This window comes from Crocodylus siamensis, chromosome 1, assembly GCF_052110815.1.
Source record: "Crocodylus siamensis isolate JL-2025a chromosome 1, ASM5211081v1, whole genome shotgun sequence".
Lineage (NCBI taxonomy): Eukaryota > Metazoa > Chordata > Crocodylia > Crocodylidae > Crocodylus > Crocodylus siamensis.
Genome location: NC_143395.1, coordinates 160,863,176 through 160,935,264, shown reverse-complemented (window position 1 = coordinate 160,935,264; position 72,089 = coordinate 160,863,176). Strand labels below are relative to the sequence as shown.

The 72,089-nt window shown below is 44.9% G+C and overlaps 2 protein-coding genes across 3 annotated transcripts in view; one reads left to right on the top strand and one right to left on the bottom strand.

The window, feature by feature from the left end:
• The window catches only part of PCARE (photoreceptor cilium actin regulator), a 9,361-nt gene extending 8,605 nt beyond the window's left edge, over positions 1–756 (top strand). The window contains exon 2 of the mRNA XM_090031523.1: positions 627–756. Coding sequence (XP_089887649.1) covers positions 627–756 — 130 coding nt within the window. The remainder of the gene's footprint in view (positions 1–626) is intronic.
• Positions 757–26,512: 25,756 nt separating this feature from the next.
• On the bottom strand, positions 26,513–66,415 carry TOGARAM2 (TOG array regulator of axonemal microtubules 2). Of its 2 annotated transcripts, none has more exons than XM_090031522.1 (19): positions 66,349–66,415; positions 64,854–64,988; positions 64,006–64,197; positions 62,671–62,902; positions 60,661–60,852; positions 59,439–59,485; positions 57,369–57,559; positions 55,416–55,581; positions 52,249–52,422; positions 50,346–50,487; positions 48,698–48,803; positions 45,115–45,350; positions 42,957–43,115; positions 41,905–42,022; positions 40,116–40,219; positions 38,178–38,376; positions 37,390–37,606; positions 30,573–30,659; positions 26,513–27,678 (listed from the first exon to the last, which is right to left on the bottom strand). In XM_090031522.1, the coding sequence occupies exons 1-19, from the start codon at positions 66,374–66,376 to the stop codon at positions 27,422–27,424; spliced, it is 2,982 nt and encodes a 993-aa protein (XP_089887648.1). In that variant the 5' UTR covers positions 66,377–66,415; the 3' UTR covers positions 26,513–27,421. The 2 variants fall into 2 exon arrangements, with proteins under 2 accessions (XP_089887648.1, XP_089887647.1); XM_090031521.1 differs by having other exon boundaries at positions 38,178–38,380; positions 40,114–40,219; positions 52,249–52,413; ... (2 more) ...; positions 64,006–64,299; positions 66,349–66,376.
• Between the last annotated feature and the right edge of the window lie 5,674 nt (positions 66,416–72,089).

Here is a 72,089-nt window from a genome sequence, read left to right as displayed (position 1 = left end):
GTTAAGGAGAAGCATGAGGCTTGGAATCAGTGACACAGGCCTAAAGCAAAACTTGAGCCTTTCCAGACCTGGGGAAGTCTGGATCTGGATTAGATCTTCAGGAGAGGTCCTACATCTCTGTGTTTGGCTAAATCTCTTGATCTGGCACTAGGGGAAGGGTAGTCTAATGGTTAGAGCAGTAGCTTAAGGATATGTCCACACTTGATGTTCCTTCTGATTGAGACTGGATGAATCTTCACATGCTATTAATGTGTAACAGTAAACTCCGGCACATATCACACTAAAGTATTGCTCCCAGGCACGTCGTTTGAACTTGTGCCTGGGACCGCAGCATGTTGAGCCAGGTCGGAGTAGCCCTGGCTGGCAGAGGGCCCCGGGGTTAGCCTGCCAGCCCGAGGCTGCTCTGACAAGGCTCAATGTGCTGCAGAGGGGCTGGCTGGGGCATGAGGGTGCTCCACCATGGGGCTAGCCAACAGGCAGCTGCCATACTGAAGCACCATCATGCCCTTCCTCATAATGGGTTAACTTGCCGGGCGGGGAGGGGAATAGCCATTGAGGGGGCTAGAGAATTTAAAAAAGGTCTTGATTGATTAGCCTCTTATCTTAAGCATCTTTTCTGTCTGCAGCATGGGGGAGAGTACTAGAAAGGCAGGTGATTCTTGGAACAGCTCATGTTTCTCTGAGATCAAGGACTCCAGCAGATCCTCTTCTCACCCTGAACTCTACATCGTGGGTCAGGGTCTCCAGAGGGAGTGACAAACCAAGACACTTAGAAGATCAAAGGTATGATGCAGGTTAGACGATCCTTGTCACAGTGACCAAATATTGCATCAGAACATACCAAAAAAAAGGGAGAGAGATAATTACTCCATCTAAAATCTCCCCATCAGTTCCTAATTAAAAACCAGCAGGGTGCTCGCCACCTGTTTGTCTCTTTCATTATGTTTTATGATTTGACTCAAAGATTTAAATTTAATATCAACTGTATGGAAAATGTAATATTCAACTGTTTGGAAAATATAGAACAGATCAATCTAACTGTATAAAGACAGGGCCCTGCTGCCAAGTCTTTCACTGCTCTATTAAATTCAAGTGTTCAGAAAGTTACAGAAATTAGCATTAGGTGGCATGTCAGCTATTCAGAAGGTTTCAGTGTTTCTATTTTAAAACCAAAACCACTATCCAGCAATTTCCTATGAGGGGTGAAATCTTAGTCCTGTGGAAGTGAATGGCAAATCACCCAGTGATGAAGTAAGTCCACACCTTACAAAAGTTCATTCTATGCATCTCTGATTTAGTTAGTTTGTAAGGTGCAAATCTACCCTGCCTTCTGCATGACTTCAGACTAACATGGCTAACTACCTCTCTCAGACCATTCACTAGCATTCACAAGGCCAGGGCCTCACCCTAGGGATTCCATGGACATTAGGATTGTGCAAAGTTTTGGGTGCTGATTCGATTCAGAGGAGATTCGGCCCAGTTCAGAGGCCGACTCTCCAAATCCAAATCGAATCAGGAGACCAGTAAAAAGGTCTGACTTGATTTGAAGCTCTCTGAATCGATTTGGAAAAGATTCAGAGAGCTTTGGAGATTCAGCAGTCCCCACTGACCACCACAGGGAGCTGGACCCAGACTCCATGCTGGTAAGCAGGGGGTGGGGGACGGGGGACTGGAGGAAGGGGGAGGGGGCCATGAGAGGGACCCCTGCCAGGTCCCTTTCCCTGCCTGCTCCCACAGCCCCTCCATGGCTGCCCCTCCCAGCCCAGCTCCAGTTCTTTAAAAAAAGGCCATTGCTCACCAGCTGCTGCAGCAACCATCGGGGCTTCTAGGAGCTTGCGGCAGAGCCCCCCACATAGCGTGGGGCAGTGTGGGGCAGCAGAGATTGCCCTGTTGCCTGGCAGGAGTGGGTGAGTGCAGGACTTTAAAAAAAAAAAAAGAGCCAGAAGCTGGGACTGGGAGAGCAGGTGAGAGATGGGGGGGGTCTCATGACTGAGCCCCCCATGCAGCGTGGGGCAGTGGCAGGCAGTGGGGATTGCCTCCCCCCACCTGGCAACAGCCAGTGAATGCTGGGTTTATTATTTTAAAGGGCCGGGAGGCTGGGGCCAGGGGGTGGGGAAACAGCCATTGAGGGGGCTAGAGAGCAGGCAGGGAATGGGGCCTGTCCAATTTAGAGATTCGGCAGCAGCCAAATCTCCAAATCAGATTTGGCCAAATCAATTTCGGACAGTGATTCGAATCACCAAATGGAATCACTATTCCCTGAATCAGCCAAATATGAATCCAAAGCGAACATTAGCCGCTTCGCACATGCCTAACGGACATGCCAGGTGCATCTACATGAGATGTTTACTACGGAGCTAACTAATTAGCTCCTCAGTAAAACATCACTGTCTACATGTGCAGTGCTATTAGGACAGAGTAAACTCATTAACTCTGCTGTAGATTAGTACAGCTAGATACAAGTACGAACCTACTATGTGGTTATTTACTCTGCTGCAATGCACACGTAAACACTTACAGGGCTGGCTGGGGCACACTTGTGCCCCAGCCAGCCCCTCCACAGCGTGTTGAGCCAGGTCAGAACAGACCCAGGCTGGCAGGCTGACCTCTGGGGCCCCCCTGCCAGCCAGGACTGCTCTGCCCCAGCTGAACATGGTCCGGTCCTGGGCTCGTGTAAATGTGGTGCCCAGGAGCAGTTTATTCAGCCACATTAATTTCACATGTAGATGCCCCTGCCAAGAATCAAATTAAGTACAGATAATAAAAATAAAATCAGTTGAGAAACATTTTCGAGGACAGCTTTTAATCTAATGTACTTCCTTTAACTATTGTAGAATGTCAACACTTCCAACTCCAATTACAGTAATTTTGTAATACCTGACCAGTCAGTTTAGAAATGCTAGAGCAAGTAAGCAGCTGCATTTATACAGTGGTTACAGGATACTAGGTCACAAGAAGACCTATTCTTCTGTTGCTCTGTGAAGGAAGAGAGGATTTATCATATATCCATGTAAGACTCTGGAAAGACACTCCCCCACACCCTTGTCTAAAATGGAGGCTTGATTGAGCGCTGACTGTCCAGCTGAGCCTATGGACAGCCGCAACAATTTTACTGAATTAAAAGTTGGAGAGAAGGACATCTTACTTACGAACATGTGTTACCTGTTCTGTTGTAACCATTTTGCCTCTGCTACCCTACAGTAACTAGAAGCTAAACTGGGGCAATGTACCCCTGAATGAAATAGCTGCTAAATTAGTGTAGCTTCCACTTACCACAGGGTAGCTCAGACATAAAGAACATTTACTGGACATCAGTTGGACATGTAGTGATTGCCCTGAGGAACATTTTTAAATGGGTATAAATGTTTTTCCTGCCCCTACTAAGATAAAGGATATTGGTAGGCAATATTAACTTCTAAACATGAGAATTTTACTTTCTCTCCACATGTTAGATCTTAGTATCCACAGTCCAAATTAATTTGCAACAGGCATCTTTTAAGGCAATTGGGGATTTTCTGACTATTGGGCCTCTAAGTTTGGACAGAATAGCCATCACTCATTAGCACTTTTTAATAGATTCCTACTATAAATTTGTGTTGATTGGCTAATCTGAGACCATAAGAGCAATCCCTGAGACACAAGGTCAGAGTTTATCAGTCCTTTTTTGGAGGATCATGGTCTATACCTCAGAATCAGTCGATAGTGTTTTAGCTAATGTTGGGCTTAGTTCCAAATGTGATCTGGATGAAGTAAAGTCCAGAAAACATCCTGTGAAATTTTATCTTTTTATTTGCAGGATGTTCCAGGGCTCTCATCCGATGGTAGTATCTGAGCGCGTCAAGCACCAGTGTTGCAGATGGGGGACTGCGGCACAGAAGATTAAACAGCTTGTTCCATGTCACATGAGAAGTCTGTGGCAGAGTTGAGAACTAGACTTTAAACTTTCAAGTCCAATTCAGTGCCTTAACTATATAAATATCTTTCTTCAGTTCTGCTAATAATAGACTCTGTGCCATTTACCATCAAAAGTAAAGAGAAAAATCTTTATGGCATTTAAGTCGGTCACTTTTCTTATAGAGGGCCGTGGGCGCACTTACATGTGCACCATTACTGTGCTGTAACTGAAAATTACTGCAGTGTGGGAACACATCTACACATTTGTGCCCATACTGTGCAGTAACTATAGCGACTTATGCCGAGTTGGGAGTAAATTTGCTGCCTGTATGATGCAGGTAGAAAATTTACTCCTGAGTAGTTACTGCGCAGTAAGGCACATGTAGACACTTTACTGAGCAGTAACCCTGTTTATGTGGACTGACTTGGGAATAACTTTACTCCCAAGTCAGTGCACGCACAGTGTTACTGTGCTGTAACACCTCCATGTGTAGATGCCAATCTAAAAATTGCTTGCTGCACAGTATCTTAACACACAGTAAATGCATGTGTAGACATGTCCATTTAGTAGTAAAAAGGTAGGCCACACAAAAAGAGTTGCTTTACGCCTGTGTGGTGAAAAGGAAAGGCCAGATTCTGTGAGGTGCTGAGAACCTTTCACTTTTGCAGAATCACTCAGCCTTCATAAGATTTGATCCTGTGAAAGACACAGGACTTGCTCTAAAACCCACTGAAGTCAATAAGAATCTTTCCTTGGCTATCTTCAAGGCAGTAGCAACTGAATCTAAGGGAGGAATGAAATGAGAGATGAGATTACGTTCAAAGAGTTGTCAATCTTGGATGTGTGACAGAGATAGTCAAAAGGTTTGTGACCTTCAATTGATGAGAAAAAGCTTTCTCCCTAGTTCCCTATTGTGGGTATTGACTTGTGTATTCCATGTGCTAATAGCTGTGCTAAACAAGTTCCACCCCCCTCCCCGGAAAAGCCCTAGAGAGGCTGCATCAGAAAACAGTAGGGAAGGTACTTATGGAGACCAGCTTTTTATATCAATATTGCAGCTCTGTGGTGACTTCATAAAAATACATATCTATGCAAGGGGCTTATTGATTCTACAAGAAAAACTCATAGCGGACAGAAATGAACTGGAAACAAAGCAATGGGATAAAAGCATTTTGCTTATATAAATGGAACTTTGAAGGTGAAATGCAACTCTGCGTGAGGACAGCTTCTATTCAATTATTGTTGGGATCATTTTATTTCCTTTCTTCCTTAAGATTGTATGTTGAAATTTCCCTTGCATCAATATTTGATGAAAGGCAGTCTTATTCAAAAGCATTTACTTAGTTATTTACCGAGGAGTAAAGCCTGTCCAAGATCCATAATACATCAAGGAGTGGGGAAAACGGTGGTACAAGACTTCCTGCTAGCAAAAAACGTCCAGGTGATAAATACTCTGGAGGATGTTCTACTGGTACACTGGGCTGGAATGAAGCACAAGCAATTTAGCATGCATGCTGCTGCCTATGAGGCCAGCCAAACCCCTCTTGTTGAGAACCATGCATGAGGATAGGATGCCTGTGTTAAGCTAATGTCTCTCCTAGCATTGTTCTAGAATCTAGATGCTGCAGAGGAAGCTGTCTGGCAAAGGAGCTCCTAGACAAACACTACAGTTTTTGCAGAAGTTTGGGAGCTGTCCTAAATGTGCTGTAGTGAGCTGGCCATATTTGTACACCTATTGGACAGCATCACAATTGCTAGAGTGCTATGCTACTTACAGAGAAGAGTCTCTTTTAACTTGATCAGTAGCAGGCTTCTGAGTCTGGAGATGAAGGCTAAATGTTCTAGCCCCACGACTGCATGAGCTCTGTGTGGCCATGATGTGCAGTACAGAGACAACAATGACAACCTTGGTGACCCTGTTTTTTTCAGGGTATTTTTGGCCATTGCTTACATTTGTGTACAAAACCAGCATTTCTGGCAACAAACTGTTTTATAAGATTGCATTCATTTTTGTACTATATTTTTTTACTCCCGTAAAATACACCAGAGTTCATACATATATAGGTGGAACTATGATGGCTCCCTCACAATCTGTATATAAAGAGCTTCAATATTTAGGAAAAAATGCTTTTGTGCCAGTTTTTTGTGCTGTGTCAAACATGTACCTTGTGCTATAAAAAGGACATTCTTTTTTGAGTCCAATGACTAAGTTTTATTTTATGTTTAAAGGAGAAAAGACCCTTATATCAATTATTTCATGCTGAATCTTTGTAAAGCAAGCAGGTTCCCCCTAGGGTAAATGACGTGGAGCGGAGATGGTTAGCACAGCTAACCACTGCTTCGATCAGCAGGGAACCTGGTTTTCTCTGATAAAAAAAAATCCCCCATTTTCAGGTTAAAAGATGTAACCCAAAATCCACATTTTCCCATGTTTAAAATGAAATGCCACAAATATATATAGAGAGAGATATTTAATCGTGCTGTTTCAGTTTAATCATGGGAAAATGTTACTTTTTTAATCCAAAAATTGGGGGTACTTTTAACAGAGAAAAGCAGGATCCCTGGTCAGTTAGTCCCTTTGCATTCCAGTTTCAGCTCAACTGTTGCCAACAACGTTATACTCTTGTCAGTGAAGATTCTCCAGAAAGCTGCTGCAAATGCAAGCACATTGTAATGGCAGCAGCGAAATGGTTAAAATGAGATGGCATTCAGTGCACTGTAGAAAAAGCCAAAATTCTGGGACACAATGCAAGATGAAGTTCCAGCTGCACTCATAATCACATTTCACTTATCTTGCAAAGAGGTTTTAGCAGTATCAGCTTTCCAGCCAAGAGCTGCTACCCGCATAGCTGTGAGGTAAGTGCTCTGTGCTGCACTACCACTGCAGACTTTTACGAGGCAGAGAGTTGGCCCAGCACCAACTACAAGGGATGCTGCTTAAATCATCCAACTCAGAGTACGAGATGACAAGTACTCTGACATTTAGAAACGACAATATGAAACAGCCGTAAGTGGCTCTGATTGCTTCCTTCACCTTCAAAAACTCATCCCGGATCTTAGAAAACTGCTCAAGTTATCAGTATCCTATAAAAACAAAGATGTAATAACAACCACACTTGCATTTCTGTAGCATCCAGGAAATTCAGAGGGTTTTGTCATCCTTAATTCAATGCTACAATCTCCTTGACAGGCTATTTGTACTTCAAAAAGTAGCTGTTCTCCCCACATGTCATGGAAGGGAAAAAGACAGACGCAGGGAGACTGATTTATCTAAGTTGTCATATCTCATCAGCAGGGATCCTGGTTTTCTCCATTTAAAAATCACAAATTCTCTGATAAAACCCCAAATTTTCTGATTAAAACCCCAAACTCCACAATTTCTATAATTAAAATGAAATGCCACAATATACATATCTAGATACAGATATACAGGTACTAGCTGAACACAATGTTTTATTGCTATATTTATAATTTTAAAGCAATCTGGAAGCTTAACAGTGCCTCAATCACTATAATAAAATAAATTCTAAATACCTATATATTTTGGCATTCAATTTTGGGTTTTTTATCATGGAAAAATCACAGCGCCCCCCACCCCCTTTGCTCACCAGGATCCAGGTCAGGCTGTGGATGTGGCTGCCCCCACCCTGCCGCTTTGTGGTGCTGAGCAGCCTTGATATGTCATTGCCCTGCCTCTGCCCATGCCTGTACCCCTCACTCCTGACCCAGAGCCCCCTGGCCCTGCCAGTGCCCTTCACTCCCAACCCACAGGCTCCCCAGCCTTGTCAGTTCCCTCACTCCTGACCCACAGTCCCCTGGCCATGCTGGTCCCCTTTACTCCAAACTCATAGCCCCCAAGCCCTGCCAGTGCCCCTCACTTTGAAACCACAGCCCCCTGGCCCTGCCAGTGTCCTTCACTCTCAACCCACAACCCCCCCAATCCTGCTGGTGCGCCTCACTCCTGACCCACTGCCCCCCACCATGTGCATCCCCTGTCCCCCTACATGTGGCCTGTGCCCCCCCTCCTTGTTCCTCCCAACTTACCTGGAGGGAGGTGCAGGAGCTGCTCTGCACCACTGCCTGGCTGCCATGTGCACGTGTGTGCACACATATGCACATGGCACCCCCTGCTCCCTGCATCGCACTCCCTCCCAGCCCCAAGCATCTCTTTGCAGGCTGGAACTCTGCCAGCCTGCCTGTGTTTTTCTCTTATAAAGGATAAAGTCTGTGTTTTTCTGCATTTTTCCACAATAAATGGAAAACCTAGGTCCCTGCCCATCAGTCAGGGAGTTTCTAATATCTCTTGAAAAAAAAAAAAGAGTCTTTCTGGAGCTGACTTAGACTTTGATCCTTCCACATTGATACATTTATCTTCACTCCCAGTCTTTGGCTAGGGACAGAAATTACACATAGAATGGTACAAATGATCAGAAACCAGTTCAAATTTGTAACACAACAGAACTTCAGTGCGCATAAAGTACTTTCAAAATGGCTGAAACAGGTTTAAGATAAACCTGGATGGATGTAGCATCAGACTTAACTGATTTAGGTTAAATCGGTTTATTGAACTTCTGTTCCAGATGCCCTCCAGATTCAAGTTAACTCACAGTCTGCCAGCATCCCAGGATGCTTTGCAACTCCACAGAAAGCTCCCCCTTGCAAGGTGGGCAGGGTAGCCTTGGCCAAGTAACACCCCAGTTTCTGGCCTGGGTCACTGCTGGCATGTGGCAGCATTTCCAGAATCAAAAGTGAATGTCTATTTACTTACTTATTGGTTCAATATACATATCTTAGATTAACCTGCGAAGACAGAATTGGTTCAGCTTCAGCCCTCGGATTTTTTTTTGACCATCTGTACTTAGCCTTTGTGATTGTGCCCCTGTACATCTTGCAGATAAAACCTTTAAAAAACTAAGATCCTAACTCCCCTTCAAGACACAGAAGATCACACAGCACATGGAAGGAGGTTTGCCACACTCTTCTGCGTAGGAAACTATAGTGAGCTGAGCTAACCCACAAATCTGAGCTGGAGCACCTGAGAATTTTGGCCTGAGATCAGAACTTTACACCTTGGACCCATTACCACGTATATGAATAATTAAAAGAATAAGGTTACAAACGGAAGTGTGCGACTGTAGCTGAGGACTAAGGAGCATGAGCAAGGCAGGAGATATTGAGCTATGCCACTTTCCATATTAAAATAAAATTGCTTCCACCCTTCATTTCATTTCAAGCCTTCTTCCTCTGTGTCCGTCCACACAATTTTCCCCACTGTTACCACAAGATTCTTCTCTGCTACTCCTAACACCTGGAACAGCCCCTGTCTCTCTCCATTTTATTGGTACTTTATACCAGCACTATCCAACTGGCACCCCATGGTCTGCAGGTGGCCTGTGAGAGGTTAAATTGCAGGCCCTGGGCTCTCACCTGGCCACTGTTCCCCCACTGCTCTGGCTGCAACATTGGCTAGAGTCCCTGGGCTCCCCCTCCTTCTTCCTGCCCTTGCCTCACAGGACAGGGCAGTGCAGCACAGCAGAGGGAGCAGAGAATGAGCCTGGGCAGTTCAAAGGGACAGGGAGAAGATCACACCTCCACCGGGCAGCAGTAGGGAGGGAGATGTCAATGAGGACATGCTGCAGTAGGAATGACACCCATGAGGGACAGTAGTGGAGGGGTAGGCAGTGCAGCAGTGGGGGTTGCCCACATGGATGCACAGAGCAGCTGGGAAAAACATCCACACAGTGTGAAGTCCATGGCTTGCCTGGAGTGCCCCCTGAGGTTTTATGAGCTGGACACCCCTGCTTTATATAATTAATTCAATTACAATGTCCTCATCCCCTGCTTTGCCTAGGGCAGATTAGACTGTTCATGGTGTTTTAAGGCAACATGCCTTGCAGTGGGGCAGTTTTAGGAAAAGCTTAGACAAACACTCGTATGGGATGGTTTAGTCAGGGATAACCCTGTCCTAAGCAGGGGCTTGAATTAGATGACCACCGGAGGTGGTCCCATCATCCTACAATACTATTCCAAAATCTGTTTTTCCCACTTCTGCCTCTTAGTATTTGCTTCTTTTTCTCTGCTAATATTTAACTCTCTAACAGCCTGGTCACACATTCAATTAATGGACTGATAAAAGCCAACCACAAAGTTGTTACATGTTTTTCTGTATAATAACTTTCTAGCTTATTCACTGTTTTATCATACCATTAATTGCATTAACGTGTGACCAGGGAACAACTTAAGATGTCATTAACTGGTTAATCACTTCTTAAGCATGCCCAGGGCCTATTATTTAAGCCTGAAAAGAAGCTTTGATAACAATGTGAAAGATGTGCAGGCATACGCCTGGGGTTTATACACACACACACACAAATAGAGTTTTCTTGTAATTTTTCTGCCTTATAAATGCACACACTACATGCCACAGTATATGCAATTTGGGGATGGGATGCTTTGAACAGTTTTGAATGAAGCAAGAGTTGCTCTTTAATTGATCCTATAATTAAGAGCATTGGACATCACAGATGTTGTCATTACTGTAATTCTTTTCTTTAGTTTATTGAACCCTGAAGCATAAAAATAATCCAAAGGTGGAGCCAAGAGGCATTTCATAAGGATCATGTCCTTCCACAAAACAGTAATTATAAAACAGCCTTTCCATCAGCATCACTAAGATTCTACTAATGATAATGACACTGAGACTTACTATACCACTAAAGTCTGCAACCAACAAATTGCACCAGCTGCACAGCTTTAAAATCTGTAGCTAAGAATGTAATGTACCCGGACTATTTCCATCTTGCAGCCTCACTTCCTCTCCAGGGCAGTATCAGTTTAAAATCTTGTACATCCCCCACTGAGAATTAAATCCTGCAAGCACAAGAGGTAGGAAAAGCATATTTGATCATTGTGTCCAGTCCCTAGCCTCCGCTGAAGATTTCCATCTTTTGGCCTATGCCTACAAATATAGTTAACATAAAGATTGGACAGCTGAAGAAAAGGGAATGCATCTCTTCTATCATGAATAAAATCTTTTCTTTAAATACTATGCTTTGAGATTTATTTGTTACTTTCATGTGCATACTGGAAAGAATATAGGAACCTGAATGCTGAGAGAGGTCACACAAGAGTAGGTAAATACCTCCCCACACATGTGCAGGCACATATGTACATAAACCTCACAGCAGCTGTGCGATGCTGTAATACGAGTACTATAGTCCCATTGTCTGGATAGGGTACAATAAGACAGAACACTTAACTGATGTGCCTACAACCACACACAGCGAGTTGCTGAGATGCAGCGAGTTGCTCACTGGGCTACGAGTAAAACTGAAGAATCCTCATACCCAAGTCTCGACTCTAATCACATGACAACTCTGCCACAGCCAGAATCAATACAGCAAATATACTGAACCAATATCCACACAGCAAATATACTGCCCCCTGTTACAGAGATTCTACAAGATGCAAACTAAAATAATCCAGAAATTAATACTGTTCCTAACAACTTGTGGAAAAATGTCAAGATTCTGTCACTATTCTCTTGACTTCTCATAAATGATCAGCTCTGCCTCTGCATTACAGAAAATCAGGATGTTCTAAAGCTCAGTGACTTGTGCATAGTTTACATCCAAATTGAAATAGGTTTTGCTCATTCCAGCCTTGGCTGGGTGTCCACCACAGCAGCAACTCTGCCCCACAAAAAGCATCCCCATCAATGGAAATACCCTGCAGGCAAGCATGTCAGCAGAGAGAGTCCCTGAACAGCAAGTCCGCATTGCCTCTTGCTCCCCGGAAGAGTAGAAAAGATCTATGCTGTAAACAGGTGGTAAGACAGAATGACAAAGCACGTATTGCACTTGCCTGAACTACTCTGGCCCTGCTGAGACAGAAAGTTTCTATTTCTAGCCCTGCTATGTTCCCTTGACATTCACAAGACCAAAATAGCTGGTAGGCCTGTGCAAAGCAACTAGTATTTGCTTTGGATTCAGCCAGGTCAGGGGACAGTGATTCAATTTGGTGATTCGAATCACTGTCCTGATTCAATTTGGCCTAATCTGATTCGGAGATTCGGCAGCAACTGAATCTCCGAATCCGCCAGGCCAGGCCCATCCCCTGCCCCAGCTCCCAGCCCTTGGGGAAAAAAAAGGCCTGGCTCAGCAGGGGGACCCCAGGCCTCACCGCGGGTGCCCTGCACCACTTGGGGGGCTCAGCCTGGAAGCCCCAAGGCTGCACCAGGAGCGGTGAATCCCGGGGCTTTTCTCCACTTTTTTTTCTTAAAGGGCAGAAGCCCTGGCAGGTGGAGCAGCCATGGAGGGAGCCGGGGAAGCGGGGGGGGAGGAGGGAGGCGCAAGGGGGCTCGTAGGGAGGCCCCCATGCAGCGTGGGGCAGTGGGGGGCAGCAGGGATCATCCCCCGGCCGGCAACACCCGGTGAGCACCGGGGCATTTTTTTAACGTACAGAGCTGGGGCGAGCAGGGGCAACCATGGGAGGGCTGGGGGAGCAGGTGGGGGTTGGGGGGGGCTGGCAGGGGTCCCCCCCGTGGTCCCCTCCCCCAGCCCCTACTCCCCTAGTACTTACCAGCTCAGAGTGGCTGCAGCTCCCTGCTGCAGCCACCAGGGACTGCCCAAATCATCAAAGCTCTCCCAATCTTTGCCAAAGATTGGGAGAACTTTGAATCGATTTGGACCTTTAAATTGGTCCCCTGATTCAATTCAGTTTGGATTCGAAGATTCAGCCGCTAAATCAGGCCAAATCTCCTCTGAATCGAATCACCACCCAAAGCTCCACAAAGCCCTAATAGCTGGGCCAGACTTTTACATACAAGAGCATAGGAAATATCAGGCAGGGAAGAGCCCAGGAAGCCTGGTCAGGCAGTCACTGTACCTTCCCTTTCCTTGACAGAGCAGCTGAGCCCCAACAGACTCTGAGCTTCCAATCTGCAAAGAAAACTGCTTTAAGTGACATCTCCAGCAAAGTAGACCAGTACCAAGGGCATCTCTTTAATTACCCTAATTAACAATGTCATGAGAACCTTGAAAATCCTTTCCAACGGTGCCAGGTTTGACCCCTCCTGAATGCAGAGGAACATGCTCCTTTAGTAGAGGCTTTGCCCTGCTGTAAGTGGCACCACAGCAGGTGACTCTGATGCCCTGCAGTCACAGCTCTATGGATTAGTTTCAAGAGGATTGGAAACAATTGCTGCCAAGAGATAGCAACAAATGACTGCAAGGGGCATCCAAGATCAGACCAGTCCCCTGCATTCACACACAATTCTTAACCAACAGAAACCCCACAATTGCCACTTCACACTCCTACACACAAGGTCTTTGAGCAGTATCCCAAACACCAAGACCATCCTATAACGACGGGGGGAGGGCAACCTTTTACAGCAGGCATGGCACAAATTCACTTCCCATCCTCCCCAATTACCTCTCCAGTCCCCTTCCCTTGCACCATCTGTGCTCTGCTTTGCTCCCTGCCTGCCCTATCTGCCACTGTGCAGCCAGTCCCCTCCCTGATCTGCTGTGCACCATGCACTGAGATCATCTATGCCAGTTGTGGCACCTGAGCCACATGCTGACCAACCCTGCCATAAAATGCCTTATGAAAACACACGGGAGATGAGGAGAGCACTGTCAATGCCCCAGCACTCAACAACAGGGAAGTAGCTAGTTAAAATATGCTCAGACAGTACCAGGGAAAGTGTCACATCACATGCTAGAGGAATGCAAAATATCCCCACGGTCCTCCATATCAGTCTGATCTAGGGGAAGAATTCCTGCCTAACTCCCAATCTGGCAGTCGGTAAGACCTTGAGATGAAGTGCAAGGTCCTCTAGATGAAGTGAAGGTTTTCTAAGCACTGGCAAGAGCATCAGCACTTCTCAGTCAAAAATCCACAGTCTTAGATGTGGCCAGTATCCCAATGCCCCAGACAAATGCAGGAGAAAAAAACAAAACAAAACCCAGTAAATGATAGCATTCATAAGGGGGGAAAAAATTCCTCCCTGCCCCCAACTGGTAAACTGCAAAACCCGTGAGACACAGGATTTCCATATGCCTTTCACACTACAAGAGCTACCTTTATGTCCCAGCCCAGGGACTGTTAATACCATGGCTCCACACCATACAAATTGATTGGTGGGCCAGGACTCCCTGTCCTATCCTATCACCCATTACATTAAACTTACCCAGTTTAATCTTAAAGAGATGTAGGCTCCTGGCCCTTCACATGGAAGATCAATCCACACTTGCTCTTCTGACAGTTAGAAATCTTTTCATTTCCAATCTAAATTTATCTGTAGCCAGTTTGTAGCTACATGACCGTGTTCCAGCGAAGCACTTTATCTTCCCTAATATTAACTCAACAAATTTACTTGAAAAGAGTGATTCTATTGCCCCTCAATCTCTATTTTGTTAAATGAAATAAACAAAGCTTCTTTAATAGTCATTCATAAGAATATGTCTCCTATCCTTTAACCATTTTGTGGGGGGGGGTTCCAATTTAACTTCATCTTTTTTAACCGTAGTAACTAGAAGTGCACACAACATTCTAGAGAGGTCCTACCAATGCTTTATTCAATTCACTAATACCACCTTGTCTTTATTGTATATCCACAACTTAATATTCCCTAGGATTATGTTGACCTTTCTGACAGCTATGTTGCACTGGCAGCTCTTGATCTTCCTATGATCAACCAGTATGCCCAGGTCCCTCTTCCTTAGTTGTCTCCAGTCTATGCACTCCATCTTATAGCTGAAGTCATTGCTCTTGGTTCCTCAGTGCATGACCTCAGGCTCCATTCCATAAGATTACCTAAATCTTTCTATATAATAATTGCGTTCTCTTCCACACTTGCAATTCCCACCACAACCACCCCTGCAGGTTAGTGTCAACCACAAATTTCATGAGGACACTCATAATGCATGTACCAAGGTGTCTTACAAAAATGTTAAACAGGATAGGCTGTGGAACCAATTCTTGAGGAACACCACTGATAACCTCCCTCCAATCAGATAACTCACCTTGCAACACAACGCACTATAGTCTCCCCTGGCTCGGTACTCCTTATGCACCTCATGATTTAGCACCCCTTCAAATCTGGCTGGTAACTTCCTATGAGGTTTAGTATCAAAAGCTTTGTTTGGGTGCAGATAAATTCAGTTTCATCTCATCTTACCCACACCTGAAAAGTCTTATCAAAGGATGAAAGAAAATGACTACTACCTCCATCAGGATCAGGCTCAGGCATGCCCGCAGAGTTGATTATGGTGAGGTCCATAGGAAGCCAGCCCTTCTCCTCCCTTTATGCCTCATTGCAACAATGAAATGATTAAACCCCCTACCCCACAAGGCTCTTTTCTGGGCATCTCTGCCACAGTCCTTCCCCCACAAACCACTTGGCTGGGGACTCACAGGCTGTGAGCTGTCATGGGCAGATGGGGCTGCAGCCATCAAGCAGGATTTCTACCTGATACAGATGGAACAGCTGGGGGAAGTGGAGTCCTTCTTGGGACTGGCTAGGTGATGGCCTCTTGGGAGCCAGTGCCTGCACAACTGCTTGAGGACCCCTCCCTCAATGATGGGTGGTCTAGCTGTGCTGGGTGGGCTAATGGTATGGGCTCCAACCTCTCTGGAGCAGCATGGGATTCCCCAGCTGTCTCTGCAGGGTTTTCCTGGAGCCCTCTGAGCCTGCCTTGCCCCGCTCTCCACTCCTGGAGTTGGACCCCTGCTGCCAGACTGAAGGTGATATCAGAGCCCGAACTGGCCTTAGGGGTGGGTGTGCCCTGCACCCTGCCCCTGCTTTCAGCACTGCCACTGACTTGTGAGGGGTGCCAGGGCAAGGGTGAGGTGTTGGGAGCGGGAGGATACTAGTTCACCTAGGGGCCATTTTCCCTAACACCAGCTCTGATCACAGTAGGCCCAGCATGTACCTCTGCAGCTTGTGGCCCTGGCTGTACGCTTTGTCCAGAAAGGACCAGACCAGACACCTCCTTTCATTAGCAACAGGCGGATGTTGCTGCAGCAGAGGCTAAGCACCAGCACGGACTGCCATACATCAGTGGCTTCAGGTACTGCCTCTGGAGGCCACAGGTAGGCTGTAGCCACTAGTGTTATTGTGCTTGCTATTTCACAGAGCAAGGCAGATGTCTCATTAGAGGCCCTGACTGAAGCTTGCTGCTGTTCCTGATCTATACACAGGTTCTTCCACAGCTCAGAGAGTGCTCAAGACACTAGCAGTGTCCAGCATCACATCTGAATTTCCTCAGGCTGGTGATTGCTTAGGATGCAGCCGCTGAGTGAATGATCTAAAACACTAAGGGCTAAATCCTGTTTCACATACTAGCTGTTTAACACAGGGCTGCTACTGAAGTCCTGACATACATGCCAAAGGCCAAGGGCTCATTTTACTTTCCCTGAATAACTCTCATGATTTTGTGCGCCTTTGGAAAGGCATCCTACTTCACACAAGTTTTTCCCATGGAGGCAGATGGGTACCTTGGTCTATGGGTACCTTGCTCATCTCCAGTGGGCAATTCAGAGTTCAGCAGCTAGCTGAGAGACATGCTCAGAGGAGACAACTCCACAGGGCTAGATGAAGTCAGCAATGGGCTTCCATAAGCAGCTCCCACAAGATACAAGGAGATGCCACCCAGGGCAAGGGGAGAGGGGGGGTGGCACAGAGCCCTGAATTCTGTTCTCTTCTCCTCACCCTGTTTATTTTATTCAATAGTTTATTAATGCATCAGAGCGATATAGGAGATTATGTTCTTCCCTGGCCACTGTGGACAAGATTAGGTCCAAAGCGGACAGAAGATACAACACTACGCACAAAATCTATTCAGAAAACTTAAATTAGAAATGCATCACACATGCATTTCTTTCTGTAACACCAGGAACTGGCTACTACACAAATTTTAGCTTCAGTTCAAGATGTTACTGTTTACACTCGGCTATGGGGGTTTTTTCCCCCTAGGCTTACAGGCTAACAGCAACGACCAATAAATGCAGGTTTAAAAGACCCGCTAAAAATTTGAACTAAAGTCCAGGTAAACACAAAAGAAGAGCTAAATTAGCTGTAGCAAATTTTATCATTATTCTGTGCCAAGTACAAAAGTGCTTGTTCAACCCTCAGAGGTATTAGTTATAGCAGCTCACTTCAACAAATTATCATTTAGCTCTGAACTGAAGTCACTGGCAGGATATATAAATAGATTTGAGCAACTCTTCCACCTGTTGTTGACCTTGAAGTCAGCTTTTTGAGCTGCATAGTAGCTGCAGCAGACAAATACCCTCAACTGCTGTTCAAGGTGATGTGCGTACACATTACATATAGATGCTGTGCTTTTTGCCTCTGAAGTATGTGGATTATTGATTATTGCGTATGTACACATTAAAGTAAATGCTGCAATACGGAATTCAGATAGAACCCCACTGTGGGTCAATACTGGATCAAAACACAAAAACAGGCCTAGGTTTTTGGAATTCTGGTCTGAGGAGTTTTGTTCAGGTTCATCTCTACTGTATAGATAAAATGCATATATTTGGAACTAGGCAGCTTTATTCTTTACATGAACTTTTGTGTACCAGGATACCAAGCACTTAAATAAGTGTATGCAGTCCCAGCATTAAGTAATGAATAATAGTGTGTGTGTGTGTGGGGGGGGGAAATAAAGACACATAAGCAATAAAATAAGAGATCTTTTTAAGATGCAAAGTCAATGACCCAAAGAAATAGTTAATCAAATTCCCTGACCAACTAATTTGCACTGAAACTTCCTCAGGAAAGGAATGTGAACCAAGGTGAAATGTTGACAATGCCACGTCACAGTATAAGGTGGAATACTTTATGGTTGTTACTCTAAAATTAACACATTAGCTAGAGTCGCTTTGGAAACTGAACACTCGGTGTTGTAGATTTTTCAATGAAGTCCTCTTGCCGCTGGGTTTTAGATTCTAAAATCTGAACGGTGTATTCAGTATGTGGACTAATTTAATTATTTAAGGGTAGGGTGAACATTTTTTTAAAATCAAAATAGTGACACCAATAAGCCTCCTAGTACAAACCCAGTTATAAAGTAACTTAGACTCACATCGCTCATTCCCCTTCCAGCCTGAACATTTGCTATCACTGTAACTACATCCACACTAGAAGTGTTGTATCAGGGCTCTGCCAGACATGCAGGTAGAGACACAATGCGATCTGATGCACAATCTAGTCATGCTTCCTGCCATGCCACACACACAGCAGATCCCATCATGTCTTATTGCCAGTGCAGGGGGAGCCCGGGATCATGATCCCAGGCTCCCTCTGCACCAGCAAGTAATCAGCTTCCATTGCTGGGAGTCACCTCATCTGACAGGGCTCCCAACTGCAGCAGCAGGCCATGCACCCCAGAGGCTGACAGCCTGGATCAGCTGAAGGGGCTCCTAGCCACAGAAGCACAGCAGACCACACATTCAATTAATGGCATGATAGGAACCCACCACAAAGTCATTCCACATTTTTTTGTGGAATATCTTTGTGGTTTATTCCTTGTTTTATCATGCCATTAATTGATTAAACATGTGACCAGATTACAACTAAGATGGGATTAACCGGTCAATCACATCTAAAGTATAACATATGGCAGGCACCTGAGTTTCCCTACACTGATATAATTAAAATGGTACAATTTCTGTGTGTAGGCAAGTCTAGAGGAATGGTTGGAGAAATAATACCCATAGGAGCTCCAAAGTCGCAGCAATTGAATTCCCAGTGCAAGGATGGGAGGCTTTTGTGCCTGACCTTGTTGGAGAATCTGAGCAAAGGTACTCTGCAAACTGCCTAGCTCAAACTTCCTGAAAAGTTCAAGAGGTAATGACAAAGCCCTGTGACCTGCAGGTTTTGCAGCTGCATCACAAAGCAGGCAGAGTTCCCCAAAAGTGTTTCTTTTCCTTCAGTAAAAAAAGGAATCAGTGCTGACAACAGATGTTGAATGATAATGGAGGAACTAAAGCCTACCATATACCCAGCACACAGGCATTAGAACAGGCAGAGACTATCAGAGGTCCTTCCATCTGCCTCACCCAGACTCAAATGTGGCTCAAACTCTGCTCTTTGCAGATCTCTTTTACAGCTGAGGCAGAATAGCTTGTTTTCCAAACCTATTTAGCTATCCATGGTCCTTCAGAGGCACAGAGCACAGCTCAGATAGTTGGCAAAGGCTTAGGAGGTTCAGATCAGATCTAATTTTATCTGCTGTTGTTTTCCGATCTCTGCTTAACTCCACTGACATCAAAGGCTTTATTGCAGTATCAGGATTCAAGGTCAGCTTGCAGGGATTTGTTAGGAACAACAGCACCTTCATTTCTAGGATCCTCATTTAACGTGGTTGAAAATAGCCAGGTCAGTGCTCTCTCATTCATTTGCTTACTCCCCCTACCTCAACCCCAGCTTGAAAGACAGCTGCTAAGTCCATGAAGAGATTCTGTAAAGAGTTTCTGTAGCCCTCAGACCCAGTAAATCCTACGTAAATGAAACAGACACCAAACTCTTCATCCCACCATAGCTCCATAGGGGCACATGTAAATGTGCCCACAGCGCCTCAAAGCAGCAGCAAAGGGGGTTGTTGGTGGTGTGCTCCTTTGACTTCAGCAGCAGACTAGTGATTTGGAAGAGGAGACTATCTCCTGGACTTGGTCTCTTCTCCCCACCACTATACTCCACTGCCTAGACATCGTTTAAGATGGAATTAATGCTGAAATATTCAAACTGAAGCAATCAGACTTTATTCTTACTTACCTTACCACCCTTTGTCTTCCAGTTCTTTCAGAAACATCTTCCATTCCAGTCTTTTCCTATGAGTCCCCAAATGGCTTCTCAGTGTTGTTGCCATTAATGTTGTCTTTCTACCCAAGCATTCTTCAGTCTGGACATAGTGTCCTCATGTCCTCCCCCACATCTTGCCACCTGTTCTTGAACTTGGTTTCCATCTACGCTCTTCTCATTCCCACAAAAATTCTCTCATCTGCACCCATTCCCTATGTTGAAATCATGTGTGTACTGAGGTTTCTGCAGTAGCAGATACAAATCAGGTAACCACATTCACAAGCAGTAACATAGATAAATTGGGGTGCAATTAACCCGTGCTTGGACACACAGATCAGGCACATGACTGCATACAGGAGACTTTGAGGTTGTAACTAGGTGCTGATCGGTGAGGACGGAAGATCAGGTTCTAGGGAAATTAGGAAATTTGCACATGAGGAATAGTCTACTAGGGTGTTTCTTCTGATTCTAATGTTAGCCTTGGAGTGCCCACACATGCATTTGTATGGAGCAGCTAGCACACTGTAAATTCCCTTCTTAGCTTACTCTCTATTAACTTCCCGTTGTCACACCAGGCTGTAGGAGCCCAGGTCTGGGGACACTCAGGGACTGACGTGACAACCAAGGTCAGAAGGAGGGAGCAGAATCTGGGGACAAGCTGCTCAAGAAGCTAGAAGGTCAACCCAAGAACTGGATAGGAACAAGGCGAGTCAGGAAGCCAAAGCATGGGGCAGATAGTGGAGTCACAGAGCAAGCCAAGTCAAGGAGGCAAGAGAGCAAGCAGAGGGGTAGAGTCGAAACCAGCAGGGGTCAGACTATCCCCCCCAACCTCCCAGACTACCTCCCTCCCTCCCCATAACTTGAAATTTCTGGCTTCCATCTGGCTGCCTCCTAGGTGGGGGACTCTCTCCCTGCAGAAAGCCCCCCTGATCCAGGGGAAGCCTTGGGAGAGGGGCTGTCCTGCCAGCCAGAACTGGTAGGCAGTCAGCCAAGGGGGCTTGGGAGTGCCCTGGCTGGCTTCCCTGGGCAAGGTAACAGGGAAGAATGTGGCTTCCTTGCCACTACCGGCCCAGGGGTGAGGCTATGGCTGGCCCCTTTTTGGTGCTGTCCTGCAGCTCCAGGAGCCTGCAGAGCACACTGAGGTGTGCGACAGTGCCCTCTGCCTCCTGGCTTTTGGCCACTGCATTGAGGCTCTGAGCCTCCGCCACCCAACACCAAACATCTGTTCAGGTTGATCACACGCTAACTTTAAGCGCTTTGTGTAAAGTGCCCTCAGAGCACAACAGCACTTGTATAAGTGCCCTCAGAGCACAACAGCAAAGCAGATTAGGTTCTGGTTATATAGGGAAAATGGAGGGTCAGCTAACCCTGACCAGCCACTCTAATGACAGGGAGTGGCAGAGGGTTAGGCTCTGCTGGAAGCTTGAGGCCAGCCTCTCTGGGGGGTTAGCTGCCATGTGGATGAGTGGTTGTTAGGCAGGCTGTGGCCCTGGGGTTCAAGGCTGTGCTCTGACCCCTTTGTCCACAAACCCTCAGTGCAGTTCTCCATAATGAGCTAACTCGGTTGTGAAAGGAAAGCCTGCATCTGCTCCAGCCACCATGGTCCACAATGGATTAGCCTCCTTTGCTATTCCTGAGCAAAACAAGCCAGGAGTCTCAAGATTGGACCCAAACCCCATGGAGGGATGTATGAACTGTTAAAGCAACTCATCCCAAAAATCACTGTTAAGTTCAACAGCAGCAAGGGTCCCACACCTCCCTGCCACCCCTGGGCTCAGGATTGCTAACAAAACATAAGTAGGCTTCTGGACTTTGAATCAGGAGAGTTGGGTTCTGTCACCAGCTTACCCACTGCCCTGTCTGACTTCTGACCAGTCACTTCACCTCTCTCTACCCCTCTCTCCTGCTGCCAGACAATAGTCTACCTTGACTGTTCAGACTGTGAATAAGGCACAGTCACATGCAACTACTGTAACACTACTCTAACAACACTATAGTGAAGATAAGGGAACAAAAGCAGAAAAGAAATGGGATCCATCCAGTTCAGGATGGTGCCAGTCCTGAGATCTGGCATGAGGAGCTCAACCTTCCCTAGGGCAATTTGTCTCTCATTTTCCAAGACAACCACTTGATTCACTTCCACGCTGCACTTTGGCTTTCCTTCTGCTCCTCATGCACAAGTGAACTCCTCCTTCACCAGGGCCCAGGAAGTGACCTGCTCCACCTTGTCACCAGGGGATAAATCAGGCCTTTCTCTGTTGAGAGTCCCTGTCTCAAGGTGGAACTGCCTCAAATGAATAGGCAAAAAGAGAAAGGAAACAAAAGCAGGCAGACTAAACCAACCAGACAGAATAAATGTACTGGCAAAAAGCACCTTATTCTCATTAGCCATGTGAGATGATATACAAGAGCAACACTCCAGGCCAGTAACAAGTTAACATCCAGTTACACGAGTTACCTTTTAATTCAACTCCATGAACTACACAACTGAACAAATAAAGCAGACTCTGAGATGTTTCTTTCTGTAGCCACAAAAGCCCCTAAGTACAAAAAAACTTTCCAGTGTATCCCCAGGGGCTGAAGAGCAGAAGCAAACACAAAAACTACTCACTTAGCAGTGCAAAAGCAACTTGCATGGAACAACATTTCAAGGGTCTCAGAGGGAGGTGTATTTAGAGGGAAGCAAAATGTGAAGAGAGGGCTTTCAAATAGAGGGAGGGAAAATGGATGGACCTTAGAGTATGTAACCCCCTAAAAACAGCAGGGTACTTCCTGAGAAAATAGGGCAATTGGCTAATTAACACAAATGCCTATACATGAATGCATGGGGCCTGGGAAATGAACATGAAGAATGGGAAGTCCTTGCAGTCTAGGAATTATGATGTAACTGGAATAACAGAGACTTGGTGGGATAGCTCGTGTGACTGGAGCACTGTCACAGATGGATATAAACTGTTCAAGGAGGACAGGCAGGGGAGAAGAGGAGTTGTGCTTTTCTTAGAAGAGCCATACGATTGCTCAGAGCTCCAGTACGAAACTGGAGATAGGCCTATTGAAAGTCTCTGGGTTAGGGTCAAAGCACAGAGCAACAACGATGATGTCGGGGGGGGGGGAAGGAGAAGGGGTCTGCTATAGACCACCAGACCAAGAGGATAAGCTTTTTGCTTTCTTCAAACAGCTAGCAAAAACTTCCCGATCACAGGTCCTAAATCTCACTGGCGTCTTCAATCACCCTGACATCTGCTGTGAGGGCAATACAGCAGTAATAGGCAATCCAGGAAGTTTTTGGAGAGTGTTTCAGACAACTTCCTGGTGCAAGTGTTGGAGAGACCAACTAGGAGCTGTGCTCTTCTTGATCTGCTGCTCACAAACAGGGTGGGGAATATAGCAGTGGATGGCAACTTATGCAACTATGACCACAAGATGAGTGAATTCAGGATCCTGAGGAAAGGAAGGAAAGAGGGCAGCAGAATAAGGACCCCATACTTCACAAAAAACAGGCTTTGATTCTATCAGGGAACTGATGGACAGGATCCCCTGGGAAGTCAGTCTGAGGGGGAAAAGAGTCCAGGTGAGCTGGTTGTATTTTAAAGAAACCTTACTGCAGGCGCAGGAACGAATGATTCTGATGTGCAAGAAGACTACCAAGTACGGCAGAAGACCAACTTGGCTTAGCATGGAACTCTTCAGTGAGCTAAAACACAAAAAGGAAGCCTACAATAAGTGGAAACTTGGACAAATGACTAGGAAGGAGTGCAAGAGTATTGCTCAGGCATGTGCCAAAGCACAGTTGGAGTTGCAGCTAGCAAGGGACATGAAGGGTACCAAGAAGGATTTCCATTAAGTATGTCAGCAACAAGAGGAAGATCAGAGAAAGTGTGGGTCCCTTACTGGATGGGAAAGACAAGCTAGCAACAGATGATGTGGAAACAGCTGAAGTACTCGATGCCTTTTTTCCCCTCAGTCTTCACAGGCATGGTCAGCTCCCAGACTACTGCATCTGACAGCACAGTTTGGGAGGACATGAGTAGCCAACAGTGGTGAAAGAACAAGTTAGGGACTATTTAGAAAAACTGGATGTGTATCTTGGGGCTGAATGCAATGCATCTGAGGGTGCTGAGGAAGTTGGCAGATGTGATTGCAGAGCTGCCAGCCATTATCTTTGAAATCCTGTGGCAGTCAGGAGAAGTCCTGGACAATTGGAAAAGGGCAAACGTAGCACCCATCTTTAAGAAAGTGAAGAAGGAAGATCTGGGGAATTACAGACCAGTCAGCCGCACATCAATCCCTGCAAAGATCATGGAGCAGATCCTCAAGGAATCCATTTCTAAGCACCAGAAGGAAGAGACGGTGGTTAGGAACAGTCAGTATGGATTCACCAGGGGCAAGTCATGCCTGACAACCTGATTGCCTTCCATGATGACACAACTGGCTCTGTGGATGCGGGGAGACCAGTAGACATGATATACCTTGACTTTAGCAAGACATCTGATATGGTCTGCCTCAACCCTTGCAAGCAAGCTAAGAAAGTTTGGGCTCAATGAATGGACTGTAAGGTGGATAGAAAATTGGCTGGCATTGTTGGGCTCCAAGAGTAGTAACCAATGTCTTGATGTATAGTAGGCAGCCGGTATAAAGTGAAATGCCCCAGGACTCGGTTTTGTTTGATACCTTCAGCAATGACCTGGAAGATGAGATGGAGTACACCCTCAGAAAGTTTGCACGTAACACCAAGATGGGGGGGAGTAGGAGATATGCTGGAGGGTAGAGCTAGGATTCAGAGAGACCTAGACATATTGGAGGATTGGACCAAAAGAAATCTCATGAAGTTCAATAAGGACAAGTGCAAACAGGCAGAACAAATCCCATGTACCACTATGGGCTGGGAACTGACTGGCTAATCAGCAGCTCTGCAGAAAAGGACTTCGGGTGACAGTGGACAGTAAGCTGGATATGAACCAACAGTGTGCCTAGTTGCCAAGAAGGCCAACGTCATACTGGCTGCTAGGGGTGGGCAAAGCTTTGGTCACCGATTCGATTTGGAGAAGATTCGGCCCAATTTGGAGGCCAAATCACCAAATTTGAATTGAATCAGGAGATCAAAAAAACCTCCAAATCGATTTGGAAAGCAGTTTTTCAGGGGAACAGAAACTGAGAAGAGGGAAGGGGAGCAGCAAGGGAAAAGACTGACATCTGTAGCTCGCCAGTGACTGTGATCTTTCCCCGAGTCCCCTTCTAAACATAGTGCTCTGGTGGGGGGAACATAGAAACAACACATAAGTCTCTGTCTGCAGCCTTTCTGTCCCTTTTGTGAGCTGTTCCTGCCTGAGCAACGGGAAGGTCCCCTGTTACAGGCTACCATCTCTACTGGTTTCATCGCACTGTGCTTTAACACACACACACACACACACCGCCCCCCCCCCGTGAGTTTTGCTTGTCAGCAACTTGAGGTGCAGTTTTCCAGAAACCCCTGCACTTATCTCCTTGAAACCTGGCAGACTTCATGCCCTCAGGAGGGGCTACCGTCCTTGACGTTTTCAGCCAAATCTGACAAAAAATGACAACGTTATAGGTATTTCAGTGATTCCCCATTATAATCTATGGCCAAATCTCTCCAAATCAGTGCCAAATCTTCTGAAGCTGAATCAATTCAGGACAGTGATCTGACTCTCCAAATCAAATCACTGTTCTCTGAATCAGCCGAATCTGAATCAAATACTTCCCTATTCGCACAGGCCTTCTGGCTGCATTAGTAGGAGCCTTGCCAGCAAATCAAGGGAAGTAGAGGAGTACCGGTGTATTCAACGCTGGTAAAGCCACATCTAGAATACTGTGTTCAGTTTTGGACCCCAAAGGATGTAGACAAGTTGGAGAGAGTCCAGTGGAGGGCGACAAAAATAGTTAGGGGGCTGGGTGACGCTACTTATGTGGAAAGACGAAGGGAACTGGACTTATTTAGTCTAGATAAGAGGAGACTGAGGATGGATTTAATAGCAGCTTTCAACTACCTGAAGTGGGGTCCTAAACAGAATGGAGCTGGACTGCTCTCAGTGGTGGCAGATGACAGAACAAGGAGCAATGGTCTCAAATTGCAGCAAGGGAAGTTTAGGTTAGATATTAGGAAAAAAACTGACCAGGAGGATAATGAAGCACTGGAGCAGGTTACCCAGAGAGGTGGTGAAATCTCCATCCTCGGAAATCTTTAGGACCAAGCTAGACAAAGCCTTGGCTGGGATGATCTAGTTGGGGATGGTCCTGCTTTAAGAAGGGGGTTGGACTACATGACCTGAGTCCCCTCCAACCCTAATTTTCTCTGATTCTACTTGGAGGAGCAAACATAACGCATGTTTTGTTTAACTGTGGCCATCCTTTGTCAATGCATTACTCTCACAGAAGCTGCAGCTCAGCATTTTGGCATTCATGTGTTCTCTGCAATGCCTGGCTTCTTCCCTAAGGAACAATTATACAAGTCTTTGCCATTTTCAGCTAGTTTTGTTATTTGTTTTTAATGAAAAGCTTCCCAAATTCCCATTTCACACCATTTTGGAGCACTTCAGAAGATATCAAGTTCCAAGGTGCTCTAGAAAATTTCTGAAGGTAACATGTTTCGGAGGACTTTATGAACGTTTCAGAATTAGGCTCTCGGCTAAGACTGTATTCTAAAAGGCTCCATAAGATCCTGAGTTTCCAGGTGCCCTGAAACATTTCAGGGTGTTCAGAGTCCCAAATAATTTAAAACATCCCAGAAGGTTCTAATGATTTGACCTAGTCAATACTTTAATCAAAACACATTGGTGGTGAGGATACGTTAGCTGTTTACACAGAGAATACAGGGAGTGCAACAATGGCAAATATATCTAACAAGTTAAACTACTGTATACCTCCAAGTATGAAAAAATAAATAGTTAGAAATCTGAGACTCATGAACCCCTTTGGCTGGCTGTATCTTCCCATGGTTCTTTTCAGCTTTCTGACTTAAGCTTCAGTGTCAAACTCCCTCAATCTTTTTGCTTTCCCAGGCTCCCTGAGTGTCATCTGTCTGTCATTGTGGTCCCACATAACTCCAGTCCTTCCTTCCACTTTCCCAGCCAGAAGTGGGAGTGCGTGAACATGTGTTAGTGTATCCAGTATTCAGATCCAGATATACATGCGTCATTTACGGTTTCAGGACTCAGAAGTATACTCCCTTCCCTTCCATGCCCTTGTGCGTCTTGGGAAATGTGTCTCCATCTCCCTTTCTCACTCAAGTTTCTCTCTCAGTCTGGGGTATATTGGCATTTTTGTCACACTCTCTTCCATGATCCAAGCATTTACTTGTCTCTCTCTCTCTCACACACTCTTTCTTAGACCCATCTCTCTCGCTGTCTCTAAATATGGGTATCTGTTATATACATAAATATATAACAGATATATAAATATATTCCTTTTTTTTTTTGTACACAATTATAAATCACAACATTTATACACCATTTTTTTTTTTAAATAGCTATGTAAACATCTTGGGACAACGCTCAGGAAATAAAACCTTAGAAAAATATGTGATTTAATTCTACTTCAAAATATACTATATACATCTGCACCTATAAACTTTCTACAGTAGATTCCTCTCCCCAAAAATATATAATAAAACCAGTGCCAGTATTGTGTCACCCATGCGTAGCAGCCTTTTGCTGTACTACATAGCAAACTGTCCTGAAGATAGTGGGGCTCCTTCACTGTAGTTCCATGCCTAAAAGGTCCTGAAGGTTTTTAATCACATGTTGTGGTTGGCTGGCGGCGTGATCCAGTAAGGTGGGTCCCATCTCTTTGTGTAAGGTTTTAGCCAGCTTGCAGACCACAGTTCTGACATTGCCACTACGACCAGGTAGCACTCCATTTCCAATCATGTTGCTTAAGAAATACCAGAGAATGGGCAGCACATGACGCTCCACAGCCTGAGGTTTCCGAGGGTACACAGAAGTCACAAGCACTGCAGGGCAGAAGATAAAGCATCTTAGCAGTCAAGATAAGCAAGCAGCTTTACTCTTGGTCCCTCAGAACCATTTCCAGTCAGCCACGGTCTGGAATTTAAGTGAGTGCAAACAGTCTGACTTTCTAAGGGCAAGCAGGCAGCAATGATGTGTTTAATACTTAATAGAACTACTGACCTCAGATGATCCCAATTTCTTAAAAATGGAGGCCTTAAGACCAACACAGAAGCTCAGTGGAAGCGATTTATAAAGTTCTTGTAAATGCTTAGACTGATGACCTTTTGATTACAAGTGGTGAGTGTCAAATCTGTATTTACTGCCAATAACTAACCATTCAAAGCAGCTGTACCAAATTTCAAGTTTGTAGCTCAGAAGAGCATCTGAACGATTGAACTCCAATAACGAGAAGCTGAAGACCTTTGTATGCCCCTTGATTAAAAATCCAGGGGTCTAATTTGGGGTTTTCCCTGTGCTTAGTGGCCCATAACAAATGGCTAAACCAAATTTCAAAAGTCTAACCCGCAAAGGGCACTTTAATGGTTAAAATCTGATCAGGTAATACTAGTGAGCTATGTAGGAAGGAAAGGTCTAATTTGAGATTATCCTGTTCAGTGCCTCATAATGAATGGCTGTTCCAAGTTTCAAGATTTCCATTTATGCTCCTCATATAGCCACCTGCACTATCTTACCTAAGGAATTCATAGTCTTTAATGCATTCATCCCCACAACATCCTATTGAACTAGAAAAGTGCTATTATCCTCACCTTACAGACATATAATGAGGCAAAGAAAGAATAAGGAATATGCCCATGAAACTGAAGTAAGAAATTAAACCCAGCCTCCAAACTTTGGGATGAGGCCCTCTCCACCGGCAGTGCTTCTTCCCATCCTCCCTAACATGTGATCTCACCCCAATTTCTGAACTTGATAGATAGCCATATTAAAAAAAAAATAAAAATCAACTGGCGTGACAACTGTATATACCTTTAAGAGTTATGTGAAGTTTCAGAGATAAAGCTGAGAGAGAGAGTCTGATGGCTGTGTGCGTGCACACAGCTAGCAGAAATCAAGAAAACTTTGTAAAAGCGGCTGCTGCCTGAACTGAACCCAGAACATGACAACTGACACCTTTTGCTAGTAGTTTCTACAGAGAACTGAGGACCTTAAATACCAGAAAGCTAAATTCTCAGATCCCCCCATAGAGGTAAATCAAGGCATAATAACTAGGCATGTTGTTGGGAAAGCGTACACCATGCCATCCCATGGCCCTCTTTTTGTTTACACTCTTAGTCTGGCAACTTTCATCAGCATTAACATTCACTATTAAACAAAAAAAACTCCAACGTTAAGTAAAAGTCAAAGCATCCTTAGTAAGACAGCAATGGGTTAGTCCTCATTAAAAAGAAGAGAGTTAATTTGAATTCTTATGCTATTAAATATAACGGTCACCATGGATTTTAGGTGAGAGAGCTGTCTGTTCCCATTAAATCCCAGAGAGAACATCCACTGTTTCTAAACTGGCCCCAATTTATGTTCAAAGGATTTATTTGGGAAAAAAAAAAAAGAGAGATTAAAATTACTGTAGAATTACGTTGCGTTTACAGGGATTTACTTTATACAAGCTATCTTTAAAGGTCCCAATAGGTTTGACATGACTAAAAAAATGGCTAAAAAAGTCCTTTGGAGAGTCAGAATGAACAAGGAAACGCTATTAAACCTTAGATTAAGAGAGGCTGGCATAATTATCAGATTTAGTTCTTATTAAAGCAAAGCTATAATTAGGCTGCTTTTAGTGCATGTTGAAGTGATCTTTTTTCCATTCTTTGGATACCACCGGATATAACAAGCTGTTATAGGTCAAGAAAGAGCAATGTTTTTAGTCTGTTGGATTCAGTTGTTGTGGAAATAAGTTATCTTTATGCATCCTGAAATAACAGAAACAATGGGTCATGCTTCAGGGTGTAAATAGGCTGCCTGCATGTGTCACAAAATAGCCTGCTCATCCCCACAACCATGTAGTGCTTTGCACCCATTATTTATATGCACAATCTACACTCATGCTAATAAACTCCAGGTTTGAGGGGGATTATGCCCTATTTTTTCCAATGTGGTTTTCTAAACCAAACAGACCCCCAAAGTAACAAAATACCAGTGACTGTACAAGGCTCAGGAGCCGTGTGTGGGTGTCTGAGGGCTGGCAGGAATGAACATTTGCCATTTGCTTAAGAAAACAGTACTGCTAAGCCAACCCTCACACTCAGGAATCAGCCAGAGTATTTTTAGAGTATATCTACACCAAGGGGCACTACTTTCAAGCATTCCTGGGTCTGCCCAACCCTGCTATGTGCCCAACAAACCTGAACATGAGGCAATCAAGCCACTCTAGAGGTGCCCCACTTTTTGATCTCTGCTCCCTCCTCCTTAAAAGAGGCATGATTTACCCTCTCATGTCAAGACTGGAAGCCTAAAGAGTAAGAAGAGTGCTTGAGAGCAGCCCCCCAGGAGCGCCAGGGGAACAGCGTAGACACCCTTCATTTCCCTCTCTCAAGAGACAAATTTTGAGACATCCCATCCATAAATTCCTTATTAGAATCCATGAACCCAATTCTCCACTGCACTGTCTCCATGTTTAATTATTTCCACTTCAACAATGTCTTACATGTACAGTGGCCAAATCAAGATGGCAGCATTACATGAATGCTTTGCACCACTGTAAATGACTGCACAAGCTGTAGGTCTCTGAAGGATCAGGCCCTACACTTCCAGCTGTCCCAATCCCTGTTGCCTTGTTAATTCAAACAATTTCCTCTCAACATTTCTCATTTTCCAAGCATTTCCCCTAACAAGTCCCAGCAAACTACAGAAAGCAGAGTCCAGCTAAGTTGCTTGTTACCCGACAGGTGTTGTGTGATGTCCTGCATGGCCCGGCCACTGGTGAAACGCACTCTGCTGGCAAATGCTTGTAGAAGCAATACATTATCTGAAAGAGAGTCAGAAGCATGTTTGATCATTCTTCTTCAAAGAAGCTCATACCATGGGACATACAGAAACACTGGGAGGTTTCTTCTCACAAAGAAATTCTGGTCTCCTACCAGCACGTCACACATTCACCACTGGGCAGAAAAAAACAGCACAAGTACTACACAAACTGACTGAAGCCCATCAAGATTTCAAGCAGATGTAAGAGGTGGATAGGCCCCCTTATGATGGATCTCTGTACAGGGATAAATTTCATTCTCTCCTCAAGAGAACATCTGGGCAGATTTAATATCTACAGCTCTGTTTGCATTTTGCACAGCTAAAATCAGTTCCTCGAGTTCTGTGTTGCCCCTGCAGGAACATCACTATCATCATTATCATCACTACCCACTAACATCATTATCATCACTACCCACAAGTCTCTCAAGTGCTTTTGGTATCACCTGCTCTTTCAGGCGGGGGGCAGAAAGAGACCATTGCACTCAGATTTTGGCAGAGGGGAAACAAAAGGGACCGGTTTCCCAATACTTAACTGTGAAATATATTTTAGATTCTTCCTTCTTCTAGTTATTTAGAATCTGTTGCACAGTGGCCTATAATCACTGCCCTGCCCTTGGGATCCTGTGGGATCTGTTGAGCTAGGCAAGGATGTTCATGGATAGGACCATCCATAACATGTCTAGATGTCACAGGAAGTAGTGCCGAGTCAGTGAGTGGCATGTTCCTTCTGAACTAGTATTGAGCCAAAGCCCCAACATGCTTTTAAGGGGCACTCTCTTGTTACGGGTATAGTCCTTTGCACAGAGACAGTAAATAAAAAAAGAGCTCTTTAATGATTATAATGTCTTTTTTTGCCCATGTATTTATAGGTGGATTGAAAGGGGAGTCATAGCTATGTTCCAACTTCAGTAATCACATTCTACCCACCTAAAATGACAAATAGACATTTCTTCCAGCTATAAACCACTGTGTGGGATTGATATGCACTGTTAAATGATTGCTGTGTCATACCCCACATATAAGATTTCAAAGCAACTGATGCAAAGGAGCAGCTGAAATGCAATTGAGCTTAGAGGTGTTACAGCTGTGTAAAAGATTAATCACTAGTATCAATAAAGTCTTACAGTTCACCTGAGTAGCTCTCTTTGGGATCCCTCTGTTGTTTCGGAAGCCAAGTATACACTTACTGCTTGCTTTGTGTTTAAAACTCTGGAACACACTGTGCATATTTGAGACCCCTCGAGCTTGAAAGTGTCAATGACCAATTTATACAAGCTTTAATGTAGAACTGCTTGACGCATAGAGCAGTTTGGAATGGAGGTTAAGGAGAACAACGCAGCAGGCCATATTGTTTTCAGTAACTCAGCTTTAACTTTCCCCAGTAAATACTAGATCAGCTGATAAGCTGCAAGGCAGTCTGCTCCATGTTAGAAAGGCTAGTAAAAGTAATGAGCTGCTTCCCTTGCACTTGCAAGCCATATTCTTGATGGCAGCACAAGCTTCCTTACCAGGGGACATTTCCCTGGAAATCAGGCACCGTGTCAGTAAAATAAGACCATCGTTACCACCTGTATAATAAACTCTCCATCCCCTCCCCACCAACCTATCCTGACAAATACCCAAGGTACATGCAGCATAAAAAATAATAACATGAACTACAGTAACAGGATATTAAAATATAAAAGCCTCTCTATAAAGTTTAACAAATAAAACCAGTCAAGGGTTTAAAAAGCAAAACATAGTGATAGGCCTGCCATCTCAATTAAGGCCAGTGGTCCATCTAGGAGGTTTTCAAAAAAATAAATGAGAGTTAAGCTCCCAACTCTCATCGCATTCCTATATGAATTCACTTCACTGTAGCCAGTGCCTTTGAAATGATAGCCCCACTCTAGTGCATTGTGACAAACCAAATTAAGTTAATCAACATTAGGCATGTTTTGAATAATTAAAGCATGTCCAGACCAGTTTGACTCATCTATATAGAAATCAATTTGGTGAAATCAGTTAAATGCAGGTGCAGGAAGGGTCTTCGTGTGCCATGTGAAACCAGGATAAAACTATTTCCTTTCTCCCTCCTTTTGTTGGCCTTGTTTGTTCAGAGGATCAGCTTTCAATGATAGGGAACATCCCTCACCAGGTAACTGTTAAGATGCTTAGCACAACAGGGCCCTGAGCTCATTTCAAAGCACTACTGCAGTGTCTAGGATACTGAATTACAGCCTCTGGTGGTTAGAGGTTATGTCCTGGGCCACCAGCAATTTATGAAAAGAACCAGAAGAACAAACAGAAGGACAAGTGTGGCCAAATTACAAAACCCAAGCACACAAGCAGAACCTCTAGAGTATGAAGGATTTACAGTACTTTTACCTAGGGAGAGAGATATAAATGGAGATGGATATCACGGGACAAGTCCAAGGAAAGTTGGCACCTGATGCTGGGCATTATCCAGATCCCACTCCAGTTGTTTCTAGATGGATGCTGGGTCTGATACTTTTAAGTCAGGCTATCAGATCCCTCCATAACCATCTTGCATTGCTGTATGGAATATTAAAGGTAGCAGAGGAAAAAGTGGCTCAAATGCACATTTTAATGCAAGCCAGCATCTAGGGTTTTCAAGCAACAACTGGGATCCAAGGGTGGCAGCAAGCCAAGATTCTAGGGGTGCACACAACTCTCCCCGCTTCCAGATTAGGAAAGTTTGAAGGACATCTTTAAGACTTTTCAAATCTCTTTAAGGTTTATCTTTTCTATTTTGTTTTGTTCTAGGCTTTAGGATTTTTTTTTTAAAAGGAGAAAGTAGCAGGATTTAAGGACAAGAGGCCAGAATCAGTCCATACAACTTGCCTGCATCCTCCCCTCCAACTAAAAACCCAGATTTCTCAAATCTGGGGCTGCTTAAAAGCCACATCTGAATTTTCCAAATGGCACCTACCTTTATCACCAACAGAACCAAAGGCCTGGTTCCAAACAACCCCAAACTTCGTAGCTTGAATTCATTTGTAGCACAGGAGCAGAGACAGATGAGTTTTGCCCAATTCTACTACTGACCCTTGACAGCGCTTAGTGTATGATGTCTGAATGGTAGTCAGGTGGTGGGGTAATGAAGAGCTTCAGGAGACAATTTGCTTGGAGATGACACTTGGCCACTAAGATTATGGGGGCTGCAACATTTGCTTACTTCCTCTCTGTTAGCTAGTGTGGGGAAGGAATCAGGTCCTTTACCTGTTATTGAAAGGCCAGGATCAAGGGTGGTACAGTCTGTCTGATATAATTCTCTTCTCTTTACAATTAGGGACAACCTGGCCCAAAGTCAAAGACAAAAGCCAAAGGGCAGACAAATTCACTACAGCTGCAGAAGAGCTCTGGACCTCTGGTGCAAAAAGAGTTAACAACTCCATTCTTTTAAGGCCTGTCTCTTGAACGCACTAAATATTTCAGGTATATTCATGCAGTGCAGTATTTCCATAGCTGATATAAATCTAGGTGGCAAGTGGATTTACAGCAGACCTTGGTTATGTTGTTACTGGCAATAGCAATCATTTCCTATGCAGAACAACATTTGGAACATGCCATCCTTTAGGACTGGATTTATACTTGTTTATTCTATAGAAATGAACTTGGCAAATCATAAATTTCTTTTTAAAAAAGGAAAGGATGGACTGAAGAAATTTTTGAAATGGAGATAGGAGAGAGAACTAGGTAAAGCCCATAATTCAAGATTTCCTTTGAGGCCATTCAGCAGTAGCAATTCTGGATAAAAGCCCCTTTCATCTCAACACCAGGACAACTCACCCAGGAAGTGAAGAGGGGCTTGAACCACCTTTGACATCCAAACTTCCCACTGTCCTTGAATTGTAGGGATGTTTGGTGTAAGGCTTTATTGCTCAGCCTCATCATACAACAGACCAAATCAATAGCCCAGATCCAGTGGCCTAATAACTCTGGGAAAACTTGGGTGCAGATTTAAGCTTTTCTGGGAATCTGGGGTGTAAATGTTTGAACATAAGAGTAGCCTGTTCCAAATGAAGTCAAGAAGAGCTGTGACTTCTCATGATATGCCTGATATGTGAATCTAGCCTCAGCCCGTGACTCGGGCATTTGCAGCTTACTCTGCAGTTCACCGGGGTATGGATATGAGCCCTACATGAAATGGAAGCCTGTGCTTCTTCAAAAGGGGAACTGGAGTAAAATATGTTAATGCATCTGGGTCTTAGTTCTGGTAATAAGTACTAACATTGGAGACTGAAATTCCCTATTCACAAAACAGGGTGAATGAAGATAGTTCAGCACTCCACCAGTATGTTTTCTAACCCAAAGCCAGACAACTGAAAATGCCAGAAAAGAGACCAAACAAGTTGTAAAATCTGTCTCATCGAAAGCACACTGTCACCAATAAAATCACAAATATAATTAAGTATCCATCAGATAGTAACAACTGTTGCTTGGGGATGGACTGGAACAGAGGTACTAGAGGTACATGCTCACTCAGTGCCAGTTCCATGAACTTTGCGGTCATCCATGCTCACATCTGTTGTGAGTACTTTATGCCAGGAAACACTAAGCCACGAAGCAGAGGTGAGAGAAAGTATTTTAGGAAGAAAAAATAATCATCTCAGAGCATTTCAAAACTCCCTCCCCTCACCCTTCATTTTCTAAGTTTTGTCCTTTAATCATTTTGAATTTTTATTCCAAAAGGTAAAAGAGAATGAGGACTCTCTTCTAGCTTTTGGAACAAAAATTCAAAATGATCGTGGGACAAAAGGTAACTCACACTAACAGCTCTGGGAAAATGTGGGTGCACATTTAAGCTCTTCTGGGAATCTGGGGAGTAAATGTTTGAACATAAGAGAAAAACTAGTGTGAGAACATATGTATGCATGTGCATGCATGTTCCAGTCTGTGAGAATGTAAGAAGTACACATTAGTACATCTGAGATCAGCTCTGAGAAGCAGAGCACAAAGGAATAACTCCCAATACATGGTTGAGAAGCATACTGCTCAGAGGTGAAAATGAAGGCCAGGAATGATACCAACTTACATGTGTTAGTATGAGACTTTTATTCATGTAGAAGCACCTTACAACCTTTTCCAAGCTGTGAGGGAAAATGTAGCTTTAATGTTGTGGTAGGGGAGAGAATGAAGATGCACCACCACAGCAGGAGCTCCTGGAGAAAATGAGACTGAGATGGACCCAACCCCACCAGGAGACACAGGGCAACTGATGGCAAAGTACACTCTCTCCACATCCCATCATGGGCCATGCTGGGTGGAAAGAACCTTGGGTCGTGGCCTCACGTCCTCCATTTGAGGTTTCTAGCACCACAAAATGCACTAAAGGCCCTAAATCCAAGAGGAAGTATTTGCTTGTTCCCTCAGAAGTGTGCAGGGAGCATGAAAGCATTTTGCCCCATCATCCATTCTCTCCACACCCCCCACCCCAGTCAAATGGCTCTTGTTCACATGCACTGAACTAAGTACAATCTCACTGGCTGTGGAGGAATTATTTCTACCGTTGCCTGACCTGGACTCCACTTGCTGCACTGGCATGCCATGAAATAGGATGATATGACATGTCAAATGCAAAGTCTCAACCCCTAATCTTCAAGACACTCAACAATGTGAGAGCTCAGGACACCTGTAGATGAAAGATCATCTACAATTCCAGGATGGGGACCAGAAAACAGAGCTTCGTCTTCTGAGGGACAGTGGAACGGTCCACCACAAGGGTCTTACTCATCCATACAGGAGTCAGAGCTGTTCCAGGATCCTCTCCAAGACAATTCCTAAGCACACTAAAAATCATCAGTGACCTCACCACCCTCGGTTCCAAGCTGACATAAGCCCAGCGTACTTGGAACATAAATATCATAGTTAAAAAAAGAAATCAACACACAAACTCCAGCTAGGGAAAGAGAGAGAGAAAGACATGATAGATATACATCATAGCACTTAATGTTCTCCTAGAAACAACCCATATCATATACTACAAGGTGGGCGAGTCTACACGTGCACATTTACTGAGCGGTAATTTAGGTTACTACACAGTAACCAAAATTACTGTACAGTACGCTCACGCCTACCCATGCATGTCCATACTGTGCAATGACTATGGAGACTTATGCCATAAATTTGATACCTGCATGATCATGTTTGAAGATGAAATTTGATCATTCAGGTATCAAATTTACACCTGATTACTTACTGCACCTTAACGCACATGTAGACACCTTAACTGCACAGTAACACTGTGTGGACTGACTTGGGACTAACTTCAGTTTCAAGTCAGTCCACATACAGCATTACTGCGCTTTAACGGCTGCACATGTAGATGCTGACCTAAAAACTGCTTACGACGGAGTATCTTACTGCATAATAAGCACAGAAGACGCTAATGCATGTGTAGACGCACCTGGTGAGGATGATAAAAGAACCTGAACAGAACAGGAGATAACTGCTGAAATGCAGCCAGATCCAGGCTGTGGGTGAAAAAACAGGATCCATTTAACTGCTCAGAGCAACATTATGCAGCAGTTAAGACAGAAAGTATAGAAGAATTCAACCACATGACTCATGTTATTAAGCTAAATTACAGTACTGAAAAGGCTGAATATGCCTTCAAACCAGAACGAGTCCACTGGCCAAATCAGGTAATAAAGGGCCATTTTGAAATATTTGGTTTGAGGCCTGGAAAGGATACCTCCAGGGCAGGAACAAAATGAACAAAGCATTACCTAAATGTGTAATCAGCGTTTCCAGCACCTTCACTGCTGCAGAGTAAATACCCGAATTCTTAGAGTTCAGATTGTCAGTGACCACCGTAACCATAGAGACCATGACTGGATGTAAGCCATCTCGGAGGATGGGGATCATGGAGACAACTGATTCTAGTGCATACTGGTTCACTTTCTTGTTGGAGTCCTGAAGTCTCAGGGTAAAATCATCAAAAATCTGTTTAAAACAAAAACAAAACCAGGATGCGTGATCTCTCTGGGCCTGGTAGGGGATGTTGAAACAAAGTCTTCCTGTAAATACAAATGATAGCTCTGACCCTGCTCACACTTCCTATCAAGCTGGCGCTTGTAACTCTGAAAAGTCCCATCCATCTTCCACAGACTATTCACAGCAGTAAATGCTATGCACATTATAGCTTGCATGGTAAGGCTCTAATTTCTTTAATAGCATCTCCTTTCCCATTTTAAAGAGATGAGGAATGTTTGTGTGGATACAGGAAAGTTAGTTATTATCCCAAATTAATGCTGAGAAATCCTTATACTTAAGGAAAATACGGTCAACTTCTTCAAGACCTCAACAAGTATTTTTCTTAAAGTTATCTCTGGTCTTATACAGAAAAATGTTAATGGTTAATTAGCAATGGATTTTTGGGAGACAATGAAGGTACCCAAACCTCTTAAAGAGAAAAATGTCAGGTTGGGGCTGCTGGACTTTGCTGCTAGGAGGGTCCTGGAAGAGAAGGTGCAGGGCACAAAGGGAAAGGGAACAAAGGAAAGGCCCCCAATACCTGAATAATGTTCGAGGAGACAAACTGGGGGTTGTTTCTGCAGTGATCCATAAGAAGCATTATTCCCTCCATTCGCATCTGAAACTCCTTGGCTGTCAGGAGTTTGTTCAGCTCCTTGAGCTGGTCCATCACTTCCAGGCTGCGGAGAGATGACCGACGAACAACGGGCTGTGGTGGGACTAAGGTGTCTAGACTGGACCTCGTATTGAAAAACAAAACCAGCATGAATCCTTTGGGATTAAGGGACAACAGAGCAATGACAATAAGAGCTAAAAGGTACCCTACTGACCTCATTACAAGTAAAGCTTGGTCTTATAAATGGTCTCAAACTTACTGCAGAAGCAAAGTCTAATTAGCAGCATCTCCATTTTGTAATTAGGAAAACTGAAACATAGGGGGTTTGTACACGACACAGAGGTTTAATTATCCCTAAATTGAAGCAGTATTTATTTTAAAAACACCGCTTCAATTTAGGACAAAGTAAACCCAAGCCTCACGCACACCCATGTTGAAGCCTGATTCTTCCCTGCCTCTGCAGCAGCATGGAGGGGAGAGCGAGCTGCTGTGGGGCAGAGCAGCCCCTGAGCTGTGGGGGGTCCTGCTGCTTTTCTCCACAGCAGTAGCAGCCCCTGCCCAGGTGACACCCACCTGCAGGCACCTGGCTCGGGCAGTCCCAGGTGGGAAGCCCTAGGCACCTGCGCAGCTCAGGCAAGCAGGCTCTGGGTGGGAGGGAAATCATGCTCGCCACTTTTTTTTTTCCCCCCTTCTGTGAAGCCTGCCTTCCCAGGCTACTGCTGGGCTGCCTGCACGGCCCCTGAGCTGCACAAGGCCTGGTGCTTCCCTCCACAGCTATAGGGTTTAGAAACTATAACTTAAAGGTGCTTTATTTTGCAGTGCCCCAAAGTCATTTAAGGTGTATTATACAGTTGAGAGTGCTACAACGGCTGGAATTAACATGTAATATGCCGCCAAATATGCAAACAGCAATGCCATTGAAGCAGTGCCAAAGGTATTTAACTCGCTTTAAACCTGTTTTAAAGTGTCATCTATAAAAACCCATAATGCCTTATCCAAGGCAATTTAGAGAATTTGCCCAGCACAGGTGGGCACAGAAGCCAGGAGGGCTGGCTCCCAGCCCTGGTCTCACAACTTTCTTTTCCTAGGGTCTGATCCAAAGCCTGCTGAAATCAGTGGAAAGTTATGTCAATGGGTTTTGGATTATAACCCTTAAAATACAATTAATTGATTGTAGCATGTACCTCGGGATTCTGAACACAGTAGTGAGGCTTGTGCTCACTTTCTTCTAAGCACTGAACACAATGAAATTAAAACAAATCCACTGGGTTATCAAAGGAGAAAAGTTACTGGTAGGTCCACTGCCAGCTCTGGGAGCAAATGGACCAAGCTCCTGTCTTCAGCTCCAATCCAGCATAGCAGGAAGTGATGCTATCCATAGTCTACCTGCAGCTACCTGGAATCAGTGGGGGGGTTTTGTCATAAAATGCTAATTCATAAAAACTAAACCTTTTCATATACCAGTTTTGAAGCAACTGTCGTTTAGAGTTCAGGGTGGAAATTTCTGGTCAAGAACCAGAGGAGACACCTACTCTGGGAATAATTGATAGTCTCCTGGGAAGGGCACTCAGATGGGATGTATAACAGGTTGAACAGATTCTTCTAGCCACAGGACTACTAGCTGTTTTCTTTATGTGGTGGGGGATTGGTTTCTCCCATTCGTTTTTCTTGAAGAACTTCTAAAGCTCTTGGGTTCATCTCAATGCAGTGTTGGAAGAGAATTTTTGAAATCTCAAAAGGTTTTGTGAGCTGGGAACACTGCTTGCTGCTCAGCCCTATCAGATGCATTTAACTGATAAACAGGGCTGAAAACTCCCCCACGTGTTCAAAACTAACACAATGACGACCAAAAAGGTTTAATACCCTTCATCAGAAGGCAGGCTGTCGCGGGAGACCGTCAAGCTGCTGTTCCTAGACTCCCTGCGGCCTTTGGCAGAAGGGGGTTCAGATGCATCATCTTCCATCCCCTATATACATATAAAAATACATCTATAAGAAGTGAGAGAAGATGGGTAATAACTTGCTTAAAGTACTAAGGGCAAAATACAGGTTAGAACCAAGATCCTTGCTTCTGAAGGAGTAAAGCAGAGCTCAAACAGGGAAAAGAGCTAAAGACTCCAAAAAAGTCTGTAAAGTCACTGTCTTCACTGTCACCATCTTATCCACTGGAGGGACACCAAGATAAAGCACTGACAGACAGGGGCACCTGAAGAGAGACAAATGAAACCAGTCGCATGTGGAAGCCCTGCAGTCACAAAGAGCTACCAGCCAGCAAGTGAGCATGCAGTTAACTCTGGTAAGGGTTGGATCCCCGTTAGACTTTCTAAAATGGCCATTTCCAATTAAGACCGTTTCAGGCTGGACATAAGGAAGAATTTCTTTACTGTCCGAGCCCCCGAGGACTGGAATAGCCTGCCATCGGAGGTGGTTCAAGCACCTACACTGAACACCTTCAAGAGTAAATTGGATGCTTATCTTTCTGGGATCCTATGATCCCAGCTGACTTCCTGCCCTTTGGGTGGGGGGCTGGACTCGATGATCTCCCGAGGTCCCTTCCAGCCCTAATGTCTATGAAATCTATGAAATCCTTTCCTGCCATGCCCTCATTTGCAGTCTGATAATTCTGCATGACTTTAGATAGTGGAAACTGTCCCTGTGGCCACAGAAAGGAGAGACTCAGCTGCTCCACAGTAATTGTCTCTATTCCCATTTAACCTATGTTGAAAATAAACCAGGGCCATCTAAATGAAACAGATCTGTGTTGTCTCCGTTTAGCCTTCACTTTCTCCCAGGATAACTGTGGACACACAAACCATTACCATGGAACAGCTGAGGTGTGATAAGTCTCCACTCCCTACTAACTGTGGGCACACAGGGTGGCAACAGTAGTCTGAGCAACATGATAATAGCACCCACATTTCAACTCTCAGTCTTCTCTCTCTGGAATATTGTGACCCCCCCACCTACAACAGTGTGACCCCACTATGTGAGCTCTGGATTGGAAACGATTGTTATAAAAGGTTTCTGTGGGCCTAAAGACTATTAAGGAAATTTTAGGCAAGTCAATTCATGTCTCATTCTTGCTTTTCCAGGTCCCCCAACCCCTTCTCCCCCCTCCAAAAAAAAATTGTTTCTTTTCCTCAAGAGAAATGGGCAAAAAAAAAAAAGCTCATCAGGATGATTTTCTACTGCTAGTGAATATTCTCACAGCACTTTTGAGTTCAGTGACACAACCTGAGAGGAGGGATGATACTCCTGAAGTAAAGAAATTATATAAACCACTGGGATAGCCATATATCACACCCCTGTTCCAAAATCTTCTAGGGGATTTTTCCCTTTACTTATGGAAAAGAGGTTTACAAAGAACTACTCTCATCCCTGCCCTCTTTCTGTTTATGGATGCAAAGAAGGCCATTGCCCTCTCCTTCCCATTCTTTATTATGGTCATAATCCTACATCAATTATTCCAAATCTAGATCCCCAAATGCTTGCACATAAAATGGCTCCGGATCTGCAATTCAGTCCCATAAAAAGAAAACTCCAAGGAAAAAGGAACGGTGCAAGAGAGAAAGAAAGAGAGAGGTTATGTTTAGACTTGCAAGGCAATATTGGTACATTCCTATAGAAGATATATATCCTACTAAGCACTTACTTTCTGCTTAATTGTTGCCATGACATCCCGCAAGTCATGTGATGGGAGACACTGTTTCAAATATCCATCAAATTTTGGGTGGGGCATCAGTATATTCAACATTTTCCGTCCGTAAAACCTAGCATGGAAAGGAGACTAACTAATTAAAAAACATTTTACCTCAGAACATCACCATCTCATTCGTCCATCCGGGAAGCTGGCAGTGTTACAAGAACACATTTTTTTTTATGTTCCTCATGGGCAACGCACTTCGTAAGAACTTTTAATCCCGTCAATAGGGAGTGAGATTTATCTCAAATTGACATCAGTATACAACACTGCATACTGTCTGCAATAGGAAATGCAGCAGGAGAGCAGTGAGAAAAGAAATAGTCTGGTTCCATAGAGATCTATTCATGAATGCAGGAATCTACTTTTCCTCCGAAAGACATGTGGGACACCTATAAATGTTAATAATAGTATCAGCTTGGTTTTCCAATGAGGTTTTCATTTTATAGGATTCCAACGTGCTTTAAACAAATTACTGTATAGGAATTTTTTCGTCACTGAAATGGAATATGTTCAACCACAGACCACAGCAATGCATGATAGTTTAGGACAGAATGTGACAAATACCATAACCAATTGAAACTGCAGGAAGGAAGAATACACTGATTCAGTGCTGTTGGAATGGGACCAGAACCATCTTATTCTTCCCACAAAAGCACTGGGGTCTTTCAGTGGCCAGGGCTTCAGCTTTACCCAACATTCAACAAGAGTCAAGGAAGTCATGTGCACATGTTGGCATCAAAGATAATTGTTGCTAGGAGCACACAGCTAATTGCAATCAATTAAAATAATGAATGTTTCATACAACATAAGTATTTAAATGTCTCTCCTTTGCCAGAAAACCCAGAAGAAACTGAGCATTCTTTAGCCAACATTATACTCAGAGAAATATTCTTCTTTACACTCATCTTACATTGCATTGCACTACATATAGTTTGCCATTTGCCAGCCACTCAGAAGAAAAGTTTCTGCTCCTCGGAGATGGAAGGGACATCAGCTCTTACCGAGTGTCTTGATTGCTGTCTTGAGCAAGCTTCACCAGTGTCCGGACCAGCAACTCTGTACTGTCTCGGGTGCCCGACAGAAGTTTTTCTGCTCCAATCTGTTCCACGACGGTTAGCAAGTGCTCGGCAGTACACCTTCGAATGAGGGGGTTACGATGACTGGAAGCAAGACATCAAATAATCAGATCACAGGAATGTAGGGCTGCAGAGGACTTCACAAGGTCATCTAGTCCAGCCCCTGGCTCAAGGCAGGGTCATCCCTAACTGAACTATCCTAGCTCGTGTCTGTCTGACCTGGTTTTGAAAACTTCCAAGGATGGAGATTCTACAGTGACCCTAGATAGCCTGTTACAATGCCTGACCCTCCCTCATAGTCAGAAAGTTCCTCTTGATCTCCAACATAAATTTCCCCTGATGCAGTTAGGAGCCATTTCTCCTAGCCCTGTCCCCTACAGCCACAGAGAAAAGGCCATCTCCATCCTATTTATAATCATTCTTCAAGTATCGGAAGACAGTTAACAAATATACCCCTAAATCTTCTCTTCTCCAGACTAAATAACCTTAATTTTTTTTAGCCTTTCCTCATAAGTATTGCTTTCCAAGCCCCTAATCATTTTCATTGATCTGAACTGGACTTTTTCTGAACTGTCCACATCTTTCTTGAACTGTGGGGCCCAAAACTGGACACAGTACTCCAGGTGAGGCCTCATCAGTGCTGAACAGAGTGGAAGAATCACTTCCTTTGATTTGCAGGTGACACTCCTGTTAATATAACCCAGTATGCCACTAGCTTTTTCTTGCAACAAGAGCACATTGTTGGCTCACATTGAGCTTATGGTCCACTGCAACTCCCAGGTCCTTCTCTGCAGTACTGCAGCCCCGTTGCTCATTTCCCAGTCTGTATTGGTCCATTCAATTATTCTGTCCCAAGTGCAGGACTTTTCATTTGTCTTTGTTGAATCTCATCTGGTTGATTCACAGATACTTCTGTGATCCTTCATCCCAAAAGTATGGCTCTCTCTCTCTTCAGCCAAAAGACAATTCCTGTAGTGATGGGCCCCCTATTCCTTTCTCTGTGGATTAGGCCACTCCTGGGTAATATTATCCAATTACATACAAAGCCAATATATTACAGAGGATAAGAGGAGAATTCAGTCCCTACAAGCCACGTTGATACACAGGGTCTTTGATGAAATTACTAACCCTGGGAAGGAGGGAAGGGAGAGGTAATTTATGCCAGTTGGTAATTTTGGTAATACAAACACTGAGCACTAGTACTGTACCCAGACTTAGCCCATCGATTTGTTTCCTATCCAGCTGCCAAATGAATGCTCAGAGAGCCAACACAACAAGGGACAGTGCTGTGGTACATTCAACAGTGCAGCAAGTGTATTTTTCCTGGAGATGCATAAGACTATATGGCAACAGCCAGGTATTTTAAAGTTTTAGCAGCTGCAGAATGGGGCATATACCTCAGTCTCCATGGTCTCTAAACTGTCATTTATTTGCATAGATACCAACCATTTGAAAGCACCAGGCATCAGTTGCGTCAATGTAGTGAATCACTCACTGGACTCCCCAGAAATATAATTCCCCAGGACGATGTGCATCTCAGGACCCACATAATCTCCCTCCTCATAATGAAACTGATATTTTGGCAATGCTCAACTGTGCATTTTTAAGTTTTAAAGGTAAATGATGGAGCTGTCCTCCTCTCAGAAGCTAAACTTGTGTGGTAGGACCCTGCAGTTTTTCCTGTAGATGCTCTAACTGCCCAGATTGCCCTCTCTGTTGCTTTTGTTATTGAAATTCTGATTATGCAGTTTCTCCCGGTGTCCTTGGGGTTAGGATTCTAAGCAAGTTAAGCAGGAATTGCTGTTGTTGCATTCCCTGGAGACCATAAAAAACATAAAATAGTCCTTTCCAATAATCTAGCACATCCCCACTGCCATACTATCTAAACAACATCGACCGACTCTGATAAAACAGAAGTCTTCCTGGTGTAGTGTACTGTCAACACTGCTAAGTGTAAATGGGATCTTGGTGATGAAATTCCCAAGAGCTGCAGAAGAACCCAGCCCAAGGGATTCCCCACTACTCTTTCTGATGGAGGCAAGCAATTAGTGGCAACAAAGATCAGACTGGGAGAACCACCTACTTCACTCCATTAGCCGTAAGGGCAGCCATTGCTCTTGCAGGGGTCACATTCCCCACCATGAGGCCAAGAGATTGATCAGCCACTTTCTGAATGAACTCGCTGGAATCCCCTGTCTTCTGGAGCAGGACCCGAACCGTCTCCTCCACCTCCTGGTCCATGTGCTTCTTCATGGTCCTAAAGAGCTCACCAAGGGTGCTGATAGCAAAGCGAGACACCTTTGAGCGGAGATTACTAACCTGTAGGAGGCAAAGTCATGAACAGGACACAAGAGTCATTTTAGGGAAAAAGGGATTGATTTTGATATCCAGAGGGCCACAGGAAAAGCAGACCCACATACCATTTCAAAGGGAAATATATAATCTACTGTTCTGAGTCAACAATAGGAAGCACAGATCTACCGCTGGCTCTGACACCAACTCTTTCTGTGGCCTTTGGCAAATCACTAAGAGCCCAATGCAGCATGATTGTTTGTGGGGTAAAGAACACTCAAACAAGTGCAGGCAGTACTGAGCCCTTGACTTCTCTAATTTAGCTTTTGATCTCCCTTCCAAAGTGAGTGTCCTAGCCACTGCTGTACTGGAGATAAGGGAGATGGGTAACACTAATTCATTCTCCATTCTGTGAGTATTGCCAAAGTCTCCTCCTGAAGGAAGCCTAAAAAATAAAATAATAAATAAATAAATAAAAGATTTTAAGAAAGACTGAAATAAACCATTTTGTATGTGTCCCCATTCCTCCCTTTCCTTTAGCCAAAACCAAGTTACTGAATCTGTATGAATTTGGAAAATAAGCTTGGCTGATCCCAAACTGCATCTTCTTAAGAATAAATGATTCACCAAAACATTTTGTCTGCCTCTGGTTCTGAAGATTAGTTAAGATACATAAGACCATTGGAGAATAATTGTTCACATGGGCCTGATCCTCCATGATGCTGAGGTCTCCTAATTCCCATTGAATCAGTGGGAGTTCAGCATGAGTTGGAGCTGGGAGGGAACTAAGGACTTGGAATGGCTTTGACCCCCCAAACCATGCAACTATCACCAACCATTTGCAGGGAGGATTTTTTCACCTAATCATCCCCCTGTGCTTGAACTGTAGAAGTTAACCTCTAGTCATGAAGTTTAGAGCACTCAGCACTACTTTGGATTGGGCTCTATTGACAAAACATGGTCCCAAAGACTAGAACAGACAAGCAACTGGAAGCCAAAAGATTGTTTTTGAAAGATAAGTCAGCATTGTCCTTTAGCAGAAGATGATCCAGTGGTTCATCCAGTATCCATCTTAATTCCTTATTTTACTGTTTTTTTAAAGTATAATACAAAAGACCAGAGAATATAACACCTGGACCATAAAAGCAACATCTGGAACAGGAATAAAACAAAAGAAACCCATGTCTTGGCAGCTGATCTTCTGGAAGAGAGATAGAGGCACTTTCCTAGATGAATGGAAGAATGAGAGAGGCCCCTCAGCTGTAAAGTACAATGTGAACACCTCTACCCTCCCAATCCTGAATATCAAATTTGGAAGACGTGGTCTGAATCCTGAAGGTCTGAAACTAGATAACTAAAGGCTCAGTAGGTCTTAACACCACCACAGTCACTCAAACCCTGCCACAGCCCCCCAGACCTGCTCATGCCCCTCACTTCCCCCCACACACACACCTGCTGGTGCCCCTCACCCCACATCCACAGCCCCCTGTCCCCCCCAACAGCCAGAGCTATAGGACCAGGGACCCAGATCTGTAGCACCCTGCCCCTGACAGGAGCCAGCGGCTGCTGCAGCCTGGACCCACGCCCCCCAAATCTGTGTGTGGGGTGGGAGCAGACATGGCTGTCCGCTGTGGGCTTGGGCTCCCACCCTACTGCCCTGCCCCGGGGCCTTCACAGCCTGGCGCGTGCAACCCAGCTCTGCAGAGAACAGTGGGGCCATGCGGACATCTCCTTGCCATTGTGAGCTTTGCGCTGCTTTGGCAATGTGTCCCCTGCCTGTGTGGCAGCAGTGAGGGGCACAACCCTGTGCAGCTGCCCCCGCTGCTGCCACATGGTCAGGGGACACGTTGTCAGGGCAGCGCAGAGCTCACAGCATTAAGGCTGCCCCTGCCCTGCACACAGATCTGGAGGGCACAGGTCCCTCCTGCCACCCTAAGAGTGTGCACAGTGCCAGGGAGCCAGCCCCACTCTCCCCACCCCCGGACGAGCCGCCCATTCCACTCCCCATCAGGGCCCTGCGGCCACACATTGCAGCCCTGGGCCCCAAGCCCCAGACCACCCCAGCTGGGCAGCAGCCTCAGCCCCAGCGCCACCCAATTCCTCCCTCCCTCCCTATGGGGGGCATCAATCCCCACCCCCACTATCTACAGGAGCTGCCCTCCAGGCTGCCAGGGGCATATACATGCACATGGTGCCCCCTGCCTGGCTGCCCACCCTCCTCCTGCTCCCTCCCAGCCCCCTGGAACTCTGCCAGTCCGCAGAGAGCTCCCTGAAAAAGTGCAAAATATGTTGGTTTCTCTGTTAAAGTGAAAAATCCATGTTTTCCTTAAGTAAAGGGGGAAATCCATGTTTTTTCCATTTTTCTGTGGCAAATGGAAAACCTGGATCCCTGAAGGACCCGCAAGAAATAGGTACCCATCTTCCATGTCAGCAGCTCAGACATGCAGGGAGGGGGAAGAGAGAGAAAGAGAGAGAGAGTCGGTGTCTCACAAGGCTGAACATAAGGCCTGGGAGCCAAAGGCTCCCATCATCCTGACTGACAAGCCAGACTAGGATCTGGTAAATCACCTTCAAGAGGCCTCAGTCTCCATGTTTGTAGAATGCATAATGATAATCCCTAAATCAGCTGTTGTCAACCTGCTTAGACTTGAGGCCCACCTCAGAAAAGGCCGGCTCTTAGTTTTCACTCATTTTTTTGACTGTGAAAAATAAGAGAACAGTTCTGTTGCAAAAAAACTCAGAAAGACCACAACAGGCCAAAATGTTTTTGAGACTATGGATTCCTATTTGAAATCTCTGGGTTTATCTTGTGAATCAGCGCTGCACACCTAACAGCGCTAACATTGCACAGCACCCTGCAATAGCCATAAAAGGATCACAAGGCACCCCAGGGTGCCACTGCACCCTGGGTGAGAATCATTGCCCTAACTCAGAGATGATACATGCAAGCACCCACTCATGCCACAGAAAGATGTATGCAAGAGGCAAGGATTTCTTGGACTATTCAAGTTTATATTTACAGTAGCGACGAGTTAGAAAACTGAGGCCTGCGGGAGAACATCTTGCATTCGAAAGCTTATCTAATTTTATTCCAACTACATAGCTGATCCAATAAAAGATATCACCCTAAGAAATCCTTGCCTCTCAATTTCTAAACCATGACAGCTACAACATCATTTTTACACTACATCTGGGCATAGATTCTGTACATGTAGAGACAGCTATTATATGTATAAGTCTAGATATCAGAAACACAGACATATAGAGACAGAACTAAAATATATAGATAAAAGTGGAGATAAGGATAAACATGGATATCTACTCTTTACACTGCAGGAGGCACAAGGGATAAACATGAAGCACCCATATCTTACCTCTCTGGTAACCGCCAACGAAACATCATGAATTCTACTAAGGAGGACTTCTGAATGGCAGGTAGCCAGACGGCGGATGCCAAAGAGTCCTTTCTCTTTCAGCTGCCTGAACAAAATAGACAAAGAGGAAAATATCATTGGTCCAGCATTGCATTTTGCTAAGCACAGTGCCAAATACAACCTGGAATTCAGCCTGGAAACTGAAACATACTCCAAAGCCCAACAACTGAGGGTTGAGAAGCAAATGTACTACATTTTCCAGAAAACTGCCTATTAACAAAATGTTCACTTAAAAAAAAAAACAAAAAAACGACTTTCTAGCCCTTAATAGCTACTCCGTGCGATTCCCCAGGGACGTAGCCTGGAGGAAGGTGTATGATTGATTCACTCGTTCCACATGATAGACTCCAGCCTTGAGAAATCTACAGATTTTCATGGCAGACTATGGATTTTCCATCTCCATTTGGACTCAGGAGACATAATTTGCCTCTCTCTTATAACCCCTATTGATGTTGCTAATCTGTTTCCTGACCTCCCTCACTGAGCTAACAGTGCCACCTCTTGATAAGCAACAAGAAACACAGTCTTCAGCAACAATAGCCCCCATCACAGCAGACCTGGGCTAGTCCTGCTCAGATTTGCAGTAGTGGAGAGTTAGAGAGGAAACCAGAGGAACAGAGGTGGAAGGGGAAGATATTTAAGTAAAACCATATACCTGTGCTTATACAGCAAGGTACACTATGGTCCAGAAGAGCTCTACTGAAGTGAATGGAATCACTTTGGATATACTCTGATGAAACTTGGATCATAATTAGGCCCAGTGTCCTCCAGAGCTCACAGAAATTCTTCACCCCTGCTCTGTGTCTACCTAAATAGCAGGAAGTGGGGGGGGAAATAATTCAGGAGATCCTGGCTCCCTAATAAAAAAATTACTCTCCTCATCCCATGCTCCCAAACCATCATGTAGAAAGGCTGCAAGAAGACCAGTTCTCGAGTTTCAATGCAAGAGGAGAAACAGTGTGGAAGTCCCTTCACCCCAAGCAATGCAAGTGATGGCTTGAGCCCTGTGCACAGACCTGTAATTTGGAGATAAGGGAGGCTGCAGTTTTCCAAATGACCACCGCCCTCTGACCACAAAAGAAGGGAAGGAGACCCACTGCTCTTACCCACATTTGCAGCAGTGAGACCAGAAGGGAAGGTAACAAAGGACAAAACTCTACCTCCCCCAGCATCTTGAAGCCTTCTACATGCTAGGGCCAAAACCTGCTTCTAGCTTTGTGACCACTAAAGAAGTGTTCACCTCCTTTGACTGGGAATCATGAGAGGGAAGTGATGCCTGGGGGGACACTGGTTTCTAGATGGATAATCTTGTGATTGCTCCATGATTTTACCTCTTCTCTGGAACTACCATTTGAGGCTACACAAAGATCCAAAAGAGGATAGCACCAAACAAGGTAAGCTAACCTGTTCTGCACCTACACAGCAGTACAGCTAGGAGTAGGAGACCCAGTTTGGATAATGGCTGGGGAGGTTTTTACTGCCTCATATTGAATGAAGAGGAAATGTATTGTGGAGGCTCTGAACACAGCTTTGGAGGAGACAGCTGCTGAGGGACATACAAGGAGGGAAGGGTAGAGATTTTCCTCACCAGTCATTGCTACTGAGCCACTTGAGTGCATCCATCATCCCCTGCTCTGGGAGAGAGAAGGGTCTCATTTCGGACATATCCCCACTTTCAGATTCCTCCTCCCACTCTGAAGAACCCAGAATATTTGCTGGCAGAGAGTTAGCTGTAAGTACAAAAATCAAATACGCTGACATAAATATGGTGGTGCTAATCCCCATTCTATAGCAAAGGTTTAAGCCAAGGTTCCCGAAGGAGTCTGATTTTAACTCTGCCCCTCTGATGGTTAACTCCAGTTGCTGTTTGTCTGTGTCAGATGTCAGCAATCTCATTTTCATGAGTTTCAGAAGTTTCACATCACAAATGTTTATGCAACATGAACTCAAGAAAAGAGAAAAAAACATCCTCAACTCTTGTAAACTGGGGCAGCTTCACTGGCTCCAGTGGAAGATCTGGCTCATAGTTTTCCCAACATCCAAACTCTTACCACTTGAGTGGAAAGTCTGCAAATTCACACAGGAATTCATTTTACCTTGGCACTGGGAATGTAGGAATTTGTGTTTTTCATAGTTTTATGAGTCCTGTAAAGATTTTTGTTCTAGAGATCTGTACATTAAATGCATGTCAAGAGTGCTGGGATAGAATATATTCATCATCAAATAGGGTTGTTTATAAGCTGTGCAAAAGCTTAGCTTTCTTCTGCAGATAATTTAAAATGTCTAACCCTTATGGTAGTGAAGGTAAGAAGATGAAGTAATGGCAAATGCAAATATACTAGACAACAAATTTGTTAGGGAACCCATGTGCCATCAGGAGTGTTAGAGGTAAAAAAAATCCACACCTAAAGATCTAGATGCAAGAAATTTTTGTCTTCTAAACGTAGATAAAGCTCTGTGTCTTCTAGATGGGCTGATTATAACTATCATATAAAACTTCAAGGAATAGTGGACATATAATTATATAGTGTCCACATGGCATGGAAGAAATCTAATACCAAAATTCAAGGATGAGATTTTCAAAGGTGGTCAGTCTAATCATTTTTGTAAATCTCATCCTAAATAGAAAAGGAAAAGAATCTTTGATGGCATATGGATACAGACCCAGCCAAACCCTTCTTATCTTGCAATAGTTTATGAAATCCCATCATAAGATCTTCAGACAGAACAGATGCTTTCAGAGCAAGAGGGACCAGAGTCACTAGAAATTTCCCTTTGTCCTTTGTTAATTTACTGCAGAGGACAAACAGTTTGAATATCCCCATGAAGCTTTCCACATCTGTCATTGTATTAGGCTATAGGCTGTGAGCATAGCTTGTGTCCACTTCATGTGTCCCAGATCTAACCCCAAAGGCTGGATGTCTATAACCACCTCTAGCTGTGATAGCATTATTGTATAATGCCATACCTGCAAACAACTTATTTCTGCTGTTCTATACAGGAAGACAATAAGGATAATCACTGAAAAGTCATGTAATGACACCGGAACCTTCTGGGGAGAGGAGGAGGTAACTTAGATCACTTATGGAAATAAGGGAATCCAGATTGGCTGCATCAGAGCTCATGTAACTTTGCAGGATATGCACACACAAAAGCTTTTCTGAACGTGCAAATAACATCCTAAAAGGGAGATGAAGCTGCAACAGCAGCAGCAAAAAACAATTAGACATTCAAAATGAATGAAGCACCCAAACCTGGAGTTCCACTAACTCCTTATTCAGGCAGACTTTCCCTGGGCTATATGAAGGCTCATTTCAGTGTCACTCAGCCTGGAACAACTCCTCTATGCTTACTATGAATTTATACTAGTGCAAATAAGAGCAGAATTTGAACCAGGGATCACTGGCATCCATGGACCAAAGCACCCTGGACTTGTGCTCAGACCTGCATCTTGTCTATGCCCTGTTCCCCACAGACCAAGCAAATCTCACCTGAAGAGTGGCGCAGGAAGCTGCTCTCATGATTGATGATGGGGATGCTTGGCAAAGATGGCCTGTTGACTCTTTTCTTTAAGGCAGCACCAAAGCTGGCTCTACATGGGTTGCTCATGCTGTGTGAAATGGAGATGAGCCCATTGGTATTAAGTGGGCCAAAGCCTGTGGAAACTGAAAGAGCCAAAGGCAAGTAGTCATTTTTTCCAGTGATGGACTGGATAGCTCAAAGCATAGTCACTGAGAATGCAGGGGCCTGAAGGCCCTGGTCCCCCTCGGGAAGAGGGCCGTCACCTGAAATGCGTAAAAATTTCCATGTCTATCATCTTAGCGCCCTCCCCATTCCCAGCAAAAATAAGAGTTGGTGCCTGTGGCTAAGGGGTTGATACTGGGCAAAGGCGGGGGGTGGGGGTTGTTCTTTACAGAAAAGTACCACAGTACTGTCCATAAGAATCCAGACATAGAGGCAACACTATCATAAGCTGTAGCTCCAGGCATCGTAATATAGCAGTACTTTCTATAAAGGAACTTAGCATCCCACTTCCTCTGTTCTAGCCACTGCTGAGATGAGCGGAGGATTTATGCCTCCAGGGGCTGTCAATCCAGCACTAAATTCACTTTACCAACTCACAGCAATAAAAAGTAGAGGTAACCTTGTAGAATACCCTTGGGCTGAGTGCTGACTTGCAGCTTTCCCTGCTGCCACACTCCTTGGAGTTTGTGCCGCAGTACAATCAACACTCGTCAGTTGCAATTAAGTCAGAGCCTGTAAGTTGTGCTCTAGTGCATATTTTATTTATATATAATATCAAAAATATATTTTAGATATATATTTTATCCACACACACACTTTACTCTCCCATATATGTATATGCAACACGTGAACTATTCAGACTTTCCAAAAACATATGCTTCTTGAGGGTGTTTCTGAAGGCAGGGTGATTTGTCTTCTTGTGTGAGCAAGATCTTCATATTTTAATTAAAAACATTTTTATTTAAATTCATCCAGGTTATAACTTAGTTATAAACTTTCTTTTGGACTCATTGGCTTTTCTTTGTCACAGCAGGCTCTGCTGCAACATGAAAGACATGCTGCAAAAGCCCAAGTCTGATCTGCATGGCAAAATGAATCACTGGATAAAGCCTGTGCTGGGGAACATGAGGTGTGAGCTCTGGTTCTGGCTCAGCCAGTGACTCCCTGGGTGGCTTTGGGTGAGCCACTCTATGACTGAGTTTCACCATCTGCAAAGTGGGAATAATTACTTTCCAGATTTGTTTGTGAACTGGTTTGAGATCTTGCATGAAAAGCACTATAGAACTGTTAAATCTTATTATCATCAGCAGCCATATTATTAAAGAGGAAGGCTACTCCCATGGTTAGGTACTGACCAGCTTCCAGAGCTGTTAATCCAGCACTAAATTCACTCCAACTCAGAGCAGTAAAAAGCAGAGGTGACCTTGTAGAATATCCTGCACTGCCACAGACTTCCTGTCTAACTGTGAGCAAGTCACTTGGAGGCAGATCCAAGTGTCCTAGGCCTGACACTAGTTTCTTGCTCTGTCACTTGCTCTCTCACTGTGCAGGAAAGGACTCTCGCATTCCTTTTTGCACACTGGCCTAGCTGCAACTTGGGGTGGAAACTGACAGGTGTTGTGTGGGCCTATTCCAGCCTTGCCCATTGCCTGTTTTTTGGGAATTCTCCTGGGCTGTGGCAGGCAGTTGTGATTCAAGCTCGTACAATCCCACATACAATCCAGCAGGCTAAAGAAAGCTTGTAACCCAGGTCTCCCACTTTCTGGGCAAGCACTCTAAGCACTGGGCTATTACATTAATAGAACCTCCTCTTCCTGCATGTTTCTCATGAAAGTGGCTGTGCCTTATGTTGAATACAGTACTTTTGAGAAGTGTCAGCATGGTCAGAGGGCACCTATTGGAGTGGCATCCTTAAGGGACTTCAGCCCAAGAAGTGCATAGTTTACCTATCCCAGGTGGCACTAAGTAGAAGGTGTACCGACCATTCAAATCATACATTAGGGCAACAGTTATGGCCAATTCCAATATCAGAACCTAAAGTACTTAAGTATTTTGGGGTCTGCAGCACATGACTTCTGAGGAGAGGCTGCAGGACCTGGCGTTATTTAGTCTGCAGAAGAGAAGGCTGAGGGGGAATTTGATAGCAGCCTTCAACCCCTTGAAAGGTGGTTCCAAAGAGGATGGAGCTTGACTGTTTTCAGTGCTGACAGATGAGAGAACAGAGAGCAATAGTCTCAAGTTGCAGCAATGGAGTTTTAGGTTGGATATTAGGAAAAAATCTCACTAACAGGGTGGTGAAGCACTGGAATGGATTACCTAGAGAGGTGGTGGAATCTCCATCCTTGGAGGTTTTTATGGCCCAATTTGACAAAGCCCTGGCTGGGATGATCTAGTTTGGGTTGGTTCTGCTTTGAGCAGGGGGTTGGACTAGATGACCTCCTGAGGTCCCTTCCAACCCTCATTTTCTATGATTCTGTGATTCAAAGTAAGATTTCGTGACAAAGTATTGTGTCTGTAGTTAGCCTGGGTTTTTGCTTATCACATTTCAGATGCCTATGTGCTTTTTTAGATTTCGCCTTTACCCTTTTCTTCCCATTCCCCATTTGTTAGATAGGGAAAATAGACTTGCTCTATCCTACTGGGGTTTTGAGAGGAAAAATCCATTATGGAGCATGCTGCACTCAAGAACTACAGTAATAGGGATCTTTATGAGCACCTTAAACTATGCTATCTGGGATAGCTGGGACCCATGATCAGCCACCCTTGGGTGAAAGTCTCTTTCTATGGGTTTCTCAGACTGACTGCATACTGAAAGGAGCTCCTTCCAAGCACACCAGAAGTAGAGAAATGTAGTGGTCCCTATCAGGAGATTTGAACTGGGGTTAGATAATCTATGGACAATGCCTGTGGCAATGATGATTGCTTCTCCAAAGAGATCTTCCTGACCTACAACTCTGATTATAAGAATGGAATATAGTGACCCTAAACCATAGGCACTCACACTCTCTGTATTTACTCACACAGTGTATTTGAGGTACAACATGCTCCCAGCCTATGTGACAGAATTTTGCACTCTACACAGGTGCCGATGACTACATATGGTACAGGCCAGAGGCATGTAGCAACCACTTACCTTCCTGAGCAATACCCCCAGGGTCCACACTCTGAAGTTGTTCCCGGAGCTGCAGGGACCTTTCCTTTTCCTTGTCTTTCTCCCTCTCTCGACACAAAAGCTCCATCTCTTTCATTTGCTTCTGACGCAATTTCTTCTGAGCCGACTTGGAGATGGTGACATGGATCTGGACACAGTGGGAATATATCATTATCATTTCATAGATGTTAGGGGCTGGAAGGGACCTTACAGATCATTGGGTCCAGCCCCCCTGCACTTCAGCAGGAAAGACTGCTGCGGTCAGATGACTCCAGCAAGATGGACGTCAAGATGCAGAGGGACATAAACACTCAGCACTTCACACTGTCCCAGCAGCAGGAATGCTGTGGTGCAATACCACAAAATTAGTTATGGTTCAGCCTACATCCGAGTACTTTTAGGCATAATGGGTGCATACAGATGTGCAGCTTCCAGGTCTAACTCGTGGCAATTCATAGAAATTGCCATGAGTTAAACTGATCCTTCTGACCCAACAGACATTAGCTATTGGATCAGAAGGGTGGAGGATTGGCTCCAATTTGGAGTGGACCCAGGGAGAGAGGCTATGTCTTCTCTTGGCTCTTTCCTTGGTTCTGGCTCCACTCTTGCAGCTTTGCGGCCGTCTCTGAAGGAGAGCGGGGAAAGGCAGGGACCAGTGGTTGTTTTGGGGTTCTCAGCCCCACTGGAGTGTGTGGGGGGGTGGGGGAGGAGATGGGTAGACTGGAGCCCACCCAAGGTGAGGAGCTCCAAGTCACCCACCTCCCCACTCCAGAAGGGCTGAAAAAAAATCCCAGAAGGGACCTTCCTCCCCTGCCTTTTCCTCCTCCCATCCAGAGACAGCAGCTCAGGCCAGGCTGCTGTTGCAACTGGAACAGACAAATTAATGAAGTTGCTCTGCTTTGGAGCATCTTCATTTGAACCCTCATACAATAAGCACTAATTTGTCAAGTGATCAGGGTGCTCTGCAGTCATGCTCTTCTGCTTTGGCACAGCATTAGAGCACTTTCAAGGGGCTGTTTGCATGACAAATGTCATTTCCATCTGCACCCAACTTCTCCCACATACAATTAAACTAAAAAAAGAGGTCTGGTCAAATTTAGAGGTATTCATTTACACCTCTGGAGGTCTAAGTGGCTGGAAAGTGAACAGATGGATTATACCTTGAAACAAGAAATGCAGCCAGCAAAAAGGTGCATGAAAAAGCAAGCTCCCTTATTTATTTTTAACCCTTTTAATTAGTTCCCCTCAGTATTGCCAGATTTGAAAAATGGAAATATCATGCTGGAAACTTAACATGATCGTACTTAATGAAACATTATCAGATGTTGCCAAAATGAAAGAAGATGCAGATGTAAGTGCTTTTTTTCACCCCTAATATGTGATCTATAAATAATAGCAAATATTTTGATCCTTTCACTCGCTGCCACCCCTTAGAATTTTAGTATCTCAGTTGGATTCTGTCATGTTTGCTCCCCTGTGCTGCTGTGCACCTGGCTTTAAGAGCTCAGGCACAAGCTCTCCATGTACATGAAAGACCGTACACATGGAACAAAATGCAAAGGCAATTTAAGGCCTTCTGAAGGCAGAAAACTGACCACACGTGAATATTTTCTTCTAAATGCAAGTGCGCTTTGGATTGCCCTGAACATGCATGCTTTGTGCAATGTTAGGTGTGAGAAAGGACTCTTTTAGTATAAACTAATTGCCATTAGCCAAACAATGATCTCTGCATCTCCTTTTTCAGTAAGAGCACACAGGCAATGTATGACTCCTCAACTGAGTTCCTTTGGGGCTGGAATCTCTGCAGAGGAGGTTTAGCATTTTCACAGCTATTTATCATTTATATTTATCTAGTGCCTGTGATCCCTAATATGCTAGGTGTGTATAATCAAAGAACCAAAAGGCCATTCCCATATCATAGAAATGAACACATACCCTTCCATTACTCTCCTTCCAGTCGTCGTCCTTCAAAAGCTTGGGACCCAGCAGGTGACCTGTCTCCTTGCCCTGGCTGAGGGAGAGTGTTGTCAAAGGCAGCAAAGGTTCTGGTGCATACCCAGTAGGCTTCAAGCCCACAATCAAGCCATTCTTGGGAGCAGCTAAAATGGGTGCCGAAGTTCTGAATTCTGAGGAATCAAGAACATATACAGATCTCAATGGGGAGATTTATACACTAGCATCCCCAGGCTGCTCAGATAGTGGTTTAGTTCTTCTCCTTTAAAAGTGGAATGTCTTTTCAAGTCCTTGAAATACAAATCTAGCAAACAAAGTACAGGGCCCAGTCCTCAGCGCCTAGCAAACAGCTATTTGCTATAAAAGGGTGCCAAGGAAAATTTTCACTCCGAAAAAGCAAACATTTTCCTCTATCCTCCCATCTCTTCAGACCTTAGCAAGGCATCTTTCTTTTCTCAGTTGATAATGATCTGTGTTCATCTGACCCTCTTACCTTCTGACATCCATAACTTTAGGTACAGATGCAAAAAAAAATCAAGGTTCCCTCCTCTTTATAGGAAAATGAAAAGGCTTTTTAACAGAAAAGTTTTGGGCTGCTGAAATATAAACATATAAAGAGCAGTGTCCAGAAAGCCACAATCAACTTCCCCGTAGTGAATTCATTATCAAAATTAGCAGTTCTGCCCCTGAAATTAGCACCTCTCTCAACCAGCTGCCCTGAGGGATGAGTGAGAAAGTTTCCTGTTAATGTGCTATAGCACAAGGCATTCTTATTCTCATTTACTCTCCATCTTAGCTGCTGAGTTCAGAGACTCAATCAATCCATACACTACTTCACAGATGATAGTTAACATCATGGGATAAATCAACCACAAAAAAAGGAATCAGGAATTGGTTTCATTAAATGATCCAGTCAACAACAAAAACAAAGATTGGTTGACCTTGCAGTTCATTGCTACCCTGAAAAGTATACCTATGCAAAAAATGTCAGCTTCTTACTCAGCAAATAGGTCCCTTGTTTTATTTAAAGTCATATTTCCATATTGCCATCAAAAAGAGTGGTCACTACCATTTATTACCCTTGCAGAGCTCATACAGCTCTGGAAGAATAAGCTGGATTCTAGTCCTTATGGCACACCAACACAAGTGTTCTAAACGCATGGAAAGCAATCTAACGAGGCTTGCACAGGGGTATCTGACACGCTCATTAAACTTACAGAACTGTTTGTCCTAATGAAGATGCATGAGAGAAGAATAATGCAGTCTGCCTTTCAGACCCCAGGTTGAGTTTAAAGGTCTGGCCATTAAGGGGGAAACAGATTTTTAATAGCAATTTAAGCACCTGTGATCAGCAAGGCAGACATGAAACCCACTCAGTGTTAGTTTTCCATATTCAATATTTAGAGTAAGACCTCATGTCAGAAGGTTGACATATTCAGGTCAGATAAGTAGTGCATAATCTGGATCTTTCTCCATGTCCCCTGGGGCCATAAAGCTGAGCTGGAAAAATCGCAAGGAGAACCTCTCATGGGGTTTCTGCTTCATCAGTGCACAAACAAGCAAAGCTCATCTAGCTGTTTTACAGCTTGACAAAGGCTCCATTTGGGGTTCATCCCAATTCTAAGCAAGGATTCTGGGGAGGTAGAAAGGGCAAGCAGGGGCATTTCTTCTGGTCTGACAGTTTCTCTCTTTCTCTAGCCTTCCATGGTGCTAGAAGCCATATGAAGAGATACACATTGGATGGTGTAGTTGAGATGAGAGTCGATGGGATGATTTCGACTTTGCTTATGAGCTTTGGGGGGGTGAATGACTCAAGCTCTGCCAATGAACACAGGAAGTTAAGCCTCATTCACAGTGGGCAAAGCCACATCACTGCCTCCAGAGCAGCTGGGCAAATTTTCTAAAGTTCCTCCCTCTACTAATAAAGAATTACAGAATTTTTTTGGTTCCCCACCCCCACATCAGGCCTTTGCCTGTCCCACATGAACTGGGATCCTGATGTTTGTTCTGAGATAAAATAACCGCACATTTGTTTGGGGTTTTTTTACATACCCAGAGATTTAAGAGTCTTTTCCTCAGTGCTGCTGTCTGGACTGGACCTTTAAACAAGCAAGTAGAAAAAAAAGACACGAGTAAATAGAGGAATACAGACCAGTTGAATGAAAGTGGGTTTTCTTACCTGAGCCACCATGACCTAGCAGGAAGTTTAACTCATAGACCTCACATTCTGTTGGCAACCACTTTATAACAACCATTACTTCCCTCCGTCGGTAAATTTACATTAGAGGCAAACCTGTTTTGACTGAAACCACTGGATCAGATCCTTAGCTTCAGGCTTTCTGTACCCAGTTTAGTTCAGGAAGGAGAGGCATCAAAGCAGGTCACCAGCCATTAGGCAGGTCCAAAGGCTCAAATAAGTGAAGCTACATTTAAACTGGTGTGACAGAGGAGAATCGAGCTTCATCTGTTCAGGAGTGAAATCAGATTATATTCTTCTCAAAATAAAATTATTCTCCACATCAATTTGTGGATATGAACCTAGCAAGGATAGTCAGGTGAGTATTGTAATGAAGTATATACATTGCAGCTCCAACCACTTTTTATTTATTGTTACATCAAGAATACAACTGACAACTAGATTTCCCTAAGTACAGAAGCCAGACGTATAAATGGATATCATCCTATCTATTGTGCATATTAATGTTTTAAATTATTGCCTACCCCCCTGCACCTGAGATCTCAGAGCATAATAAAAATATTAACAAACAGAGCCTCCCAACTTCACTGATTAACTGTGCAGTGAGATGTAGGCAAGTATTGGAGCTCTCATTTTACGATGAGGAGACAAAGGCCCAGAAGTATCAAAGCCTACCTCTACAGGAGAGGCTTCTGCCTTTCACAGTTAAATATCCAACTGCTGATATATGCCCTGCAAATTATTGTAGGTACAGATGTCTGCAAACCGAAAAGTGCCTCAGAGCTGGAAAACAGACTGAGGTCCACCTGAAGCTTGGTTCACAAACGTCTGGCCCAAGATTACAAAGTGAATTACTGGCAAAAGCAGAAGTAGAACCCAGAAGTCCTGGCTCCTACTCCTAATGTCCAACCACCATACCATGCTTCTGTAAATATGGCATAACTTTTTCATGATAGATGTACGGTGCACAGCATGTATATTTTGGGAAGCTAGCTGTGAAAATAAAAATCTCTTTAAATAAGATCTACATGAAAGAAGTTATAATGAACAGGAAGAAGATCCTAGGCAGAGTTTTACCTTATCTCAAGAGAGTCTTCTGCAGACAGACTCACTGGATCTAGTTGCTGAGCACCTGGAAGAGGCATTGGAGTAGTGCCAAGGTCTCCATTGGCTGGTCTTGCTGATTTAGGGATAGGGGGGATCAGAGCAGCTCCTAAAGACTTCTTCATCTTCTCATCATTGCACTGCAAGTACTGGAGGGAAGCACGGCAATGGAAGAGTCCAGGGCCCAAGAAATTAAAGTTCAGATTAAACCAGTACCCTTATCCATGATCTTACCAGTAACTGAATCCTACTTTGTCAGTGTGCAGAGGCAAGTAAGGTTAAGGGGCAAAGGCTGCTGAGATAACGTGAGCACTGACAGGAATTCATTCTGTTGGGCTATTGAGAAGATATCCTTACAGCAATGTATTGGAGGCAGAGTGGCTAAGGCATGAGCAGGCCAGAATGTAACTCGCTGCAACAGAAAGTGCACCTTTTCTTTCACAGCAGAGGGTGGGGGGAGAAAGCCTTTACTTTCCACCAAGAACGGATAGCATCCCTCTGCCCAGCATCTGGGACAGGGGAAGCAAAGGGAAAGCAGCAGAAATACCATTGTTCCACTCTGCTTCCCATCTGTCTATGTATCTTCACGTTGCACATGCCTGCAGCAGTCTCAGAGCACCCTCTGCCTGCCTTAGCACATGCCTGCCATCTCCCTGCTTAGTCGGCAGAGTTTCTGGGGTGTTCTTGCTCTTTTAGCCTTTCTGACAGCAGTGAAATGAATTTGGCTTGCAGTCCCCTGGCTGTATCTTGAACACCTCTCAAACATCGCTGTCTTCCATCCAATTTTCTACAACTCATTTCACATTCTGTCAAAGCCTGCTGCTCTAAAGTCCATAATTTTTCTATTACTGCCCTTTCCGCAGACCCTCGTCAGCGTTCAGCCCAGATAATAATGGGATCTTGGGTCTCTAGTTGCTCTCCACCTCCCAGCTAATTTATCATATCTGGCTCATTGTCAGTTGCTAACTCCAAAGCAGCCTCTTGCTTTGCTGTTGGTACAACGTTCTATGTAAGCAGACCCTCCTGGCCTATCTGTTGACCTAACAGAACTATTTTATTTGGGCTGGACCTCCTTTTGGATCATCTGTATCTTGGCAAAGACTGATAGGAGGGAAGGGATGGAGAGGGAGATATACATGCTGTGGTTTTCCCATCAGTCACTTCATGGTTAATGGCACTCCAGAAAACCCAACCAGGGTACTCCAGGGATGGCTTCGTCCCTATACCTAGATACCTGCGATCCCATCTGCTAGCCTTCGATAGATTTCTGTCATTTGCCAAAATATTTCCTAATCACCCTTCTTCCCTCATCTCACAAGGCAGAACCGAAATTTCTGCAACTGCTGTCAGCCCTGCAGGACCACATTTGAGAGATGTTACAGATGGAGCCATCCACTTGGTTCCAGTCAGTTGCCCTGGTGGCAGCCCACTGAAGGGAACATAGCTATACTAAGGCCACAGAGAACCTAATTTGAACTCTAGGCACTTTATCATAGGTGATGATGCTCATGACAGAAATAACTCATCTGAACATGTAGATTCCAAGTTGAGCCTGCAGGGACAGTCCCCACAGCAAATACCTTCTTGCATCTAAATTGAATCACTGTGAAATAAAAGTCATTTGGTTTGCAGTCCATCTCTGCTGGATCTTTTGCACTTTTAAAACAAGGAGGACCCACGTGGCACACATTTATGAACAGGGTAGGCATATGCAAAGAGCTGTACTGACCATCTAATTTGTTGCTCCTCAGCAAATACCCTGAGGACCACTAGTGAGTTCACACATTAGTTAAAGGTACATTACCCTTTGCAAATGCAATACAGAGGCTAAGATTTTAGTAACTAAACTATGCCATTCTTGGACTTCTACCATGATCCTGAACTTTTAACAAATTATATGAATATTTTAGATCTCTTGCCTGGTATGTAATAAAGCACAAAAGAAATCCAGTCAGGTATGTTTTAGTTTTCTTCTGCATATTTACCTCCTGGGAAGCTGGCAGCAGCTCAGCGCAACTGTTGCTACTGCTCCAGTTGTCTGTGCTATTCTCCAAGTTTTTTTGCTCCTTTTCATTTGGTCTATTGGCCTCTGGGGAGGTTGGGATACTCTGAATGGGAGGCATGGGCTTGGAAGTTATCAGCAACCGTTGGGAAGCAGATCTGGAAACAGCTGGCTTCAGGGTAGCCCCCTTAGGGTCACTGGAGTCAGACAAACCTGCAAAGCAAACATATATTTCACAGATTTTTAGGGTCAGAAGGGACCTCAGTAAGATCATTGAATCCAACTCCCTGCCCTGGGCAGGAAAGAGCGCAGGTGCTTGTCCAGTCTCTTCTTAAAGTCCTCCAGGGTAGGGGAGAGCACCACCTCCCTTGGAAGCCCGTTCCAGATTCTGGCAACCCTTACTGTGAAGTTCTTTCTGATGCCCAATCTAAATCTGGTCCCTGTCAGTTTGTGGCCGTTTCTAGTCACCCCCAGGGGCGCCCTGGTAAATAGACAATCTCCTAATTCTTTGCTGCCCCCTGTAATGAATTTGTGGATGGCCACAAGATCACCTCTCAGCCTTCTCTTGGGGAGGCTGAAGAGAGCCAGGCCCCTCAATCTCTCCCCATAGGGCCTTACCTGCAGGCCCCTAACCTTCCAAGTAGCTTCTCTTTTTCAGAGGAGGGCAGCACTTTAGAACAAAAGTAACTGATTTTGAACTCCCAATGAGGTAGTTTTCTCAGAAACTTGTACCCAACCAAAGGGTAAGAATTGTGCTTCTTTGAACACATTCTGGTGGAAAGCCCACAGCCATCTGCAGCTGAGGACAGTCAGACCCTGGCATTCCCAATGAGATACCCAAAGGAATACAAAGGTTCTCTGGGATCCCCTCTCCTGTTTGAAAGGTGAAAGATCTGGAATCACATGGATTAAGACACGTCATACACCAAAATTTTGCCTCCTGTGGAGCAACAGAAAAGCTAAAACAGGTGAATGAAACAGAGCAAGGGAGGAGGATTAGGATGCCAGGTACAAGGTGAAAGGACAATCCAACCAAAGCACTGGCTCCAGAGTTGTAAAGCTTCATTACGTCAAGCAGTAATATGTTCAGGGATGAGCACTTGTCTTTTTTTCTTTCCAGAAACCAGATCCTTCTCATTTGTGTCCCTCCAAAATATTGCATTTGCCTTCTCAAACAGGATCTGTTTAGCCAAGCCATGTACATCACACCAGTGTTCTGGGTACACCCAGGACATTGCTAGAACTTGAGTTCAGCACTTATCAGTGGCATGGAAAGGTTTCGTATCATCAGGGATAGCAGACAAATGCAGTTTTACCTTTAGGTGGTGCCAACAGGCCTTCAGACATCCTCCTCTTCTTGAGCTTATCCTTGATTTGGGAAGTCTCCACGGCTGCACTACTCACCTCCAGTTCTCTGGGATCATGTTTCAAGGCTGGACAGGGAATCTGAGATGCATCACCTGGGGCTGCAGTGTCCAGATGCTGAAGACTGCTCTGGCTGTCCCAACCTACCAGAGGGGAAATGGCCCTGAAATAAGGTGGATTCCCATCTCCACCCCATATACAAGATTGCTTCTTCATCTGAGCATTTAATACAGACTGAAGAGAGACTGAAAAACCAAATGGAAGAGAAGGGCTGAGCAAGTCAACCTCACTCTTAAATCAGTCAGTCTATTCTGGGCAGCTGTTTTATTCTAGTTTCATAAGGTAATTGATTTTTAGGTTGGGTTCAGATAAAAAAAAAAATATTGTGAATCTAGTACCTGGATTGTCTGGCCTGGAAGGAGAGAATAAAGGCACCAGCTCTAACTATGAGCGAGGAATACCATCTTAAGGTCCTTGGCTACTGAGACTGAGAATTGGGATTCCAGCAGTGGTGCTGGTTTTTGTTCATAGGAATCCAGACACATGGTCTGAGAATTAGGACTGACTCCCCTAATCATTGAGCTTCTTACTATTTTCTGGCTGGGCTTCAAGAAGAGGGAGGGGTGATTACACCTGTGCTCAGCAAGCCCCTGCGTCTGAAATGAACATATAGACTTGTCGTGGCAAATGAAGACTAGAAAGATTGATTTGGACAGCAAAGCTGTTAGAGCATCCCTCATTCCCTGCAGTCAGGTTTGGAGGGTTAGGTTTCCATTTGGCCTGGACCATGGGTCCTTACCTTCTTCTGCTGCTGTCCATCTGCTTCCACATAATTGCAAATTTGAATCAACACTTCCCCCTCGCAATGACCTGCATCTGGGTTTGACTTTGGGGACACTCCCACAGTACACCGCAACAGGGGCCTGGAATTTAGCTATAAAACAACAACAGGAAAAATTACACAAGCATGTAGCATTCAAAAAAAGAGGAGGAAAAAAAAAAAAAGACTGTTCCTTTTCATGCATTATGGTCAGATACACCAAGCTAAATCTAGGGACCTGGCTCATGCAAAATTCCCTTTGGATTCAGTCCATCTTATCTAGCTTGGCATTTATATCAAGCTAATTGCCGTGGTACCTGACTGCCTTGTAAAATTACATAAACCCTTGTTAATGGTCTGCCCAAAGACCTAGGCTTTCTCTCCTCTCCTGGTGAAGGGGTAGCTGAACCTTCAAAATGTGAGACTTTTACAAAATTCAGTTTGGAGGGAGTTCACAAAACAAGTTCCAAAATTCTTTGTGTCTCCATGATTTAAACCTCAGATGTTCCCCTCTCCCCAAGAGAGATCCTATTAAAATAAAAAAGACACAGTTAATAACTCATATGTTTCTAGCTGGGAAAAGGATCTGTGCTCAGTTAGAAGTGGAAGTTGTATGTGACAAACTTGTTTCCATAATACAAATTATTCATTCAACTGTTCACCCCTGTCCCTTACTTCTCCATTTCCATCCCTTCTAGTTCCAGAAAAATGCTCTCTACTATCTTTTCCACTTTTCATCTCAAAGATTCCACAAGACAACATACACCCAAGTAAAGTTCGAATTAAGCTTTCCAAATCCATGATACTGTGGAAGGTACAAAGTCTGGAAAGATGCTTCCCCATTGTTCATCTTGACCACCATTTCCCATCCTTCCCACATCCCAGGTCAGGCCTAAATACCCTGACATTGACAGGCATTGACAGCCTTTTGAGAGTAGAAAAAGGCTGCCAGACGTACCCAGTATAGCCAGAAGCCCTACTGCCTATCTTGCCATATAGAGTTTGTACATGTACCACAGGCATTGGTGTTTGTGAGGCAGGACGCAAGCCTTTGGGAGTTAATTTCCTCTGGGCAAACGCTGAGCAAGTTGAATAGCAGGAAGCCCCATAGTGGAGATGTTTTCTCTGCAAAACTTTACTACCTTGAAATACCACCTCTGTAGAGTCTCTCTTACTCACCTTTGGCTTTTTTCCCCCTCTGCTTCCCCCTACCTCCTCCCCTCACCCCGCCTTTCCTGCTTTACCTTTTGTTCTCCTAATTTCTACCTATTTACATTCTCACTGACATCCTGCCACACTTGTAGCCTCTCTCATTCCTTGGAGTCTCAGAACAGCAGAGACGCCCTATGCCTGATGAAGGGCAACTGCCTGAAAGCTTGCTGAGAACTTTTTTCCAACTACTCAGTTGGTCCGATAAAAGATATCACATCTACTCAAAGAACCTTGCCTGCCATGGTCAAGTCCAGTCTTTTACCTGCTGTGAAATCCCCATAGGCTGCCATGAGTGTAGGAAAACCTCTCTTCAGCTGAGAGGCTGTTTGCTGTAGTGCTCCGCACTCAACCGGCTGGTAACAGTGGCCGTGATACTGGCTTCCTGTAACATCCAGAGGCCTGCATGGAAAAAACACCACCGCCACTAACACAGGTGCCAAACTTCATTCCCTTGAGAGTGGCCTAATAATATTCTTGCTTGGCACATGTTAGAAAGCTGGCAAAATCAAAGAAGAAGGTAAAAACCACAAGCCCAATGGCTCAAAGCCATATTTGAACTGCACGTTCACCACCTGTTGGCAAACCCTTTTGCAGGCAGTTTGAGTACTTCTGAAGAAACTGTTGTCAGCAGGTCCATATCTAGCCTATGGGGTGAGGAGAAAGGACAATACAGAGGCAGGGTGTTATTCCTGGGAGGGTTGAAGTAGGAGCATCCAGAGAACAGCAGAAGCAATTGTTATTAAATCTTTGAAATAAGGGCCCCAATTTACATCTACGTACTGTAATTGCACTGCAGCCTTGTATCAAGGCTTATTGCAATGCAATGTAAGGAGAGGTTTAGAGGGCTATGTTAATTAAAAATTAATTTAACTGAATTTTAACATCAGGGAAAGGTGCCCGATTAACTACCCTCAAGTCTTTTCTGTATCTAGACCCTGGTTATCAAGCTTCCCTCCTTCCCATACTTCCTGTCTATCCTGATTTAGAATGAGGGAGTAGATCCGCTTTCATGGCCCATTCATGCTGAATATTTCAGCTAGAGCTCAAACCAGAACCCCAAGTCTTTTGAATTCATCAGCAAATAGACAGAAAAACTGCCATTAAACAAACGAATGAACATTTACAGTGCCCCCCCAGCAGCATTTACTGTACTTCAGAGTAAGAAATACTAGGCAAAAGTCAAATACCACAACACAGTCAATGCTGGCTTTTATTGGAGACAACTGTATGTACATGCACAAAAAAAATACACCACATATGCACTCACACATGCACATTCACATAAACACATACTTCCTAACATTTCAAAAGTTTTAGGGACAATACTGGAAGAATACCAAAGCCCAAGGCTAATAAATGCTAATAGTAGCCTAAAGGCTACTACTAATTCAAGGCTAATAAAAATCTGCATTTGCCAATTACATTTAATTTTAGTCCAATTCTTTCCTTTATAGATTTCATAGACATTAGGGCGGAAAGGGACCTCGGAAGATCATGGAGTCCAGCCCCCTGCCCTGGCACAGGAAGTCAGCTGGGGTCATAGGATCCCAGCAAGATAAGCATCCAATTTGCTCCTGAAGGTGTTCAATGTAGGTGCTTGAACCACCTCCAATGGCAGGCTGTTCCAGACCTTGGGGGCTCGGACAGTAAAGAAATTCTTCCTTATGTCCAGCCTGAAACGGTCTTGCAGGAGTTTGTGACCGTTCGACCTCGTCATCCCTTGGGGCGTTCTGGTGAACAAACGTTCCCCCAGATCCTGGTGGTCACCCCCGATAAACTTATAGGTGGCCATCAGATCACCCCTGAGCCTATGCTTTTCCAGGCTAAACAGCCCCATGGCTCTCAGCCTGTCATTGTAAGGTCTGTTTTCCTGACCTCTGGTCATGTGTGTGGCTCTTCTCTGGACTCTCTCAAGCTTCTCCACATCCTTTTTGAATTGTGGAGCCCAAAACTGGACGCAGTACTCCAGCTGCAGCCTCACCAAGGCCAAGTACAAGGGGAGAATGACGTCCTGGGATTTGCTTGAGAAGCATCTATGGATGCAAGCCAGCGTTTTGGTCGCTTTACTGGCCGCAGCTATCGCATTGCAGGCTCATGTTCATCTTGTGGTCAATGATGACCCCCAAGTCTCTTTCTTCCATAGTGCTAGCCAGCATAGCACTGCCAAGCCGATAAGGATGCTGCAGGTTTTTCTTCCCAGGGTGGAGAACCTTGCATTTTTCGGTGTTAAACACCATCAGATTCTCATCCACCCATTTGCTGAGCCTGTCCAGGTTGGCCCTCCTGTCTTTTAGTGTGGATGCTTTGCCCCAAAGTTTGGTGTCATCAGTGAACTTGGCCAGTCCACTCCTGACTCCAATGTCCACATCATTAATGAAGATGTTGAACAATATGGGTCTAAGGACAGAGCCTTGGGCGACCCCACTGATCACAGGACACCATGATGAGTAACTTCCATCTATTACTACCCTCTGGGTCTGACCACAGAGCCAATTTTCCAGCCAGCAGATCATGGCAGACCCGACGCCACAATTGGCCAGTTTCACCAAGAGGTGATCATGGGATACCAGATCGAAGGCTTTTTTGAAGTCAAGATATATGACATCAATCTCTTCTCCCTTGTCCAGGTGATAGGTCACCTGGTCACAGAAGGAAATGAGATTGGTCAAGACCTACCCACAACAGACCCATGCTGGCTATCCCTTAGGATGCTGGCATTGGCCAGTCCATTAAGGATGGCCTCTTTAATAAACTTTTCTAAGATCTTTCCCAGGGTAGAAGTCAGGCTGATGGGCCTGTAGTTAGCCGGATCCACTTTCCTCCCTTTCTTGAAGATAGGCACCACATTGGCCTTCTTCCAGTCTTCGGGCACTACACCAGAGCGCCAGGAGTTCTCCAAGATCGGTGCCAGGGGCTGGGCTATGATGCTCGCCAGCTCCTTGAGTACCCTGGGGTGCAGATTGTCAGGGCCGGCTGACTTGAAGATAGCCAGCTTCTCAAGGTGTTCCTTCATGAGGTCAGCATTAATGGAGGGCAGGGGATCTCCCTCACCCAGACCTCCCTGTCCCATAGCGGGCATGGGTGTCCCATGGGACTGATGAAAGACCGACGCAAAGTACCCAATTTAATAGGTTGGCTTTTTCCTGGGCATCAGTTGCCCCATCTGTTTCAGCAGGGGTCCAATGTTGCCCTTGAATTTTTATTGTCCTTTTTATCATTTGTGTAAATCAAAAGAATAAATACATGCTTTTGGGCTGTTCCATTCCCCCGTGCTTTGGCTCCTTACTGCTGTAAGTTGTCACAGTGCATTTTTTTGAGTCTGTGGGTGGGATTTTCAAGAGCACTCAACACTGGATGAACCGTTCCAGTGAAACCCAGGGGAGTTCTATAATTAAATTCTGTAGTTAAGAAGTAAGCCAAAGCAGAGTGGTTTTAAAAATCTTATTCTACCTCTTCCTCATAGACCAGAGGCTGGCAAGTATTTTGGCTGAAGGGCTGCTTAATGAGTTTTGGTGAGCAAAAGTAGCCCCACCCCTTGACAGGTGTCTCTCTCCCTGGTTGTTATTTTGGGACCAGAAGTCCCACCCCCTAACCTTTGCTACCAGAAGTCCCTCCCCTTGCCCCAGAAGTACTCCTTTTGGGAAGGGGGTTTACTATCTTGGAACTGGAAAAAAACACAAATTGTATACTAAAACTCAAACATCCGCAATACCATATTATACTTTTATTTTAAAAAGATATTTGCATCCTGATTTGTGTGTGTTTGCTTAGTGTATGTAGAGGTGATTGTATAACAGCTCAAAATAAAGTCTTACTCCTGTATATTACAGGGTTATAGGTATGGGGTGTGTTGGGGGGCTGTGGGCATGTGTGGATGGTTATGGGGGATTTGTGGGGGTTGTTTTTTCAGGGATGCGCTGTTGTGTGGGTGGGTATGGCATTTGTGGAGGGGGAGGGAGGTTAGGGGTGTGTGGGGGGGGTGCAAATATGTATGGGGAGGTGTGCATGTAGTGACTGCTGCAAGAAGTACTGGATGGCAGTGAAGGAGAGGGACTGCTTTTCCGCCATGCTGAGTATGCTTCTGCCCCTCCAGCATTGCTTTTGTTGCAGCTGTTCAGCATGACCAGGCAAGTCCACAGCAGGTATGGGGTGGGTCAGGGCTGCTCATGGGTCTCCACTAGTACTGTAGGGCTGCTGCTGCCTAGAAAGGTAGTCTGGTGCAGAGCTTCCCCAACCCTACTGCATACCCAGGGGGCAGCAGGATGCATCATGGCTGGACGGTGCCTGGGCCAAGCAGGACTAGGGGACCAGCCATGGGCTGGACAAATCCCTTTTGCGGGCCATATTTTGGCCACTTCCATCTTAGATTGTAAGCAATCGTTCAAAATATCTAAGTAAAATGCAGTAAAAAAGCTCAATGTGACCACTGAAGTCCCAGTGATAAACTGAAGAGCAATCTTTGGATTACTGAAGTAATAGCAGCAAAAGATGTAATCAGGGACTGTGAGCAGGAGATAGATTCCTACTGCCAGGCCCTTCTCCACTGGGAGCCGGAGGGTAGACCATGGTTTCCCTCCAGGACAAGAGAGGACTACGGGACCTCCCACTCTGTCCAGTCAGGGGCATGGACCAAGGTGGTCAAGGCCGCTGCCCCGCCGGAGCTTAGCAACAGGTATGAACCTCTTGCTGCTCCAGCAGAGCCTGCTGAGTTGCCAGCTCCCGCAGGCAACACAGGCTCAACTGCAGCTACCGCCCTTGCTCTCCCCAAGACAAAACATAAGGTTTTTGTTGTGGGAGACTCCATCCTGAGGGGGATTCAGGGGGTAATCTGCCTCCCCGACCCCTTAGCCCAGGAAGTCTGCTGCTTCCCGGGGGCCCGCATCCGGGACATTGCGGAGAGGATCCCTAAGCTCCTCCAGCCCACAGACCACTATCCTATGGTCCTTATTCATGTGGGCACCAATGACACAGCTCCCAGCTGGGTCATGAGGTGCTACAGGGATTTGGGAGCGGGGCTAAAGGGTCTGGGGGCACAGGTGGTGTTCTCGTCGATCCTCCAAGTCTTGGGCTATGGGCTGAGGAGGGAGAGGAGGATCCACATAGTTAACCAAAGACTGCGGCGCTGGTGTCATAGAGAAGGCTTTGGCTTCGATGACCACAGCCCGCTCTTTGTCGAGAGAGGCAGCGAGCTGCTGGGAAGAGATGGCCTCCACCTCTCTCCCCTGGGGAGGAGGCTCTTCTCAGCCAGACTGGCTGACCTGCTCCATCAGGCTTTAAACTAAGTCCACTGGGGGACGGGGGCACTACCACCACCGCTGGCCTGCTGAGTGACCCTTGCCAAGCCAGCAGGCCAAGGCACTTAAGGGAGCCCACCCCTGCCCCAGTCCTGGTACAATCTGTGGGCAAGGCAAAAGCCCCTAAGGGCACACTTGTCTGCCTGTACACAAATGCCAGGAGCTTGGGGAATAAGCAGGAGGAGGTCATCCTCCTGCTCAATGCAAATAATTATGATGTCATAGGGATAACGGAGACCTGGTGGGACTCCACCCATGACTGGACCTCAGGTATAGAGAGCTATACCCTGTACAGGAGGGCTAGTGTGTGTAGATAAAAGGGGCAGGGGTGTAGCTCTCTGTTAAGGAAAGCTACCTGTCCCTGCAAGCTGATATTGGCAATGAGGGTGGATGACTGGAGACCCTCTGGGTTAAAATCTGTGGGAACACAGCACAGGGGACACAATGGTGGGAGTCTACTACAGATCTCCCACCGAAAGTCCTGAGCTTGACCAGAGTTTGACTGGGAACTGGCTGAGGCCACATGCTCCAGGACCATGGTCGTCATGGGTGACTTTGATTACCCAGACATCTCATGGGAGAATCACTCAGCAAAATCCAAGCAGTCGCAAAGCTTCCTCTCCTGCGTGGATGACCTCTACCTGGCTCAAGAAGTCTATGGGCCAACGAGAGGCGAAGCGCTGCTCCACCTGATACTGGCTACTGGGGA

Bases quoted from the DNA above. Each gene is read 5' to 3' on its own strand.
- TOGARAM2 (XM_090031521.1), bottom strand. From the start codon at position 66,376: ATGGCAGCCTATGGGGATTTCACAGCAG. The intron at 64,300-64,853 runs GTAAGGACCCAT...TTGGTTTTTCAG, and splicing joins ATGGACAGCAGCAGAAGAAG to TCTCTCTTCAGTCTGTATTA. The intron at 59,486-60,660 runs GTAAAACTCTGC...GCTTGTTTAAAG, and splicing joins GAAGACTCTCTTGAGATAAG to GTCCAGTCCAGACAGCAGCA.